This window comes from Gambusia affinis, linkage group LG17 (assembly GCF_019740435.1).
Source record: "Gambusia affinis linkage group LG17, SWU_Gaff_1.0, whole genome shotgun sequence".
In the NCBI taxonomy this organism is placed as follows: domain Eukaryota; kingdom Metazoa; phylum Chordata; class Actinopteri; order Cyprinodontiformes; family Poeciliidae; genus Gambusia; species Gambusia affinis.
The window spans coordinates 4,259,532-4,320,479 of record NC_057884.1 but is presented as its reverse complement, the minus strand read 5'-3'; the positions used below and the strand labels follow the sequence as shown (position 1 = coordinate 4,320,479).

General features: G+C 40.5%; 3 protein-coding genes across 7 annotated transcripts; 1 reads left to right on the top strand and 2 right to left on the bottom strand.

Moving 5' to 3' along the window:
• Window positions 1-4,984: 4,984 nt before the first annotated feature.
• On the top strand, window positions 4,985-26,764 carry LOC122846944 (ceramide transfer protein-like). 2 transcript variants are annotated; one of them, XM_044144215.1, is made up of 18 exons: window positions 4,986-5,646; window positions 8,609-8,743; window positions 15,668-15,784; window positions 15,901-15,966; window positions 18,562-18,669; window positions 19,213-19,348; window positions 20,233-20,316; window positions 21,047-21,204; window positions 21,309-21,401; window positions 21,483-21,569; window positions 21,664-21,756; window positions 22,699-22,794; window positions 22,913-23,045; window positions 23,547-23,617; window positions 23,696-23,824; window positions 23,910-24,039; window positions 25,062-25,198; window positions 25,293-26,764. In XM_044144215.1, the coding sequence occupies exons 1-17, from the start codon at window positions 5,536-5,538 to the stop codon at window positions 25,187-25,189; spliced, it is 1,875 nt and encodes a 624-aa protein (XP_044000150.1). In that variant the 5' UTR covers window positions 4,986-5,535; the 3' UTR covers window positions 25,190-25,198; window positions 25,293-26,764. The 2 variants fall into 2 exon arrangements, with proteins under 2 accessions (XP_044000151.1, XP_044000150.1); XM_044144216.1 differs by lacking the exon at window positions 15,901-15,966 and having other exon boundaries at window positions 4,985-5,646.
• Window positions 26,765-27,191: 427 nt separating this feature from the next.
• LOC122846943 (3-hydroxy-3-methylglutaryl-coenzyme A reductase-like) lies at window positions 27,192-37,645 on the bottom strand. Of its 4 annotated transcripts, none has more exons than XM_044144212.1 (20): window positions 37,521-37,645; window positions 36,999-37,218; window positions 36,237-36,348; window positions 35,966-36,053; window positions 35,056-35,140; window positions 34,872-34,977; window positions 34,673-34,779; window positions 33,685-33,804; window positions 33,411-33,544; window positions 32,830-33,104; window positions 31,658-31,788; window positions 31,373-31,567; window positions 30,662-30,820; window positions 30,425-30,582; window positions 30,222-30,327; window positions 29,579-29,749; window positions 29,351-29,491; window positions 29,073-29,231; window positions 28,064-28,212; window positions 27,192-27,969 (listed from the first exon to the last, which is right to left on the bottom strand). In XM_044144212.1, the coding sequence occupies exons 2-20, from the start codon at window positions 37,158-37,160 to the stop codon at window positions 27,906-27,908; spliced, it is 2,622 nt and encodes an 873-aa protein (XP_044000147.1). In that variant the 5' UTR covers window positions 37,161-37,218; window positions 37,521-37,645; the 3' UTR covers window positions 27,192-27,905. The 4 variants fall into 4 exon arrangements, with proteins under 4 accessions (XP_044000147.1, XP_044000149.1, XP_044000146.1 ...); XM_044144214.1 differs by having other exon boundaries at window positions 36,999-37,196; window positions 37,521-37,633; XM_044144211.1 differs by having other exon boundaries at window positions 37,448-37,629.
• Window positions 37,646-41,772: 4,127 nt separating this feature from the next.
• On the bottom strand, window positions 41,773-51,433 carry LOC122847282 (beta-1,3-galactosyl-O-glycosyl-glycoprotein beta-1,6-N-acetylglucosaminyltransferase 4-like). The gene is made up of 2 exons (XM_044144872.1): window positions 49,499-51,433; window positions 41,773-43,659 (listed from the first exon to the last, which is right to left on the bottom strand). Exon 2 carries the CDS (start codon window positions 43,656-43,658, stop codon window positions 42,360-42,362), a length of 1,299 nt encoding a protein of 432 aa, XP_044000807.1. The 5' UTR covers window position 43,659; window positions 49,499-51,433; the 3' UTR covers window positions 41,773-42,359.
• Between the last annotated feature and the right edge of the window lie 9,515 nt (window positions 51,434-60,948).

Genomic DNA, 60,948 nt, shown 5'->3' with positions numbered 1-60,948 from the left:
ATTATTTTCATTTTGGACTTTAAAATACCGACATCTCTTCATAACTTTAGATTTCAATCTGACTATGGTATGTAATACTTTTATTATTAAATGATTGATGTTTTGATATGTTATTATATGTGTATCCTTTAATTAATTAATTTATTTTTTACCAAATACTCTTTTACGCATACGTCTTTTGTCTACAAACTCTGTGAAATGCAGATTTGTTGGTTTTACATCTCATAATTTGGACAAAAAAATATCACATAGCATTTATTTGGATCACAGACACGTCATATTGATACTGGTAGGATTTTTGTTGTTGTTGTTGTTGTTGGCAGATAAAATTTGAAGATGTTTTATTTTACTTGTTTCTTTTGGTTTTCCTTCTGCTTGGTAGAGCAGTCAAAGACACAGACGTTCAACTCTTAGAGAAACACAGAATGTCTTCGTTACAAAACGGCTAATAATTAGCATAATGACTGCATGATGATGATGATGATTTGAATCTGGGCACTGTTTGTTGATATTACTGTTTTTCATTAAATAAAACATGCTGTCAGATTAAAAAAATAAATAAAATCGGCTGCATGATTTATATCCCACAGGATGACAGGAACATGCTAGATAATTAAATCCCACCAGCTATGAATTCATGACGGTAAACTGTAAATGGACTATCTGATGATGATAGTCTTTTTTTTTTTTGTTTATGAAAGACACAAAATATGTCACATTTTACGTAGGAAATGTTTTGAAATGATTTGTCTTGGTCTCAGTTTTTTTACATTTCAAAAACCTGACAATTTAACAGGGGTGTGAATGCTTTCAAGTTGCAGAAGCAACAGCGAGTAACTCAACGTTGCTCAGACCGTCGGAGCAAAACGTGCCAAGAGTACCACAACTTCCACAGTTTATCCACAACTTCCACAGTTTATCCACAACTTCCACAGTTTATCCACAACTTCCCGTCTTTGTTTACGAATGAAGCTTTGGATCTTCCTTCAATGGCTCTCAATAACTTTGGCTAAAGAATAAAAAGAGCCGGTTAAATCTTTTAAACATAGATGCAATTAATAATGGTAAAAAAAAAAAGTTCAGGTTCTTGTCAATTTTAATTTATTTTCCTGAAATATTTGCTTTGAATAATAAGAATGACACTAAAAATAACAGTGATATGATTTTCAATTTGTTTTATCTTGTCATTAAGTTGGAATCTGTGGGCTTTTTAAAATTATTTTGCATCATTTTCCATCTCAGAAAAAAAAAAAAATATATCATTCACTTTCTGCTAAACTATTTTTACCTTCATTTTAGAAACCACAATTTCTAACAACAGAAATTATGGTTCTTTAAAAACAAAACAGAAGTCTAGTTTCTAGTGAAAATATCTCAGTAAACTTCCAATCAGACAAAACTGACTTAAAAGTAACTTTCCAGCGAGATGAAAGCGCTTGTTCACCATCAATAATTCCTTAATATTGATGAAAAATTACTTATGAGTTAGTTTTCTCTTTATTTCAACTGGACTAAGATATTTGCACCAGGAACTGGACAGAAAATTACTTGGTAAGGTTTTGTGTGTTTTTTTGGAGTTTTTTTGGGGGGGGGGGGGGGGGGGGTTTGCGTTTATCCTCTGACTCGCCAAAACGAAACGAGTTTAGGGAGCAGAAAATATTTCTTTGTGTGCAATAACCCAAATCCACCAGCAGTGGGAGTAAAAACCTCCTTCCAGCTCTGTTTAGCCGGGATTCCTTATGTAAGACACCTAAATGGATACTGGCTTCTCTGAAAATCATTTCTGAGCAGTCACTTTACACAGCTGGCTCAAAGTAAACTAGCTTTTTCTGTGGCAAAAAAACCCGAAAGTGTCTAGTTATACCTAGATTGATATGAGGAAAGATAATCGATCCGTTTGCTTCCTTCCTTCCTTTTTGGCCACTCGGAGCTGCTGACCCAAGGGGAACACGGGGCTGGAAAGAGGATGTGATTTAATCAGTTTACAGCTCGATCAGCCCAGCCTGAGTCATGGTCCTTGACTCTCCCGCTCTTCTAAATGAATCACAGACTCACTGAGTCAGGAACCATTTGTATGTCATTACATCAACTGCCTAAATCCTCTCCAGTCAAACAGCAAGCCCTGTTTTTTTTTTTTTGTTGTTTTTTTATCCTCCACCCGAAGCCAAAAAACAGAGTCAGGGCACGTTGCCGGGGCGACCGGCAGGATTCACAGGCTGGCAATGTGAAGCAAAAAGGTTTGGCTGTGGGAAAACCAGATCTGATTTTTTTTATTTTTTTTTAACCTGTGATAGCTATTTGGAGGATAGAGAGTTGTAACATGCCAGGCCATCTGGTTCTCTGATTGTGTAGAACAAACAGAGCGCTCTAATCTCCTTCTGATTCCTGTTAGTTTGTTCAAGTTCAAATGACTGAATCTGAAAGGCTGACAACAAGCACTTCAAAGCTGAAGTGGATCCTGCGATGGGATGTTAGGGCCACTGCGCAAAGAAAAAGAAAGAGGAAGAGTAAATTCCTGCCAGAAAACTCTGAAATATTATAGAGTAAATAAGAACATTTTAAAAGTCAAAAATTTGCCTGAAAAAAAAAAAAAAATCTCTGAAATTTTGGGATTGATCACAGAAATGTTTCTGATAAAAAGGAAATTTGTGAAAGAAAAGAAAAATCAGAAATTTTAATATTAATCTCAAAAAATGTTTTGACTTTTCAAACTTCAAACATGTCCAAAAGTTGAAACTGCTCAACATTTTAAATTTAAAAATTTCAATATTTTTTTTTTCCCCAGAAGATTTCTGAGATTGATTTGAAATTTTCTGAGCTCTTTCCAGTATTTACTTTCAACTTTTCAAACTCAGAAATGTCCTCTTTTGTTTCCTAGAAAATGTCTGAGATTTACCTCACAATTTCATAGTTCTTTGTTTTTTTTGTTTTTGTTTTTGTTTTGTTTTTAGCAGAAATTGCTCCTTTTTTCTTTTCTATTGACAACAGCTCTAATACGCCGTCGTAGAATCCAGCAGAGTGATTTAAGACTCACAACACTGATGTGGGTGAAACCTCTCAGCTTTCTCCCACTCTAACTTCCTTTCATTGCCAGTGCAGGGAGTCGACTTGTGCTGCTAAGTGAAATCTTATGGCTTCCTTGGAAACAGGCAGACCCACAAACCTCATGATCCGCCTGAACACTCACTCTTTTCTCTCCTTTAATTTGTTGAAATTCACCAAACACAATGTGTGTGTGTGTATGCGCATGCATGCGTGCGTGTGTGTGTGTGTGCGTGTACGGGTGTGCGTGTGCTAGCCTGAGAAGCATGAGTTGGTCTACGTGCTGCAGAGTAAATCGCCTCAGGCTTATGACAGGACCAGCAGTTAGACAAGAAAGAAATGAACATTTATTGTTGATGAACGTTTTACATCACTGACTTACAGGGTTAAATATGGTTTACACACTCAGTGTGTATTTCAGTCCTCAATAAGCTGCTTTGCTTCTTTGTGTGGATATTGCCAGAAATATTTAAAGAAAATACATAAGAGTTTTCTCCATCAAATGGTCCATTACAAATCCTAAATGGGATCAATATGTATTTGCTGGCACCACCCACTAGCTGTGAAGTCCAATGAATTGTGAATATCAATTTAAGTGTCCAGAAGATATGTTTAAACGATTAGTATTTGTTAATTTAACTATCTTGTTTAACTTTTTACAGTTAGTTTTTTTTTTATTCATTTTTTTGTTCTGTAGCTTAGAAAAACAACGTGTCAAGTTTGGTTTCCTTGCAGTGATAGGACAGATCTAGAAAAAATGCAATATCATCCCTGTTGCACTGTTAATTTTATGTGATTAATGGCGCAATAGATTGAACAGGCAATGACCGACATAAAAAAAACAACAACAACATGGTAGAGAAAACGAAAATGAAATTTGGAAGGATCAACTGGATAAATAATGTTGAAAAACATCACGGTCTTTCCACCATCACAGTTTTGTTAGTTAAGAATCGAGTTCAATTTTAAGGTTGGTTTGCTCAAACTGATCTTAGCTCTGACCAGAAATTTTCTATGGGACTAAAAACTATATATATATATATATTTCCTAATAATCTCTAAATCATCACCAAGTACAAGTTCTTTCATTTCTTTCATTCATGTGATATCCGTGCCAAGTTTTCTCATTGGTCTTGTGGAATGTTGAACCAACTTGCATAAAGTCCAGTCATGTGTTTTCATGAACCAGAGTTCAGCAGTGCTTAACTCAGAAAAGTCATGACAGTTGAAGTTCCTGCTTATGTGCCACAAGGTTCAGTCCATGTCATCAGAGCACAGACTGTTTTTTCCCCCCTCCTCTTAACCAATTTTAAAATTAAATAAATTATGTTAATGGCTGCCTTTTAATTCTGAAATAAGTCAAACGAGTGTCTTCCTAGTATCTCGTAAATTTTTAAAAACTCTAAAACTGAGAACAGATTTAAAATAGCATGTTCTGACCAGTGTGTCAGATAGAGCAATGTTCTTTAAATAATAAGGATACTGTTCTCAGTAAAACAATTGAAAAGAGTGTTGAGCTCAATGCAAAGCTTTTATATGTTTTATTTCTGAGACTTTGGTCTTGAATTTCTCTCCTTCAATTTTATTACCCGCCACTTTGTGTATGTCAATCAAATAAAATCCTCATGAAATACATAAAGGTTAGCTCTTGTAATGTGATAAAAAGTGGAAAAGTTCAAAGGGGAATACATACTTTAGCAACGCCTTGTATCTGGAGCTTTTTGTTCCACGCGAGGCTCTAAAACGTGGGACATGACGCATTTCTCTCAAAATTTTCTGTCTTTCATGTTTTGTAATCATTGCCAGTCGTCCTCTGAGTCCCTTCTAGTAACTCTTGGTGTATTCTCGTGCATCTCCGACTTATTTTGAGAACCATAAACAAGGGGGAGGAGCTTGCTTCCAATTCAGGAGTGGATTTGGTGACGTCACTCGTGGGCCAGCGCCCCTGCGTAACACACAAGTTGGAACACGCGCTCCTTCAAGCCGTCAAGGGGGAAGCTCCGACTGCTGTGACGGAGGGGGAATAGAGCTGTCAATGGTTTTTGGAGCATAAACAAAACAAAGCCGGGGACACTGCACTCCTCTGAGAGGCCGCGACGTATCGTTCGTGACCAGCGAAGCGTGCCCTCGACGTGTTTTAATTTAATTTAATTCATTTCTGCCACTCTGCGCCGAAGAGGAGAGTCTGTTTAGCGGAGTTGACAGCTATCGTTTCTTGGGCTCGGCTAATGGTTTCATTACCTGCGCTGTTTTGACCACTAAATGGCTGGAAACCTCTGAAGCTAGCAGACGCTGCCCGCTGGGAGCTACTCTTTTTTCTATCCCGGCTATTTTTTTTATTTATTTTATCGTATTTTCTGCTTAACTCGCCGAGCGCGCGGAGCTATTAATCAGTCGATAGCTGCCCAGCATGGATTCTTGAACTGTTGCTTCCTCTGAGTTTCATATGCCTCGTTGCTTTTGTTTCTATTTGTAATCGAGTATTCTGAAATAATGTCAGACAACCAAAGTTGGAACTCCTCCGGCTCGGAGGAGGATATAGAGCCCAGAGAGGACTACGGGCACCCTGTTGGCGTCGTCGAGTTCAGCGGAGTACTCAGTAAGGTAAGTCGCGTTTTCCTTACAAACCGTACATTACCCAGTCCATTCAGTTTCATTACCAACTGGGAGTACCATTACTGCCAAAGTCCAGGAAGGCGCGTGCTCACATCAGTGGGGAAATTAAGTAATCTAGAACAGCGATGACAAATCATAGCCCGCCTGTTTCTGGGCAGGGTTAACTCGGAGTTGCAGCAACAACAGTGGGACTGGTAATCCCCCTCTGATCCCAAAGCAGAGCCCTTACATGAGCTGTACATATCTTGCTGCTACGCCTCTTAGCTTCCTAGTGAGAAGGGAGGGATTCAGCGCAGATCTTATTTTCAGAGTTTTCCGAGATCAAATTTCCCGAGAAAGATCACTATTGTAGGAGCGTATTGCATGTGGGACATGCAAAAACCACAGAGTAAGATGGGAAGAATGATAATTGCATCGATGTGGACGGCTGAATGATGGATTTAAAAAATGAACAGATGAATAAAATGGATAGATGAAGAATTATCAAAATGATTGATAATGCATTGATTGGATAATGGGTGAAATGTTGAATGTGTAATAAACGTATGGATGGATGGTGGGCTAATAAACTGAGGGAGGAACCAGGATGAGCATTTTTCCTGTATTTTGATTTGTAGATGTTTTGATAAATTTCGATCAGTGAGGTTAAATAAAAATGTTATTGGAAATGGTTGGTTTTTTTTTTGCTATTTTCTCCACTATTTTCACCAATAAAAAACAGTAAATTCAAAAATATAATTAAACACAGATACTTTCTGCAGCTTAGTGATTTAAATCACACTTCTATAAGTAAGAGGAGTCCCAGAGAAGCACTTTTTATAAATGAACATTTTGGAAGAATAGCATTGGGAGGCCTGTAGTCAAATATCTGTCCAACATGAAAACACAAAACAAAACTGCAGTCCCAGGGATGGCACAGTGTTTTCATGTGACGTTTGCCTATAAACACTTGTATTCATATTTTGTAGTACGTACAATTGTAGAAGCTAAAGTAGGCACAGAAAAATATAGGTAAGCCAAACCTATGGCTGAATTATTTTATATTTGCTTATCATGTGGTTGTTGTGCTGCGTAAGGGCTTACTAGAAATCCATTTCACAACCCTGCTTCATGTCTGCTCTAGGTTATGACTGCTACTCAATTATTTTAGTAAACGATTATTCTAATTAGATTAATTGATTAATCAGATAAAGCAATTGTCATATTCTTCAGATTTTTCATTTAATCCCTTAAGCCTTTTCTATACACTGTTAGAAATGCATTGAAAGATGCAAATAAATCAATTTCCTTTTTTTAACATGAAGATGAACATTTCAATGTCTGAAACATAATAACATAGTAGTGCTTTGAAACAGGTGGAGCTTTTTATTAGATTTTTTGGAAGAAAAAATTTCCCCCAAAAAAATTTTCCTGGATGATAAATTGTCCCTGAAGTTATTGTGATAAACGATAACATTGTTGTTCTGAAACCATTTTCCAGTAATGTTATGATAATAGCATAATAATGCAAAATCACATTCTCAAAGATAAAAAAAAAAAAAAATTTTAGTGAACCTCTAACTCTGGAACTGGAAAACATTTTAAATATCCAAAATAAACAAAACAGAAACAACAAATCAAGTAAATTATGAAGCAAAACTGTCCTTCAAAAACATAAAAAATGGCTGGCTGAGCAAAAGGCCCCAGACTGAAGACTTTTGTCAGATAGTTTTTGTAGAAAAAAAAAAAATAGAGAAAAACAATTTATCATGCAAATGGAGATTGAGTTTGTTTTAATTCATCATCCGATTAATTGTAGTACTGCGACAGGCGTATAGCGAGCAGCAGTAAGGGATTGGCTATGTAGGTGAGTGTGTCACCTTTGTCAGAGCCTAACAAGTTGTTGGCCTCTGTTCTGCTTTTTTTTCTGTCAAACATTTGAAGCTCACTGTTATGTTTGTTTGTTTTTTTTTATTTATTCCCATGTGCCTCTGCTCTGTTGTCTTAAGCTCAGTCTTGCCCAGGCTGACCACAGTTTTGACGCGATAAGCTGCCAGGAAACTAATGGGGTATCAGTCTCGCCATGCACTGATTATCTCAAACAGATTGCAGGCTGACCTGCTAACCAAGCATATTGTAAGATTAGGCAAAGCCACATGTAGTGGAGCTCACCTGTTTGATCAGTCTGAGCCCCACGCACATCATAACTACAGTAAGGATTAATGATTAATCAACGCCACAGGGCTCAGAGGTAGAGTAGACATGCCTTATGTTAAATCTAAAGCAGTTGTTCCCTGCATATATTCACCTTTTTTCTCTGCCCATCATCTAAATCCTACCATAGAGTCACAAAGATCTCAAAAGTTGTAATGAAAAAAATGCTTAAGCCAAATCCAACTTGTTGATAAAGTATATTTAAAAAACAGAAGTTTGACCAATTTGCCCAAAAACAGGACAAATAGTGGAATAAGAGTCGAGGCATAAAAGATTAAAAACGCTCCCATTTCAAAACACACACATCAGATAAAGGCATAAAGAACTTATCAACTCAAAATGAGAAAAAAAGAAGTTTTTAAAAGAGATTTGAAAACAGGAAGTGAAGATGCCTGTCTTAGATTCAAAGGAAATGAATGACTCCAGGTGATGTTCCTGGGAAATCCAACCAACTGTTTATCTGTCACAAAATTCAAAAGAAGTACACTGACGTTTACGGTGGTAATGCAAGAAAGGAAAACACGACCAAAAAAAACAGGTGTGACTGCTGTTGCAATGTGCTGAATATAGCATTTTCATGCACAAGCAAACATAGATATGAGACATTTTAAAGTATCATTATGTCTTTTGAGGCCAGGCTCAGTGAACTAAAGTGTTTCAGTTTAATTGTTTGCTCACTTGGTTCTCAAATTTTAAATATAGTTGCTGTTTATCTATAATTTTGTGTCTTTTTTTTTTTTTTCCTCTTTCTTTTCAGTGGACAAACTACATCCATGGCTGGCAGGATCGCTGGGTTGTGCTGAAAAACAACACGCTGAGCTACTACAAGTCGCAGGATGAGACCGAGTACGGCTGCCGGGGTTCCCTCTGCCTGAGCAAAGCTGTGATTACTGTGAGTACTGAGTACCGTGTCTTATTTCTTACAGCAAGAAATGAAATCAAGCAAATGTAGTCCAATTTTTATTATTTTTCTGTAGGAAAGGGGTGTTATTGATTGTAGCTTCAAAATTTTAAAAATGATTTTGAATGTTTGTTGCATTGAAAGAGAGGAATCTAGTTTTCAAATTCCTTTGGCCTTGATTTAACAAATTGAGCAGGGTTTGGGTCACTTTTTATTAAAACGCCTGTCATTTTTCACCAAGTCATAAATTACCAGAGTCATAACATCATGACTTTATTCTGGTAACATCATGACTTTATTCTGGTAACATTATGACTTTATTCTCGTAATTTTATTTTTCCTTTATATGGCCATGATACATGATAATAAAATGAAGGCAGACTTTTCTTCCTTCATGATGACTCTGTCTCACTCTCGCACTATAAACTCCTGAATCTCAAACAGGAAGCTTCTCAAACTGCAGGTGGCCTCCAACCGTGTTTAACATCCACTAAGAAGCCTCAATTATGTCCTCAGTTCTGCATGATGACAGGCAACACGTCACGCGTGTTCTGAGCAACAGCGTGGCATGTGGCAATGCTTGTTTGGAAACCGCCACCACATTCAGTGTGCTGTAATACGGCACAGGATAAAGCTGGAAAATGTAGCAGCAGACTGCTAGCATGACGTAGAAATCGAGGTTAAGCCCCTCAAGCTTATCCCATCATTCTGTACTACATTTCCAAGCATCTAAAGATTCACCAAAAACTAGTCGAATAGTGTGGTGGGCCTTTCTGTGTCATTTTAGTCTCCAAATGGTGACGAAGGGAAATTAATGAATGACTGTTTCCAGGCACTGAAAAGCAGGCTTGGATATTGGCTGTATTTGTTCAGCTTTATCTTTTCCCCAGCATGTGTAAATATTAACCACCAGGTGTTGCTCTGACCCCTCGCTCCACTTTACACCCGTCGGCAGGAGATAAACTGAAATGTTACGCCTGGTAATGGCAGCTTTTTTGATAGATGCATATTTTGTTTAGTTGTAGACTAGAAATGGTCGAGTAAACCTTTTAAAAAAACTTTTTCAGTTCTGAATCTGTTTTGTGTCGAAGAAATAGATTTTTAAATGAGGTTAATAAGTTTCCAAACAAGATGGGGTTCACTTGTGAGTTGTGTAGGCTGGAAGTTGGTCAGTGGTTTTAAGTTTTAACATTTATTCATTTGCCTTACAGTGCATATTAAATATACTGGATTTAGAAAAAGGCTAATTTCCATCAACAAAAAAAAACACAAAATACAAACATTTGTACAATTTCATACATAAAAACTGAGAAAGACAGGCAAAACTAATAAAAACTATATATATAGCAAGCACACCTGTTTTAAGAAGTTTGTATCAAAATACAAATGTTTTTTTAATGTATTTTTTAAGCTTTATATCATGTAATGTTATTCCCTCTTCAAAAACTAACCTAGAGTCTTTCCTTGATTCTTTCAGGTGTGTTTTAGAAATCCTTTAATCTCCCATGACAACCATTCAACTGTGCAAAACTCTTGGGGGGGGGACAAGCTCCACCTTTGAGGTCGAAGCTCCTCCCCTAATCAGCTCCTTCAGACTAGCCAGCAGCAATTAGCAAACATGCTGAGCTTATTATAGGAGCTTCTTCTCAGTGCAGGGCTGGTAAAAATGTAGTTAAAGGAATAATAGAGGAGCCATGTTGTTATGACTTCCTGAAGGTGAAGTTTCATACAGAGCAGGAGTTTTTAAACACACAGGCCCACTTTCAAGGTGCAAAATTATGAAGTCATATTTGATATATTTATATAGCATTTTATAACAACTGAGGGTAACGTAGTTACCTTATTATCCTGTAAAATTGCACTATGTGCCTGGAAAATACATAATACTGTTCCTCTGACTGTTTATAAAACTATGGCTGTCATAAAAATCACTGAGATGGGCATGCTGTGGTGGCGTAGGGGATAGCGCGACCCAAGTTTGGAGGCCTTGAGTCCTTGACGCGGCCGTCGCAGGTTTGATTCCCGGACCTGACTGACATTTGCCGCATGTCTTCCCCCCTCTCCTTCCCCCTTTCCTGTCAGCCTACTGACATATAAGGGACACTAGAGCCCACAAAAAGACCCCCTGGAGGGGAAAAAATATATATATATTATTTGAAAAAAAAAAAATTGCTGAGATTATAGTTTGAAGACTTTTTGCAGGCGTTTCAGTTGTTTGTTTGTTTGTTTGTTTTGGTGGTTTATGTGATTGTGAATGTTTCTGTTGATGCCAAGAAAAGAAAAAGTTTGCCACCGCTCCTACAAACCCTGACAACCGCCGCTGCCATTTTTAGCTCCACGGTCAGCTAACGGGAGCACTCTGGCCTACTTGTAATTTCTCCCCTCAGTGGAATTGGTGAGTAACACAGACTGGCTCCATCTGTGGCTGATTCGACCTGGATTGTTTGGACGTTTCTGAAACAGACTCGCAGAATGTGAAAAAAAATCTGCCTTTCTCTGTAGACCAGAAAACAAGAGGTGAAGTAGAAGTCAGATCTACTCGGTGCAAGGCTTTGAGGAAATATGCAACGTGTCTTCTGCCAGGAAATGTGATTGTTCCTCATAGCACTTCCCCTCACAGCAGGGCTTATGAGGAGGGTCAAGATAAACAATCCTCAGTGTGTATGTGTGGAGATTGTTCTGTCGTCTTTCTCTTTGACCTCTTGGTGACTCATTGCTCCCTCCTGTAGAGCTGTAATGATCTCATTTTAGTGTTCTGCATTCTGCAAAAAGATATTCCTCGTGCTCTGTCATAAGGAGAAGCCTGAATCATTTGGATAGCATGCAGGAGTATTCATATCACTTTCACTTTTTCACATCTTTTCATGTTACAGCCGCACATTTTGATGCTTCTTATTGGTGATTTTGTGTGGTAAACTAACAGAAAGTTGCTAACATATGAAGGGGAAGAAAAATTATGCATAGTAACTTTTTTTTTAAGTTAAAAAAGGAGTTGTGGATTAAAGGAGGATTATGAGAAAGCAAATAATACCACACATCACCAGGAACCCACAATCCTCACTGTGACCCATAGTGAGGGCAGTGTATTAGGGCCATTGTAGATAATGAATATATAGGAGTAAATTTGTGCCAAAAAAATCAACAACAACAAAAAAAAAAATGTCAGTTTGAAAAGTCAAAAATGCCAGAATTTTCAAGATCAGTCTCAGAGAAGTCTGTGGAGGTTTGAGTTTCATAAGTTAATAGAAAAACTTGGAAAACTTCCAAGTTTCTCTCTAGAAAACATCTGAAATTGGTCTCAAACTTTGAGGTTTTTGGCAGAAATTTACTCTTCTTTTCTATTACTATTTTTTTTTTTATCTACAAGGTCTTAATATTACATTACAGCCCACAGCCAGAGCATTCAGTGAGGTGGTTTAGATATGCACGTGTTTATAATGCCCCAGTCAAAGTCCAGAATTAAAATTAATTGAGAATCTGTAGCAAGAATCAAACATTGCTGTTGACAGATGCTCTCAATCTAACATGACTGAGGTGCTGATGGAAAACACACCCAGGAGGATTTGTATCAAATCCAAGGGATCCAGAGAGTTTGGATACAAAATAACAGCAGTTTTTAGATTTTTCTTAAACTTATTTGTATTGGTCTGTCACATCAAAATCCAACAAAATACACTAAAGTTTGTGGTTTTATATGGAGAAAATGTTTAGGAGGTTTGAATAAATCTTCAAGAAAACAATTATAAAGTTTAGATCATTTATTAAACTCGGTGTGTCTGTGTTCCTTAAGCATTTCAGCCACTCTGGTTTCTGTCATTTGGCTTGTTTGTGACTGCAGACACGTACGCTGCTTTAAGACGCCGTCTTGTCCTCTGCCTTTGATGGGAGAGGACAGGAGGGGATTCTTTTGAAGCCGAGTAGGAAGTTTATGTCTGAAGAGAACAGAGAATGGGTCAAGATGTCCTACCTTTATTATTTCATTTTTTGAATCATGCTACCTCCTGCGCTAAATACCCGAGCACCACCAAGACTAAAGGTTTCGTTAAAAACCTTCCATCTAATGTTCAAACCTGACTTCCTCCTGTACATGTGGAGAAAGTTAGAGTCTAGCATTAAATTATTTTAATACTAATTACATGCAAGCTAAAGGGGGATGTTTAATGGGAAGACGAGTGAGGTTTCCTTCTCATTTGATGTGTCTGCCGGTAAACAAGAGTTTTAAATCTCTTAAATCTTCCCTCATTGTCACAATGTCCTCTTTCCTCATTCGGTTTTTAGGGGGTAATGCTTAATGGCATTGCAAAGTGAGTCAGACGGGCATTATTGCGGATCGCTTCCTGCTTCGCGTGTGTTCCTCATTTCATTTGTTTCCTTTTTACTCAGGAGCATGTCTCAATTCAGCCACTGACGCATGTCTGAAATGTGTATTTCTACATTAAACCAAATTAATCAGATTGTTTCCTTGTGCCTTCAAGGCCAAGCTTTCTTTTGGGTAACACCTTACACTTTAACCTTTACACTTGTACAACAGCTATATACACATTAATAAAAGCGTTTTTTGGGATATCTTGCAGCCTTTTATAGTAGATTTTGTTTTTATTTTCCTTTATTTTGTTAGTGTTAGATTTTGCTTGCTGTGCGTTTACAGTACCTTGCAAAAGTATGTGTACCCCTTTCAATTTTTTCCTTTTGATTGGGATCTTATGTAAAAGGTAGCGTAGAAATACCAGGTGAAAAAAAGACTAAAATTAACATTGGCCTCAAATGCTTTTACTAGAGGTGGGACTTGATCAAAATTTTAATCGGGTTAATTGCAGGGTCTGTAATTGATTAATTGTAATTAAATTCATTTTAATCAAAATCCATATATTGACAAAATAAGAAACCTATTTAATTCAAAAACTATTTTTTGCTGTTGAATTATTATTATTGCTAATTTAGGCTTGAATAGCTTCGCTAATAAGCTAACGTCTTTTAGCTCTGCTTAAACACAATAATAGTTTTTCTCCTCCATAAAATATCAATAAAATCCATGACAGTGTGGTGTTGCAATGCGGCTGTATGTGAAAAAGGCTCTTTTTGTCCACCAGCTACGCTTTACAGTCCATGATGTTATCACCGTGCCGTCCACAGATGATCAATCAGCACAAATGTTGTCACCGTTACTTAGCGACCAAATGTCCCACCAACCAGCTAGTACTATTATTTTTAACATGTCAGCACAAAAGGAGATTTGTGCTGCGATTGTGGATCTGTCACCTCTGCTTCCTTCCTCGATTGTTCTTCCTCTTCCTGCATTTCTGCAAGGATGCTAGCTACACAACAACCATCCAGCTCTTGGTAAAGATTAAATGGACTTTCTTGTCTCACACAGGATATCTGAAATGGCATCTAGGATCATTTTAATGTTGTCAATATTCTGTTGATTTGCTAAGATGTAAAGGAAAATGAATCCAAAACAATTCAAAAGCACCTTTCTGATCGCAAAGGGACATTAATTAAATTAAATAGCAGTATTTTAGTCTCTGTCCCTGTTTTACAGTAGTTTTGCTTTTTATTCCCTCTTTGCTAACAGTTGCTAATAATGTGTGTGTATGTGTGTGTTCAGTTTTCATTTCCTCTCTCTGTGTCCATGACTGTGCTTAAACACGCCAGGGTCTGGACCGTAAATCATTCTGTTCTGTTGCTGCAGTTTAACCTTGGTGCTAACGGTAGAGCTGTCCTTTCAAACATCCCAGTTTATTTTCTGAATGCTAAATGGGTAACTGCTCTCCCTCCCTCTCCTCTATCTCTGAGTTCACACACACACACACACACACACACACACAAGGCACACAGTACAGATTTACTTTGGTGCTCAGAAACGCGCTCTTTGCTGCAAAATAGCTGCTTCTGTCAGTGGAATGCTGTAAGGATCAAAGATGAGCTTTACAAGATACATTTCAAGTTCCAGTAATGGAGTGTTTTTTTTGTTTTTTGTTTTTTCTTGTGCTTCCAGTTAAAGACAGATTAAGAAACCGATTCTTCATTGATGCATTACATATACATCACAATTAACAAAAAGTCTCTGTTTGGCAGGAGAAATGTTAAGGAGCAGCAAAATGCACGTATGAAGTACATTTATTACCGTAAAAAAAAAAATACAGATAAATGAGGAAAATAAAAAATTCTTCGTGTATGAATACTTCTCCAAAACACTGTATATCTGAACAACATTTATGTAACCTTTCAAATAAATCAACCATGTTAATTAATTAATACGAAATCAACAATAGTTATGTACACAGTGACATGTAGAAAATGCTGAGTAGTTGAGTTCAGATTAGCTCAAACATTGCAGAAATCTAAGAATTTAATGTTTCCAATAAATGTCTTTAAATTCAAAATCAATCATAAATAACAATATAAATAACATTAGTAGCCTGTACTTGCTTAACAGGATATATTGGCATGGATGTAATCATTTAGCCAACATTGTGCATCGATTGTACAACAGCAGCAGGTCTCCGTTGCTGCTTCATAACACAGGTGTAAAACCAGCGGCAGCGTCTTAACGCTCATGTTGCGTTTAAAGGCGGCTCGTAGAAAACCTCCTACGACACAATGACAATGGATTAAACAGTTGTAACGGCTAAAAAAAAGTGCTGGTGTCTGAGGGCAGAGGTACAGGACATGTGGGAGCCCTTAACGTTTGAAATCGAGATAAAAATAATAAAAAGTTGGCCATTCTGAGGTTTAAATAAAATGCTTCCACTCCAGGATGGGCAATACCCCCCAAACTGCACCCACTCCACCGGTTCTGGTTCTGGATTACAGTCGTATAAATCGTTTAGACATGCATCTAATTAACAAAACGAGGCTCAGTAACTAACCTATTTATTGTTTTGTGTGTGTGTGTTTTTTTTTTCTTTTTAGCCACACGAGTTTGACGAGTGCCGGCTGGACATCAGCGTGAACGACAGCGTGTGGTACCTGCGAGCGCAAGACCCAGAGCGCCGAAACAAGTGGATCGAGTTCATCGAGCTACACAGGGTAAGCTCCTTCACACACACAGCCGACCTCAACAAAAAACCAGAGCCAAGTCGGTACCATATCATACATTGGTTGGATTTGTGAATGTGTGTGTTCATCGTGTGTGTTTCTGTTAGAGTATCAGAGAAGGGAGGAGGCAGAAGGGAGGAATCCAGGGAACAATAATCATCCCTTCACCACTGGTGCGTTTGAGGAGATCTGGAGGAGTTCTGTCACTATGCGTCTTTAGCTCTGTTCACTGTTGATAACAAGCATGTGTGATTGATCAAATATTAATAACAAACCAACTGCATAAGCATGTATTAATAATTGAGCACTTGAATCCCAGTTTTTTTGAGGTGGCAAGGACTGAAAAAAGTCCAGCTGAGCAGCATGAGTTATGATTATTTCGTTATTGTTCTGCAGATTCATTGTTGGTGTTAAACGCGAACAACCTGGTGAGGAAGGGAGTGTGAAATGTGCCGTCTTCATTTTTATTTAGGGTAGCTGACAAAAGGAGCAGCTTCTAGTTCCTGTTGTTGACGAGCAACAAGAGAAACCCGATGACCCGACCCTTTCAGAAACACGGAAATATCAAATTTTGACACTTGGTCTAAAGTTCCTTACAGAACAAAAGCTCCCTTTCAGATTTTTCTTTCTGAAAAAAAGTTGTTTGTTTGTTCAAAAGAGTCTGTGCGCATATAAACACATACCAGTGTTGGCATACAGGCTAGTTTTCAACTGTGGTCCCTCAGGGTGCAATCAACATAAATACAAAATATTACTGTGCAATACAGACAAGTTAACAAGGTTCTTCCACCAAAAACAGAATAATAATAAACAATTATTTTTTTTTTTTATCAATAAAAACATACCAGGTTACAAATGTCAAAAAAGAATACAAATCCATATAGCACAAATGTTCCACATGCAGTGCAAACAGTACATTATAAGAGTCGCATACAAAAATTCCTAAAGGGACAGTATAACTTTTTTTGAGCTTTCCATTATTTTAGAATCTTATTCCCTCATCACCAACAACCTGGAGTGTTGCCTTACATTTTTCTTGCATTTCTAAGAAATCCTTTAATCTCCTGTGGCAACCATTCAGCTGTGGAAACACCTGGGTGGCCCTTTGACAACGAAGCTCCTCCTCAGAGCTGCAGTTTCCAATCTTCTGAGCTTCCGACTCACAGAGTATCTCTCGCCCACAACTCCACCGCTCAGTTCCTTCAGACTAGCGAGCAGCAATTAGCAGAATTGCACATTTGTTGAGCTTATCATAGGAGCTACTTCTCAGTGCAGCGCTGATAAAAACGTAGTTAAAGTGTTGATAGTGGAGCCATATTGTGATGACTTCCTGAAGGCAGAGTTTCAGAAAGAGCAGGAGTTTTTAAAGAGACGGAGGCCCGATTTCAAGGTGTCAGATTACAAAGTAAACTTTCTTTTTTATGAACTAAAAACAACATAATTATGCTATGAAATGGCAGTATGTGCCTGGAAAATTCATAATACTGCCCTTTAAAAAAACCCAACTCCATTATAATGTGTAGCTTTGCTGTGACAAAATATGAAAAAAATGTCAGGGTTGTGAATACTTTCAATAAACCCTTTACAGCATTTCCAACCCAGAAAGTTTGACCACTAGTCAAACTAAAATCCTACCACAGACCTGATCTGTCTGACAGAAAGTGAAGGTCCACATCACGACAACATGCTGCCCACATACGGCGCCCGGCTCGGGGAAACCCCTTTCTGCACCCCCTCCCCCCACTTATCCTAGCAACATTACTCTGCACAGTCATTCCTCCCCTCATGACTCACCGCTGAAAACCTTTTAGAGGCCCTGCACTTTCCTTCCCAGCCACCATTACTCAGAGCAGCCAGGGTCGCCTGGGAGACCCAAAACATTAACGTGACACAACACACGCCAGAATGACCTGCAACCTTTAAACAGGAAATAACACTCGCTTCCCAGAGACCGAAAAAAAATAATAATAATGCAAAAACATGAATCTCTCTGTATTTCCTGGTTTGTGAGAAACTACAATTACTTCTTATGCCTCAAACAGGGACATTTATCGTTATGGAAAGTGTGGTCACTATTGCTCATAATTTGCTTTGGTGCATCTTAGTATGTTATTACAGAGTTGGAGCTCTACTACAGCTGACCCAGCATGTGATAAATGCTCCTTTTAATCATGCATCATTCTTTGCTTTCTATGTTTTTTCCTGTTTGAATAGATCAGGGGTTCTCTATGCAGACACTAAATCAGCCTCTAGGGCAGCAGTATGCTGGATAAAGGGCAAGCACCACCCTCTGACATCCATGTGAACACAGGCGGAGCTACTTTTGGTCATTGACCGATAGTTACCTCCAACTCCTCTAAATCCCCAGTCATGTGCGTTTGCATACCCTGCCCCCTAGTGGCAGAAACTGGACTAATCTGTGTTTCTATGTGTAGCTTTCTGCTTGTTCTGTCAGAGGGCTGTTGATGTTAAAGCCAGGCTGTTATATAACAGGAAAGGTGTTTCTGCTGTGATCACTGATTCTGCTGATATTGCCTCATACTGTCAGATGTTCATGAAGAAGCATCCAAATGTAGTCAGCATTTTTTATTTATTAATTTTTTTGGTATAGCAACTTAAACTGGTATTTAATACTGGAACTGGTAAATTATGCTAGAGCGCTAGTAGAAATAATAAAATATTTTAAACAAAAGAAAGTTAGCAATGCAGTAACACAACTTAAATCTGATACCTGAATAATCGATATTTTTATTCCATATGTTTCGCAGGCAGATTCTGGGTATGGCTCAGAGTCCAGTTTGCGAAGACACGGCTCCATGCTGTCGCTCACGTCAGCCACTAGTGGCTATTCTGCCACCTCCACGTCCTCCTTCAAGGTGACAGGTTTTTAAATTGGTATTTACTCTTCTGAAGGGAAAAGTCGGATGTTTTTTCCAGTACGTGCGCTCTTCTGTACACCTACTCAAAGTTGGCTATTTTTAGTATCCATGAGATCTTTCAAAAAAGGAAAAGAAAAGAAAGTCAGAGAGAAGAGATGTAAGAAGCTATTTATTGGTAAGCTGTATTGTCTAAGATATATTTTCTGTTCGTTCGGGTGACAAAAGAACAGAGTAATGCAAAGTTGATCACATCTAAACATCTAAACTTTAACATCTAAATTCAGTAAAATATATGGCAAGTCTATAATTATTTTAAATATTAAACCCTATTTTTACAATGATATTTCATCGCCTCTACACTTATCCAGAGCAGAAGAAGGTAGGAAAAACAAGTGCTATCATAGTTCTTCAGAATTTGGAAATGGCGCAAAAAAAGAAAAGAAGAAAAATCATGATTGGTGCATTCCCCGAATCATCCAGATTTCAAAGGCTCTATATTGGTCATAACTTTTCTTACATTTCTGGATTATTTTTCCGCAGAAGGGTCACAGTCTACGAGAGAAGCTGGCCGAGATGGAGACATTCAGAGACATCTTGTGCAGGCAGGTGGACACGCTGCAGAAGTACTTTGATAGCTGTTCCGACGTGTCCAAGGACGAGCTGCAGAGAGACAAACGTAAGAACCGCTAAGAAGCAAAGTATTGTGATTACTTAAACTTAAATAAACAAATTGTATCTAAGACAAAACTCTTGGCATTGATGATACATTTTTAGACAAACTGATGGACTTTATAAGAGAGAGTTTTACTTTCAACCCCAAAAGAATCAACAAAGTTAGAGCTTTTGAACTTTAAGTGCGACAATAATAAAAAAGCAATAATAAACAGTTTACACAATAATATATGTACGTGTTAGTCTTTAGGTGGTCACCCACTGTTTCTGTGTCAATGTGTGTGGAAAGTAGATTGGTACAAGTTGCTTCAAACTAACTTAAGGTCTAGAGTTCCTGTCACTTTACAGTGAAATGTTGTAAAAAATCAGCCCCTCCAGGAAGAAAGATGCCTCAAAATCAATAATTTTAGGCCGCAACAATCAAAGAGAATCATTGCAACATTTTGGGGGGACTGAAATATTGTGGAGGAACAAATATGCAATAAATCTTGGAAGGAATGTGTTTTGCGACCCAGACAGCAGTGATTCGATCAGCCCCCTCACTGTTTCTCCATCTTGGCCAGCTTAGCATTCGTTGATGGCAGTCTTCACTTGAACGACCACGATGAATGAGACCCGGCTTTTGTTCTCCCTCCCTGTCTTCCTCTCCGACTCTCTCTCCATTCTGAGGATGAAACCAGCCCATTGTCATGTTGTCCAGGGCAGCAGAGGGCTGTCAGCCCCGTTGATCTGCCGTGCTGTGCAGTCGGTTATGATTCGGGGCCCTAGGCGTGACCCTGTCCAGGAACCCTGACCTTAAGGGACACTCTGACAAGAAAAGACTTTGTGTGGCAAATTACCTATTTGTGGTTTGTGCCGTCCAGCCTGAATCCTTCTTTGTCGTTTCAGTCGTGGAGGACGATGAAGACGACTTCCCAAACACCCGCACAGACGGAGAGTTTCTGCACAACAACAACGGTAGCAAAGAAAAACGTGAGTATTTCACAGTTGTTTTTAAAAAGTCCTTCAGTGACTATTTTATCTTTTTCTTTTGAACACAGTATAAAAAATTACAGTAAAAGGCTATAAAATTATTGTAACTTTAATAGGGCTCCAACTCGCAATTATTTTAGTTATCGATTAATCGATTATTTTGACAATTAATCAGAAAAAAATGGCACATTCTGCAGATTTTTCACTTGAACCATTTTTATTCTATATTAGAAATGCATTAAAGTATGCTAATAAATAATCAAATTTGTTTTTTACATAAGAAAATAAACAATGTATTGCCTAAAGTGTAACAACATAGCATTCCTTCAGTGAGCACACGATCACTCGTAGCAACGGATGCATAAACAAAATACTTATAACATTAACATGTGAAAAGCACAGCCCTTTCTGCTTAACAACAATAGTCTTTGGCTGATCTATTGATTATTTATTGGATGAATCGATTAAAAAATTTATAGCAAAACAGATTTTCTTTTACAAAATTAAAGTGAACTTCTACCATCTTCCAAAAAGAAAAAAGAATTGTAACCATTATTGCATTTGGCAGTAATGTATGAATGTATGTTGGAGGCGGTGCGCCACAAATAATCTTCCTGCCTGAAATGTGTACTAGGAATAAAACACCCCACACAACAGAAAACTTTACATCCTATGAACTAAGTCATTGTCTTTCACAGCATTTGCTTTTATTTCTCTGCTCTTTGCTCAGTGTTTCAGTCCTTGAATCCAAAGGGAATCAATGGAATAGACTTCAAGGGCGAGGCCATCACATTCAAGGCCACCACGGCTGGAATCTTAGCCACTCTGTCCCACTGCATCGACCTGATGGCAAAGAGAGAGGACAGCTGGCAGAAGAGACTGGACAAGGTCTGTAACATCTGGGCTGCTGTGAAGTCTAACAGGTCACATTTGATTTGTTTGCTTTTCCAATCTCTTTTGCCGCTACTGTAATGCAACGTCTGTTTTTGTAGGAAATGGAAAAGAGAAGAAGAATAGAGGAAAGCTATAAATCAGCCCTTAATGAGCTGAAGAAGAAGTCTCACTTTGGAGGTCCAGATTATGAGGTAATAATTGCAGTATTTCTCCATTGTGCAATAGAAATAACTGACTATGTATGAGTTAATACTTAGTTGTCTCCTTAATAGGAAGGACCAAACAGTTTAATCAATGAGGATGAATTTTTTGATGCGGTGGAAGCTGCTCTTGACAGACAGGATAAAATTGAAGAACAGGTAAAACATAAACCATCAGAAAAAAACAATTTGTCACTTTTTTCTTGTTTTTGTCATGGTTACAACTAAAGTTCTAATGTTTGTTTGGGTGTAGTCTCAGGCAGAGAAGACGAGGATAGAGCGATCCAGCCCACCTCCCCCTGAAGACATCTACTCCACCTCTGGATCGCACCGGTTCTCCAATAAGGTTGGAGTACTGTTCTCCTTACAAGATACTTTAATCATGTTCCACACCTCCCCTCCGTTCCTCCTCCTCTAATCCCGTTTCAGACATTTCGTCCATCTTTACTGTTGCATCACCAGCTGCGTTTCCATTACGAATGGGCACAAAACTTTGTCGATAATGCGGCAACATCAAAAACTCTCAATTTCACAATTGCCGTGTTTCCGTGACATAAGAAACGTAATTAGAATCACATGTGAACAATTCTGTTCACGCCATAAATTGTTAAAAAGCGTGCCGCACCATCATCCTCCTACCACTACCTGTCTTCTTCTTTGATTTTGTTTTTTATCCGGTTGTTGATCGCGTGACTCATGATGAGGAAAAAATCGTTTCCATTGAAGTTTTGCAAAATTTTGATACGGCCGAAAAGCCATCTCCTCCTAACACGAAAACCTTTTCATCAAAAGATGTGAGGTTTTGGGACGCGCAGGAGGTTATCATGCCCCACGTTTGGAGGCCCTAGTCCTCGACACGGACGTCACGGGTTCGACTCCCGGTCCCGAAATGATCTTGTTTATTTATTTTCAGATTTATTTTCTCAACTCCAATTTGCGCAATTAAATGTCAATAGAGTCGTAGTGGAACCACTGAGCGAGTCTTGCAGTCGTTTTCCTGTTTCCCCTGTCAAAACCGGACACCACGTTTTCATGAGGCAAGGTCTTTAAATAGTCCGCTTTTGTCTGATGCTCCTAAATAACGGCAAGTCAAGACAACTGAGAATCTGAGATGAGACGTAATGTTGCTTTCCATCCACAAAGGTGATGGTTTTAATGTTTCAATGAGTATCAGATGTTGTTTCTATTGTTTATCACTTGGTGACGCCACCCTTCAGAATCCTCCTCCTCCTCTTCCTCTAGTTGCATGTAAACTATTCATTCCCTCTTCCTGTCGCTTGTGTTGTAGGTGGAGGAGATGGTGCAGAATCACATGACCTACTCGCTGCAAGATGTCGGTGGAGACGCCAACTGGCAACTGGTCGTAGAAGAGGGAGAGATGAAGGTAAGGCCAAATTCACAGGAACTGTGACGGTATTCCAAAAACCATTAAAAAAATGAGAGGCTCATTTTAAGTTTGGTATAAGGAATAAAAAGGGTTTCCCGACATGTTTGCAACGCAGGTTTACAGGAGAGAAGTGGAGGAGAACGGGATTGTGTTGGATCCTTTGAAGGCCACCCACTCTGTGAAGGGAGTCACAGGTCATGAAGTCTGCCACTACTTTTGGGACACGATGTACCGCAATGACTGGGAAAGTAAGTCTGAAAGGTCCAGTCCTATAAAAAACCTGTTTACCCTCCTCGCCTGTGGTGGCGCTGCTCCAAGAACAAAGGAAACGCCATAAAATCCTCTGAAGAATCCTCTGTCAGCAAATTCCTTTTTCACAAAAAGCAAACAAAAATGGAGTGGCGTTAAGTTCTACTGGTTGTATGATTACTCTTTCATCTTTGGCAAAAGACAGTGAGCCTTTTCTCCTGCTACTGCTAGACGTTTGTGTTTGTTTTGGTTGTATTTTACCCAGAATGCCCTGCCCACTCTGAGTAGGGCTGACTGGAGCTTTTGGAGCCGTCTCCGGTCAGTTTTGCGTTCACATATGCATTTGAATTAGATGAGAGTTCACTTCAACCGAGTTGAGACCCAGGGTTTTTTGGGCGGACCAGAGTTCGCGCATTCACAACTCACCTGACTGTCGGGTGAGAAAACGCCCAAAATGAAGCCCTTGTCCAGACAAAAACATTATTTTCTTCTTTCTGCAGCTACTATTGAAAACTTCAATGTGGTGGAGAGGCTTTCAGACAACGCAGCAATAATCTACCAAACACACAAGGTAAGAGAGCCAGAAGCTGGGATGCAACTAAACATCCTGGTGTTGTAGATCTGAAGCCTGAGCTAACCTGTGTTCCAGCGGGTGTGGCCTGCGTCCCAGAGGGACGTGCTGTACCTTTCTGCCATGAGGAAGATTTTGACCAACAACGAGAACGACCCCGACACCTGGCTGGTGTGCAACTTCTCTGTGGATCACGACGAGGCTCAGGTCAGAACCCAAATCCGCTCCAAGTGCCACAGGCCACAACAACTGAGTTCTTCCTGTAAGCTTCTGGTTTTCTTCCCTCGCTCAGCCGAGCAGCAGATGTGTGCGTGCCAAAATCAACATCGCTATGATCTGTCAGACCCTGGTCAGTCCACCAGAGGGAGACAAAGAGATCGGCAGGGACAACATCCTGTGTAAAATCACCTATGTTGCCAATGGTAATACTACTGCACATTCATTGATATGGAAGACAATCAGTGCCACAATGCAGTGAATGAAAATAATCATAAAAAACTGTAACTGATCACTCTAATGTGCCCACTAAAATTCAATGTGAGAACATGATATGTTACATTAAATATATAACCTAAATGGAAAAAAAAAAAACTATACTATGTCATAGACGCAGAATATATTCAGTCAACTCAACTCAACTAACGTTGCTCAGATATAGATAACTGGTTTTATTGGGTAGCCAATCAGCTGCTAGCCTGTTAGTGATGCACAGTAAGAGCTTAAATAATTTCACAGTAGATGACAAATAAATATGTACTAAAAAAATGTGGTAATAAATACAGTTTATTCCTTTTTTTTTTTTTGTTTTATAATTTTGCATTTAGATTTTAGTTTGTTAGGTCAAATTCTTTGATGTCATTCTTTCCAATATTTACATTTTCAGCTTTAATTTAGAACACAGTATTAGTTGGCCATGTTTATGTGTACTAGCTGTAAACATAAACTTCCAGTCTGCTAATTTTATTTAAAAAAAAATAAAAGTTTATATTTTGGAAAATAAAAGGTAAAATTTTTCAAACTAATCACTCAATTGTATATTTTCCAGAAATAGTTTTTTTTTTTTTTTTTTTTTTTTGTCTATTCACAGTTCTGTCTGTATCCAGTTACAGCAGCGACTCCAACCAAATAATACATTTATATTTGACACTACAGGGCAACCAGACCCTCCCTGCTGTTTACCTAGGCAGCTAAATGAAAACTTAATTGCTTCCAGACAAATCTTGGAGAAATTAGTCCAGTTATGCTATCTATTGTAATTGGTAATGATAAACGCAAACTGTCCATTAAACAAAAGTGTTATTTGGAGAAAAATCTGTGAATGCAGCAAATTTAAGCACAACGTCTTGATGGGAATTTTTAAAAAATTTGACATCATTTTGACTTGTTTGATATTATTCTATAAATAATTAAAATGTTTCCATGGGGTGTGTGTGCATGTGTGCAGTGAATCCGGGGGGCTGGGCTCCGGCCTCCGTACTCAGGGCCGTAGCTAAGAGGGAGTACCCCAAGTTCCTCAAGCGCTTCACTTCCTACGTGCAAGAAAAAACCAGCGGCAAGCCCATCTTATTCTGAGACATGCAGGTAAAATGAGTTTTCTTCTGTCTGAGATGGTTTTCTTTAACATTTAAATATATATTGTAGAATGATGCCATCACCGTTCTCCATCTTTTTTTAGGATCGACTAATGAGGTCAGATCTGCGCCAGGAAGACTGGAGGGACAAACGGCATCCCTCCAAGAAAAAAGACCGTCTTTCTTTCTTTCTTTTTTTTTTTTTCTTGTCCTGGTTTGTAGCTAAAACGTAGAGCTGGTGCATGATAGACAGAGCAGCAAAATACCCAGCTAGATCATAAGGCTCAAGAGAAGAACACCAATAATCTGTAAAAAATAAATTTAAATTAAAAGAAAATGAATGTTTATAAGTTGACTGGACAAGACATGATTATTATTATTTAATAATGACACTGAGAAGACTCTCCACCCATCAGAGGGAAGGGAATACTTTCTGCATCTGCTTCTCCTGATGTGTCTTAATGTTTGGAAGCTCTGGAAAGACGTTTATAAAACAACCAAAACAAAGAAAATCGTAGTTTTTAGACTGAAACAAGTGACTATTTTTGTGTGGATAATGTCATATTTTGAGCCGATTGTTATATATATATATATATATATATATTTTTTTTTTCCCCTCCACATGTCGTAATCTGTAATCTCCAGAGGGCTTCCCGTTAGCGTGCGAGCCCGATGACAGAAGCTGTTCGTTCCTCTAATGAAACCACCCGACATGCCGGTGTTTGAAGGAGGAGCGAGAGATTATCCCAACGCCGCTACGTTTAGCAAGTGTGAATAACGCAGTTCCATTCTTCGCGACCGCGCTTTGTTACTTAAATAGTTGTCATGGTTTCCGCCGACGGTTTGCAAAGCTTTGACGCGAGCCCAGATGCCTTAGTGTCGCAGGAAGACGTAGAAGGTTGCTGATAGAGGAAGCGCCTCTTGGGTGCGTTCGTTTTAGTCGACTGAAATCTGGTCGTGTTTTTGACTGAACAAATGGACCCGGTGAGGGTTAGTCGTGTTGTCCACAGATTAATGCATATTCCAAACTCTAGGATTAAAGTGTCACAATCAGTGTCAGTATTTCTGGGATTTGTTACATGAACGTCTGCACTAAAAAAATTATATGGACTGCAGCTTTTTCTTCTTGATCATGTGGAGGAATGTTACTCTCTGTAATGTCGAGGCAAATTTCAATTTTACTGATTTTTTTTTTTTATACTTTCTTTTGTTTCTCTGTCCTGCATTACCTTGTAGTGATGGGGAAACAAATATGGCTTGTCCCTTCTGCTACTTTTGTCTACGTTTTCTTTCCCGGTTATTCCTAAGCTTGTGAATTCAGACGTTCTGTCTGAAAGACGCGATAGAGGAATTTGCTCGCCCCGTTGCTCATTGAAAAAATGCCAGGGTTAGACTGTTTAAATTTGAAAGCAGACATTTTCCTGTATGTTTAGTTTTCTGTGTTTTGGTCAGACTGAATGTACTTGGACGTTTTGTAAAGTTGTTCATACTAACGCTTTGGGATCGGCCTGTAAATGTACTGTGACGTCTCTTCTGCCCTGTTTTGAAAGTGAAATAAATCAGTTTATCCTCCGTTTCTTTTACTTTACTTTTTTTTCAAGCTCGGGTCCATTTATCTACAGTTTAAGCACATTGATCTCTTTTGTACAAATTCTGTTTCTACATTGTAAATTTTATAGATGTAGTGATGGAAAACAAATATGGAGAAGTTACTGGGGGTTTCCCTAAAACAGAGACTCCTAAAGTGAAATCAAGGTTTATGGAGTGAACTGATTAAAACCAGATTATTCATCATATTCCACTAAATTGTTTTCTTAAAACCTCTTGCCAAATACTCAGTACCAGGGTGATGTTTGTGATGATGTCAAAGACGTTTCAGGAACATCATAGATCTGTTTGACTACATCAAATTACTTGGAAAAAATATTTTAAATGATCTTGAAATGAAGTGAAACGTATGGAAAATAAAAAGTCACTTGTTTTATAAAGATGAGTCCACCAAGTAGAAAGGTAGTGTTTTATTTATTTCTTTAAATATGATTACAAGTGTAAGAAATTTCTTTGAATTGGATATCCTATGTAAAGCTCCACTTGTAACACATAAGGCCACTTCTGAGGATGGCAATACAAGAATCTGTCTGATCTGTACCGCTGAGACGTCGCAGCCGTTCTTTAACATTCACCACCTGCAGGAACCCAATACTTTCACATGAAAATGTTCTAAATAAATAAAATATTGCTTTACGTCTTTTGTCTCCCAGCGGTAACGACTAGATAGCGGATCCGAGCGGGAGACAAGAAGACCAGCAGTCATGGCCGCTCCGTAGTATACACAGTATACAGCAGCACGCTTTTAGTCGGGGAGGATGGCACGAGGCGGAGCTTAACACTGGCAGGAAGAAACACACATTCAGGGTTTGAAACGCGAGCAGAAATGGCCTCACACACGTCCGCGGCGGCGTCTCCAGCAAGCTTTTGGCAAGTGCAAAGCCAGGTTTGAACCTGTTCAACAACCATGCAGGTTTTCTCACATCTCTGATTCAGTGAGCTGATCGTCCAGGATGGAAAAATAAAAAATTAAAAACAAGTCAGACGCAAATAAATACCGGTAAGATCTCAACTGGGAAACAAAAAACACAAAAACAAAAGAAAAACAGATTTGCAGTCAAGAGAGCAACCAAACACAGGCTGTGTTTATAGCAGTTTTGGACCAAGAGTCAAAGCTTGGTGACGTTTGTCTCGGCCGTTGGGAAAGCCATCTCTGGCAGGTTGGTTTTAGATCTGGGAGGGGAGAGAGAGACACGCAGTCAGACATGGCCGAAAAAGGTGGTGGAGGCAGCGTTGGGAACAAAAACTTAAAAAAAAAAAACCCTACCTGTTGTGAGTCATGTGACTTTTGACGAGGTGTCCTGCTGCCAGAGCGGCCATCAGAGACAGCTCCCCCGCCAGGACGGTGGCGCACACTACACGGGCCAGCTGGCGGGCGTTCTCTCCCGGCTGGTTGGGGCCGGCGACACCAAGCATCTGCAGAGGAAGAACGAATGAAACGCCTCAAAACAATTTCCTGCACTGCAGGCGCACCGAGTAGCAACTGATGAGGATTTTAGTTATGGAGTCATCTGACAATCAGATAAAAGAAACTGGCACATTCTGCAGACTTTGTATTAAATCCCTTTTTGATACATTGGAAATACATTCAAAGATACAAATGAAACAGTTTTTTAAATGAGAAAAACATTTTACTGCCTTAAATGCAATGATGGCATCCCTTTGGTGAAAACTTGATCGTTTGTAACAAATGATGGATCTGCAGCTCAAAAATACCTCCGACATGAACATGTGAAAAGCTCAGCCAGTAATGCTCAACATTGATACAGCGTACCACTGATCTATTGATCTATTTATTGTTTTGATTCCCCAATGTATAACTGGATAGCAATAGCACTTTTTTTTTTTTTTTACAGAATTTGAACTGAGTGAAATTAAAGCTTGAAGAGTTCAGAACATATTTACAGACAAAGGTTTATTTTTATCATAAAGGCCAAATATATACATATTTATATATACAGTTTGGGCTTATTTACTCTTGTGAATATGTTATTTTTTCAGCAAATGAGCTTTTTTTTCCCTGAGCCTTTGCTCCAGTTAACAATTACTCAATTAGACGATTAATTCAATTAATCGTTTCAGTCCACGCACCAACCTTGTGGAAAAATATTTCAAGCGTTTTCTACCAAGCGACCCTTTATGAAGTGAGGAAAAGATTTAACAGTTGCAGTTTGACAGCTTATGGAATAGACTGTGAAACACTAAAGAGATGAGAGCATATTCACGCAGATGAACTGGTTGGTTTTCAAACGGAGGACTGCTGGCCGGGCTGGTACCTGCAGACAGGCCTGCTGTGGCGGCAGGTTGGTGCCTCCTCCCACCGTGCCCAGCTCCACGGACGGCATGGTGCAGCTGATGTACAGGTCGTCTCCGTCTGGGCCGGCGGCCTCCATCTGAGTGATGCAGTTGGAGCTCCCCACAGTCTGAGCCGGGTCCTGCACCATAGCAACAGCACCAGTGAGGAACTGCGATGACACCTGGCCACGCCAAGTCCATCCATTAACCACTAAACTGGCGGCAGCTCCAAGTCTGAGCGCGCTCAGTGCTGCTCTACCTGTCCGCAGGCGATGAAGATGGCGGTGACGATGTTGGCGGCGTGCGCGTTGAAGCCCCCTATGCTGCCGGCCATGGCCGAGCCCACCAGGTTCTTACTGATGTTCAGATCCACCAGAGCGGCCGTGCTGCTCTTCAGAACCTGCAGCAGAACATTTGCACAACGCTCTGAACTCGGCTAGGGTTGACGGAAGCCCCAGCTGACATCGTTTCCTGTTGGGTCCTTTACCTCCCTCACCACCTTGGCAGGGATGGTGGCTTCACACACAGCGGACTTCCCCCGACCCAGGATCCAGTTGATGGCAGCAGACTTCTTGTCAGTGCAGTAGTTACCACTGAGAGACAGAACCTCCATGTCTGGAAAGTGCTGCTTGAGCTGACTCAGAGCCTGCTCCGTCCCCTGAAGGGTACACACACACACACACACACGCACACACACCTTTATCTATGGTGTTGGACACATTGGGAATTTTTTTGAGATATGAAGGGGAAAAAACCAATTGATTTCAGTCCAAAACAAGCATTGTTTTGAGTCAGTGTAGCACAAAATAAAGAGAGAGCTTGGTGGAAAATCTCAGCTCTGATTTTAAATCACACATTTTTTTTCTCAATTTCTTTTCTGAAAAATAAAAAATAATAGTTACAAATGAGAGTACTTCTTACTTCAATCAACCCTTCTGTGAGTTGCATGGCGGAGTATCAGGGTGAGGCTATGAGAAATTTAGTCGTAATACCATAAAAAATAAAACTTTCCAAAAATTAAACAATAATGAAACCAAACATTTGATCAATCTGTCAACTCTACATACAATACTTTAAGGTTTTTGAAAGGTGTTGAAAATGTTCCATGTTGCTTGGATGTCTGGTTGTACCTTAGAGAGCATGTTCATCCCCATGGCGTCGCCCGTCTGCGACTGGAAGCGAATGTAAAGGTTTCTTCCTGCCACACAGGCCAGCAGCTTCTCCAGACGGGCAAACCTGCAAACACAAACATCTACTTTTGATCTTTCTGCCTCTCAGGTGAAACAAAACAAAACAAACACAAAAAAAAAACACCTCCGCGGTTGTTTCCCACCTGCTGGTCTCGTCGAAGGCTTCCTTGACCAAGCCGAACCCGTCCGAGGTCTCCAGCCACATCTTGACCTCTGCGGCCCGGCACGCCGAGGGCAGCCTCACCACAGGACCCCTGGTCATGCTGTCGGCCAGGATCCTGCTGCTGCAGCCCCCGCTCAGCTGGACGGGGGAAGAAGAACGCCAACGGTTAGCAACGGAGCGCGCCGGACCTGACTGACGCAGGAGCCGGCGTACTTACAGAAACGGCCCTGCATCCTCTATTGGTGCTGGCCACGAGGCAGCCCTCCGTGGTCGCCATGGGGACGTGAAACTGCTGGCCGTCCAACAGCAGCGGGCCGGCCACGCCCACTGGCACCGGCATGTAGCCGATGACGTTCTCACAGCAAGCGCCCATCACCTGAAGTGACACAAAATGAAACACGCAGCAGCGGATGAGGATGCTGGAACTGTTTCTATGGCAAAATAAAAACAGGACAACTTAAAGGGGAAGTGTTATGTAAAATCAACTTTGTGAGTTTTAAATCATGTTATAATATTATTCCCTCATCAAAGACGTTCCTGGACTGTTGCTTTGATTCGTTCATGCATGTTTGAGAAATCCTTTAATTTCCATGGCAACCATTCGGTTGTGCAAAACACCTGGGTGGACCTAGCCCCGCCTCCAAGGATGAAGCTCCTCAGCTCCTTCAGACTAGCCAGAAGCAATTAGCAAACTACAAAGTCAAATTTCTTATAAGTGATATTTGATATATTCAGCATTTTTATAACAACTGAAGATAACAGTTACAAGACTGTAATATAAAATGGCACTATGTGGGTGTATATATATATATATATATATATATATATATATATATATATATATATATATATATATATATATATATATATATGTATATATATTAATAATAATACTGTCCCTTTAAAGTACGAGGGAACCTGTAAATACCTTTGAATAGTCGTAGCCTTTGTACGGCAGACCAGACAAAGCTGAGCTGACAGGAAGTTTAAGCGCCAGCATCTCTCTCCTGATGGCCACGCCCCTTTCTGGCGTCTCCAGCAGCGCTTCCAGTTTGTAGTTCAGGATCTTCCTAGCCGTCACCAGGTTGATCACTTCTGAATCCGTCAGCATTTTTGGACCCCTCTAGAAATTTTTATTTTTTAAAAAAGCATCAGAAACTATTTCCACGTCATCGAAAACTACCGGAGCTGTCCGTGTGGTCTGGTGAGTCACCTGAGGGTCAGAGAGGACGGCCATGCTTTCCTCCAGAGAGCGAGGTTCTGCTCCACAGCCTGCAGCAGCTCTGCATGTCTCCAGGGGAGGTGAAGCACAGCCGCCGGCCTCCACTGAAACACTTCGTCTCCCTTCAATAACAGAGAGCAACACGTCATGTTAGGGTTCTTTTACTGTGCTGGTCTGTGGCTCTCTGGACCTTCCACAACGGATCTTAATAAAAAAAAATGAAAAAGGAGCAGCTATCGTTTCTAAATCTAGAAATATTAAACTTTTTAAACAGTTTTTCACTTTAGTCCTACAATAGTTGAAGTGAATTGCAAAGTGTGACGATAAAAGGTGCAAGTAACACGTTTTTAAATACGTTTTTCTTCTCATTAGGTCGGTAATCTCTGTGCTTTTTTTATTGGTTACATCATTTTCTGTCTTATTTTTAAAATGTAAAAATAATTTACATTACCATGGTGACATTTGCGGCTCAAAATGAGTTTTCTTTGGCCGGCCAGAGAGTAAAAAGTGTCTCTGTAGGTTGGAAAATGTTGCAGATTTAATCAATTCAACTAGTTTATCTATCAAATGGGATCAAATGTGGTAAAAATAAAAAATAAAAATCACATAATTTGTAAGTTTGTGTTACCTAGAAAGAGGAAATGTTTTACATGTCTACTGATTAGAAAGAAATGTGTCATACAGAAGGGTAGAAACAAGCTAAACCTGAAATGGATTCAGAATTTGTTTTATTTTAAAACAGACAGAAAGAAGATCCGTCTAATCAAGGTCACAGAGTGTTTAATCTGGGAGAAACCTCCCAAAACGAACAGATAAATCTTGGATATTTTCAAAAGAGATGAAGCCCCAGATTATCGGCAGAAGTATTCAGCCATTTTGTTTAGCCTGGATTACTAGCATGTTGAATCACAGCAGAAACCGCAGCTGATGTCACTTGTTGTCACAGCAGAGAAGAAACAAGACACCAGCCTTGAAGCAGACGTTTGTGGTCTGGGAAACTTATTGTGATAAATGTGTTTTACATTAGAGCTAATATAGTTCTATTTCCAAGTTGGTGTTATTTTTGGATGTTCCGTCACAGTGAATTTAACAGGAACTACACAGGGTGTGATTGGAAGGCAGTACACCAAACCAGCAAACTGAGACATCACTGTCTCACCCACCTTTACAGGCAATATCAGCCTCAGGCAACGGTTTAACGTCTGAGACCGCCGAGGAAGCAACCCCGGTTGCTGAGACGCCAGCTGAGCTTTTCCTGGCAGCCGATTGGTCCCTCCTGCAGCAGCCGTCGGCTGTCCGGGGCTTCTGAATCAGAGAGGCGCCGCTAATGGGACTCCTGAGAGACAGGGAGGACTCGGTGTCCGCTTGCTCGAAGAAGACGTACTTGATGGCGAGGAGCAGCGCCAAGCCGAGAGTTATCACGTGTTCCAGCTCCATGCTGGTGGGACGAGACGGACAGCAGCAAACATGAGCGGAAGCAGGACAAACAAGATGCACAGAAATGACACTTCATCTGTAAAACTCGAGCACTTTCAAACTGTTCCTGCACCAAACTGGAGATAAAAACAATGCAAACGACCGTTTCAATTCACTGTTATGGCATCATTTATTAATGTTCACTTTCTTTGAGATGACATTCTGCATCCTGCAGCAAGGACAAGGTAAACTAAAATGTAGGAAAATGCTGTGTTTTTAAAATGTCTCTTACAAGTATGAAATGATCCAACGCTCGTTTTGTGTTTACCTGGTGAGTTTCAGGGGCCACACGGTCCCAGCTGATTCCAGTCTCTCGGCTACGGGTCCCTCTGCTGTGCGATTGCGACCCGAATGCTCCGCTGTCAACCGAGTGTGGGCGTGGACCAAGGCCAAACCGAGAGACTGAAAGACGAGAAAGTGAAAACGGACTAAACGCTGGCTTCATCGTTCCAACTTTACATGAGGAAAGTAAAACTAAACCATCTTTAGGCAGCAGAAAAAAAAACTCTGGAAAGGTTTTTTTGTTGTTTTTTTGTTCTCACCATGATGATTTTAACTCTTTGGGTCACAGGGTTGGGCTTGTTATCTTCTTCCTCAGCCAGAACGTTGGCCAAGTGGCTCATCTGCCAGATGGGACGGCCTTCCCGACTTTCCCTGGACAGCTTTAAAGCAGAAGAATCCACGGTTGAACATGTAACTCACTGATATGAATCACTGGACTGGACGTCACGTGACCTGTCATGCGTTACGCATCGCGTCTGGGAATAACGGCAGCTGGTAAAAATGACACAGAATCTGAAAAATGGATGCAAAGTTTTGCTATTAGCTGTGCTATCTGCGTGTTGTTTGGTGTCGATTCGTAATCGATTGGTAATCTCTGCTGTCAGCTAGCAGAGCCTGTTGTCGGTCAGTTGCCATGGCGACTAAACGTGGTTTTGAGTTGGGGGGTTTTTTAGCAGCCGCTGTGATTCCTAAAAGTTTAATAAACGACAAAAACTGGACTAATTCACCTTGATGTTTGCAGTAAGTGGAGATGTTCATAACTATCAAATAGGATGAAAATGTTTCATAAAGCACAGGAGTCGTAGTTTGTTCAATTTCAGTGAACTATGGATCTTACAGCAACAATTATGTAAAATTAAGCTATTGTTCAATATATATATATATATATAAAAAAGAAAAATTAACCTCGAAATGACAGAAACCAAACTATTTATGGATTTATTTCTAGGCAGTATAAATATTTTACATATTAAAATATTTTCACAGCCTTTATTTAACCCCCATTTTCTAGAAATTGGGTAAAAAATAAGGGCGCTATGACCATTTATGTGTTATGATTCCTGCTCATCGGAACAGTTTAGTTTTGTTCCTATGGCTTAATGCATAGTGATGACGCCTGCAGGAGTACGTGACTAGCCATAGCGGCTAATTGGCGCCGTCCAATCCAGCAATATACATCAATGATAGCAACTATTCTCTTCATTGGACTGAGCTTGCTTCAGCAGGATGTTTTGGGTTCTCCCTTACCTCGAGGACCAGAGAGACGCACGCTGGGAAGAACGTCATGAAAACAAAGTAATTGGCCAGAACAGACATGCAGCCAAAACAACACATGATCTCCAACTGAGGAACGCCTGGAGAGCAAAACAGGTCCTGATTAAAATCTCTGTCTGACACCAGCAAATGTTTCGGGGAGTTAAAACCAAACGGAGGCCACGTTTCTCACCTGACATGGTGCCGACCCCTATAACCAGACACTCGACGAGCGCGTCGAGGGTGAACGTGGGGCCGAGGATAGCCATGCCCTTGGATATGTTCTCCCTCACCTCCTCCTACACAGAGTCACGACCAGATTGTTACGGCCGGTTCGGGGTGCAAGTTCAGACGCGTCGGCGGGCGAGAAACACTACCTGGGAGTTGGAGCTGAGGGCAAATTTAGCCAAAGTGCAGGCTTTGGACAGGTCAATGAGCAGGAGAAAGAACGGCAGAGCTTCACTGCAGAAAAACAGGACAGGGTGGGATTTCTACAACAATAATCATAATAATAATAAAAACCACTGAGCAGAAGCCTTTTGTATTAATGTGTTAAAGAGTTGGAAGCCACGATCACTAGAGAAACACCAGAGGTCAGAACGGGAGCAAGTGTGACAGATCCTTAAGGCCATACTAAGAAAAACTTTAAAATAAAGAGATAAAATACAAGAATAAAGTCACTATGACACGAGAAGGAAATCTAAACACCACGACTTTATTCTTGTTATTATTAAGACTTTATTTTAGTCATTTTCTTTTCTTAAATTATAAATAACACTCCGTCTCTGATTAGAACTGAATTACACACCTTATCGTTTTTCAATCAGAAACACAAGGCAAACTTTCTCCAAAATACTAGTTACTATCATAAACAACTTTGCTAAACCCTGGAGGTCAGGGGTCATCTAGTACATATTGGCTCTATTGTAGAGACAGTCAAAAACTACAGATAAACGTCATCAGAACAGAACAACAGAAGATTGTGTTAAAGTAACTCCATGAGTTAGAATGACACAGGCGGAGGTGAAAATCTTCAGGAAAACTTTCAATTTGATTCGCTTTGCTCTCCATCTAATATGACTAAACTTGAGCAACTTTGCAAAGAAGGACGTTTAAAAGCAAAGTGTCATTTCCCTTCCACTCGGCAATAATCTGCTGCTTTGTGTACATCTGGTAGACAAAATACAGATAAATTGAACCCAAGTTTGTGAGTCCGTCATGACTAAAGCGAGGCAATTATCAGGCGTATGAACACTTTTCTAAAGCAGAAGCTAAGATAACACTTACTTAAGACCGGTTAGTTCTTTCCCGAAGAAGTGGATGACCACTGTACTGAAAACAAAGCTGGAAAACACTGTAAACAATCCAGCAATACCTGCAGAAACAAACAAAGATAAATGTGTTTAGATATTTTTGGATGACGGTACAGCTGTTTAAATATGCCAAAGACAAAAATAAAAATCTACAAAAAGAACAAATCAGAATGAAGGTGACGGAGATACTCCAACATGGAGCGGTGTGATTCCAGAACATGGTCACGGTCTGTCGTCATACTGACCCAGAATATATTTGGATCCCAGCTGCAGGAGGTTCTTAAACTGGAAGTAGATATAAATAATAGCCATGCAGCGAGTAATGGTCAAAACGATTATATCACTACTGGGGGCCTCCTGGAAGAAAACAGGACATATAACCTCTTGTTAGCGTGAAGGAAATCAACTTCCTCCCTTTCCAAATGCTACGTTCACAGCCGTTGTTCTGTCAGATAGCCATACATGTCAGAATAGCATACATATGGTAAGAGCGCATGCGCACGCATGCGCATTCTGCAGGAGGTCCGCCATATTGAGAGGAGTCGTCAGCTTGTCATACGCGAGAAGAGACACAATAAAAAGTAACTAAATAAATTAAATTTAATGCTGCTGCAGCCCCAGTAAACTACAAAACACGTCCTAAAACACGCCCTGTTTAAATTCACGTCCCCCACTTCCTTAATATTTTTGGGTTGGATAACATGTCTGCTAACTTGGATAGCATGTCGTGTATGAAAACGCAATTTTTACCAACACTGAAACTGGGGCAAAACCAGTGTTTCACTTTTGAAAAAAATCCTTATCTACGTCATGATTCTATGTTGCTGATTAAATAAAATCATATGGTAATGACAACGTATACATGTCTGAGCTAAGCGTATGACTATCTGACAACGTATGCTGAAACGTATGCAAACGTATGCTGATCTGACAGATATAGCCATCAGTTTGTCATACGCGTATGACGATCTGACAATGTATGGCTATCTGACAGAACACCGTCTCACCTCTTTAACCTTGGGACAGTTGTTCCAGCTGCACATCTGACTGCTGGCCGGTGAGCTGTTCATGTTCATGAGGCAGACGGTGACGGCGAGGGTCCCCACTATCACCTCCCAGGGGTGGGAGGCCACCAGCAGGCCGTGGAGGCGGAAAAGACGGCCCAGCATCGTGGATGTCGAGATGCCTGCCTACTGGAGCTTCATCTGTAAGGCGACAATATCACACCTGAAACCAAAAGACGGAGGTGCATTGGAAGGTTTTAAAACACACAAAAATGGCCGACTGGCGCAGCTGAAGAACTTTTCTTTTCACTGTACACACGCGTCTTTATTTAGTCAAAAAAAAGGGCAAACTGTATCTATTTTCTCTAAATCTGAGAGATACTGGCAGTGCCTATTGTTAGCCTTAGCAACATTAGCTGTCACACCCGAACTTATCTGACATAACCTCTTACCAGAGGAAGTTTATCCTACAGCCTCAAACGTTCATAAAGCTTCCTGTTCGGTGCCATTAGAGCTCCTACGCACCTCAAATGGTGAGTTTTGCCGTGGTCAGAGGGTCTCTTTCATAGTTGTGACAGCTCTGCTGCTAGACTGATGTAACTAAAATCAACATGGCGACGCGGAACTCCTGACCTCATTCTGTCGTCACCGCGGAGACGTGACGGGGCGGCGCCAAAGGACAGGAAGTATGTCAACAATTTTCCTAACGTATTGATTTATTTGTTTATTTTCACCTTTAAAATAGTTTTTTGTTGCAAATTGTTTTATCGAGAAAAAAATAAATAAAAAATATCAAAAGTATAGTTTTTTTTTCTTTGTATTTTGTATTATTTTTACGCAAATGTCTATCCTCGCGCCACTCCGACTTAGTAACACTGCCTTGTTCTGTATAAAGAACAAACAAAGTGCAAGTTGATATTTTATTTCTGTTTTAACGCAAATTAATAGATTGAAATTAAAGCATTTTGTTGGCCAAAAACAAATAAAGTACACATTGAATTTGGTTTGTTTCTCTTTCATGCGTGATATAATAAAAACAAAACTTCCTGGTGAGAAAAACGAAAAATTGCCAAAGTTCTTATATTCCTTCACTCGCATCAAATTTTTTGGATTGTTTTACAGTACGACTGTAGGAGGCGCTGTTTATTTCTGCCTCGAAGGTGTTGTGCCACATACATTTTTCACAAAAAAAGTGAGTGGGAGAGTTTGATTAAGGGTTGTTGAAAAAAGAAGAATGTAAAAAAAAGTATGAAAATTAAAAATATGCACGTGCCCCTAATATAAAAAAAACCACAATAATATCACAACAAAAAAGAAAAAAACCAAAAACTTTCAAATTCAATATTTTGCTTTTTGAAACAAAAATAACCTTCCTTTTTTTATCATTTTGATGTTTGTTTCTTGTTTGTCATTACTGGTTTCTGATATGAAAAGTCAATTACCAAAACATGCATTGATCATATATTGGTTTGAGATTGTGATTTATAAATTTGGCTGAATTTGGACACATACTCCCCATTAAGCCTTTACTTGAAGAAGGAAGAACATTACCCATAATTTCTGAAAAAAAATTTTCACGTGCTATAGGCTACATATTGATCTTTGACAATACTTAAATTAAACTGATTAAATTATGGAAATAAAAGGGCCCACTGGTACATAATTTTGTTCTTATATCTACAATAATTCCATGTATCCTGGAAGACAAATAAGTCAATTTCTGTAGATTTAATTCACTCTCAGCTGATTATGGGGGAAAAATTGCAAGAAGTACGAATTTTATTTCAGTTTTGTATGTCCAGAACAGGGGCTGCACAGTGGTGCAGTTGGTAGAGCTGTTGCCTTGCAGCAAGAAGGTCCTGGGTTTGATTCCCGGGGTCTTTCTGCATGGAGTTTGCATGTTCTCCCTGTGCATTGTGGGTTCTCTCCAGGTTCTCCGGCTTCCTCCCACAGTCCAAACACATGACTGTCAGGTTAATTGGGCTCTCTAAATTCTCCCTAGGTGTGTGTGTGTGTGTGAATGGTTGTGTGTCCTGTTTGTCTCTGTGTTGCCCTGCGACAGACTGGCGACCTGTCCAGGGTGAACCCGCCTCTCGCCCGGGACGTAGCTGGAGAGGAACCAGCAACCCTCCTGACCCCATTAGGGACAAGGGTGAACAGAAAATGGATGGATGGATGGAAGGATGTCCAGAACATTTGTACAAACATTAATATTTGTCAGCAGTTCTCATAACTTTGGTTTTGAAAAATTGCATTTACAGTATGTTGGCCACTAGGGGGTTCAAGGTCCCTCTGCAGCCACATTCACAAGTTCTGTGCAATGATAGTTTTATATATATATATATATATATATATATATATATATATATATATATATATATATATATATATATATATATAGTTTTGTTTTTTCCCTCAATATATTGACCGGGTGAAGACCATTATTTGACCACAGCCTTCCAGATTCCAATGTTTTATGTTTGCTTTCAGATTTTTTACTAAACCCTTCAGTAAAACTTTGTGTCCAGAAGTATTACTATCTGCCAACAGTCCCTTGTGCTACAAATCCTTCCAAAACACCACTGTGAAAGAAAAATAACTCTTTTTGTTAGTTCTTTAGAATGAAAACCAATCTCATACTTTTACTTGGCATTGAATATGAAGTACAATAAGTACTAGGCTGGCTGTAAATAAGATGCTAAAATTAAAGTGACACACCTTCGATGTTTTGATCTAAACATTTGCTTTACTGATTATCTGTTGAGGGTCGAAACCATCTCACCACCAAAGCATACCAAATTCTGCAGCACAGCTACATGGTAAGGTTATCAAAGTCAAGCTAGCATAACTGACCTAATCTCCTGTCAGTATTTTTCCTTAACACTTTTTACAGATACACTTGGCCTTGGATGTCATCTAGTTGCTGTGGCGTTGACAATTACGAGCAAAACACTACATCCCTTGTCTTTTATTCATCACTTATAAGACTTGGCACGTTATGTTGACAACGTGGTTTCAGTTTGGGTTTTTTTTTGTCCTCCAGCAGGAAACTGGAGGACAGGATGACCTAAGTTAGTCCAACTCCCCAGAGGATCCACCACTCTGCGTTTCTGAGGTCTGAGACCCGGGTCCAGGTATCATCTTTACACCTGTCTGCCTCCGTCATGTCTCTGCCCCTAGGAACTGCAAAACAGGACATTACCTGTCCGGATCACTAAAAGAAATTTTCACCAAACAGAAATTCAGAATAGAGTGGTCTCAATTCAAACCTCAGACTGAACTATCTGCCTCCAGCTCACTCAAACTGGCCCTTTTTAAATACCAGATCTCCCTGTGCTGAAGCTCTATCAATCACTGACTTCATCATAATACTGATGTGTTTCTGACAGAAACATGGTTGAATGATGATAATAATGAATCACCTGATTCAACTAGCCCTCACGCTGCTCTCCTCAGTAGGGCTGCAGGATTACTGGAAAAATACTGACAGTGATTTTTTATTTTTTACCAATCCTGCGATATGTGTATGAAAAACTGTATGAATTTTCAACAGATTTCTTGAAGAGGACATATTGTCCTCCATCTTGTTAACCTGCTGCTTTCCCAGAATGCAACCAGAACGTTTATTATATGTATTTGAGAGTCATTCTTATTGCTGTTGGAGATATTAGTAGTTTATACTGCAATGAAAACATCAGCTGTCATATTCGAACATTTTCTTCTTTCTTCTCATTCTCATCTTCCCCTCCCTCACTCTGTGACCTTTGACCTATTTGGCAATTTTATCTATGTCCGACAGCAGCTGGAATAGATTAACTAACAACTATTTCCCTTCTGATAATACTTTGCAATGACACACTGATATTGGGATGAAATGCAATGCCGCTCCTGAGTCGCTGCTTTTCCAACATTTTTGAGCCAACTGGACATTTCGTTTCGCATCACCGGACACAGGGAGGATGTGAAGAGTGAAACCTTTACGGCCTTTCAGGATGCTGTTCCCGCAGCCACATAAAAAAATGTGGCCAGCACTTCCCATAAAAAGAAACAAAAAGTTTTGATCAGACCACAAAGAGGGTGCCTGGAATCCAACCAAACAGCAGTGAACAGGCGCAATTTATGTATTAATATTCAAGCGTTTTTACACTTTAAACGGCAACATTTTACCGTGATCATCTGGCTTCAACTGTGGAAAAAGAAAATCCACTCCATTGTGCAGCCTGTTATTACTTTTAAATGGTTTACAGAGTCCTGTTTGCTGATCTAATAAAGTAACTTTATATAACCAGCTCATCAGAAGTTAAGTTACCGCCCCGCTTTTGCCCACAGCTCTCTTAGCGTGACTCGCTGCAATCTGGAAAGACTTAGAAGTCCAGTGAATGGCTCCTGCTGTAGGTGTGAACGATTGAGAGGGATGTCGTCAGAAACGATGAAGCACCTTAAAGAGCGAGAGTGAAGAAACTGCATGGAAAGGCTGGATGGTTTCGCCCAATTTGCACATATGCTTTTGTATCAATCGACACCTTTTACCCCCCAAACCCTTAAAGTTTCCTCCTTGGCAAGTAGAAGGCACTATAAGCAATAAAGTTAAAAAAATATATATTATTTTTCATACAGGACTTTATTTGTGTTTGAGTGTGTATAAGACTATTGCTTTAAACTGTATTGATAGTCCTGCTATTCAGTAATACCTACAAGGATGTACAGGATGTTCAGAATTTCTTTATATCTTCATGTTGGTTAATCGGATTAGAATAATCCAAATAGTAACACCTCAGAACTTTGATGATTTATTCAACATTGTGCAATCCAAGTCTTCAATAATAATTTAATCGCGTTTAAATGTTTTCAAAGCATTGGAAATCATTGAAAACAGATGTTCCATCGATGCTCAAAGTCTTTTATAAAGCATTTTCAAACGATACAAAGAGTTAAAAAGTCCAGAATCACCGTGACGTAGTAAGTAGCTGGTCCCTGAACTTGATTGTAGACAAAGCTTTTCTCTCCTACATTAAACAACATATGCCTGAGGTTCCTAGATTTCTGACAGAAAGAAATCTATCATGGATGGATGGAGTGTTTCTAAACAACAGAAACAGGTATTGATGCAGTAAAGTACAGAAGGTAGACAAAAATAACACAATCCTGTAGTGGGCATATTTATGTCTTAGTTTCTGATCAACATTAACCCTCCTAAATGGGTGTCCTGTCAGATCGTCAGTTCCCGAAACCACACAAATAAAAAAACTTCATAAAAGTGCACGTTACCCCACCGGACTGGGTAAAAACCTTGCATGGTCCAACGGATTCTGTCTCTCATGATTGCAGGGCAGTTAAAAGAAAAGTCAATAGCCAGCATTTTAGCTAACCTTTTGGGCAAGTCAAAGTTCTCCCTTTTTGAAACCCCTTCTGCTTCTCCTCCAGTTTCTCCTCAAGGCACTGAAGGAGAACGGGATCCACTTTGGGATCGAACTTGTTGGCAAACCAGTGACCGTAGTTGAGCAGCCAACGCAGTTCGGCGGCACCAAAAATGCAAACGCTGCGCACGTGCTGCCCCGAGCAAGGAGGGTAAAGATTGTCCTCCAGGTAATGCCACTTCACAAGCCTGGTCTTGCTCATCAGGTCTGTGATGTCGGCCTGGGACCTGGGCACCTCCCCGGGAATGCCCGGCAGTCGCACAAGCGTGGCCCAGAAGTGTTCGTCCGGAGAGTAGGTGTCCTCTGACCAGGCCAGGAAGTCCCTCACTACAGGGGATGAGTTTATGAACTGGACAAACTTCCACGACAGCACAAAGTAGGCATTGCCGATGAACATCTCTATGTTGTGCGGCGGCAGAGTCTTTGCCTGCTGTGTTTTTATCGGAAGTTTCTTATACTCAAAATTGGCGTCCTGCAGCTCGTAGTGGTACAGAAACCGCTGCTTCTTTGACTCACTAGGTCGACTCGTCTCCAACATGCTGGAGCCATTCAACCGCCTCAACTCTGACACCAGCTCAATGTTGGACTTCAGCGGGAAGTCCTGGCCGCAAAGGTTGATGACGTACTTCCACTTGACCTCCGATGTCAGAAGGTCCGAAAGGCAGTTGAGGTCGGCCTTCAGGCGGCTGATGCTCGCGTAGAAAACGGACTCGAGTTTGCTGGAGATGAAGACGTTAGGCAGGCAGCGGGCCAAACCCTCCATGGCGGCGACAAACTGAGCCGATGACTTCTGATCGTAGTGTATGCAGTAGATGTTGTTGGGAGAGTACACCGCCCTGAGGAGTCTCTCCACCATCCACGCATTTTTATGTACAACCAAAGAGTACGCAATGGGAAAATCCTTCTCTTCCTCAGAAACACACAAATCGTCATAACCCCTGATCTTCGTGAAGACAGGGCAATTTCCTGTAAAGTTGATCAGTCTTTCGTCTTTATCTTCCACCACAGTTTTCCTTCTGATGATGAGGGATTTACCCACTTCTACTGGGTCCATGTCATAAATAGCTTTGCAGTTGATTTTGTGCTTGACAAATGGCTGACTGGATGGAGCTGGTGGAGGATCCAGAAACTGAATGAGGTAGATGTACTTGACACTGACCAGCAGCAGGAAAATTAAAGTCAGCACGGAGACGAGGGGGGGGAAGAACTTCTTCCTGAGCTTCAGCATGAACCGCTTTGCATTCATCCTGAGGGGAAACGAAACAAAACAAAAGAAACACACTTGAGGAACAGAAACCGAAATTTTGAGTCGTACTTTTAATATAAAACAGAACAAACATCTGAAGCAAACCATTGCTGCAGGATTTGTTTTCTTTTCTGGTTCTAATGTGACCTGAATATTTGCAACATGAGTCAGTAAAGTTTTAAATGGAGCCACGTTTCACCCACTGCACCAGCCTTTCTTTTAGTCAAACTCTGTTTGCGTTTGGTATCAGAGGGGTGAATGGATTCGGTTTCAATAACACAACGTTTCTTCACCTTTTTCAATGCCCTGCCGTAAACATCCTTCAATCAATGACTAATGCTGGCAAGTCACCACCAGGCTGGAGAGACATCAGCCTCTCTTTGGCTGAAATATGGAACGTGTTAACTACGTAAGACGTCCAGATGGGCAACTCAAGGCTGCAATGCCCAATTTTCCGATAGGTTCAGGGTAGATTATGGCTGGATGGTCTCCTCAATTTTAAATTATTACTTTATTTTTTTTTTTAAAGATAAAATTCATATTATAATTTGGGGTGTAACGACATCTCATGCCATTTCCCAGATCGTGCGGTGGTTTCCAAACTTCATAGTTTTCAGCAGTGAAAAAACAATACCAGAGATCAGGAGTGTTGGCAAAAAATCATGTCAACGTGATTCACGCCAAGTAAAATTTGTCCTGTAAAGGTCAGTCCGGATTCTGTCAGTATGTGATTTTTAGTTTAGCTTAGCTTAAACCAGAAGACGACTGTTTCAAGTGTGACACTTTGCGTCTGTGTTTCAGTCTTACTTGAAGGCAGAAAGGAAGTCATTCTTTGTGCTGACAAATTAGGCGAACAAAGACATCCTTTGTTAGTAACACTTGTCTACAAAAACTTGTAAAGATGTTCGGCAGCACTGTGAGTAATTAAGTCGTAAAATGAAACAATGAAACAGTGACTGACGAGACATGAAAGCTGACCGTCAGCGACGCTGAAGCTAGCATACGCTGTAGAGCTTCCCTGAGTTGTAGTTTCCAATCAGCTCATTTTTACTGTATTGGCAAATGTTTAAGCTAATTTAACCTAAACCTGATACGTCTACACTCGGAGGGAATTTAAAACACGGGTTGAGATTTCTGAATCACAGTAATTTCCTTGGTGAAAATGCAAAAAGTTAGTTATTATTTTTTTTAGCATTAAGACCAACTTAAACACTAGAGAAGCTTAAATAAATCACTGGCTCCTCAAAGTTAAACTGAATTTTCCAGTCATTACAGACTCACTTTATCTCATGTGCTTGTGTTGTCACACCCTTATTGGAAAGTCAATTAAGCTAAGCTAAAATGACACCAAAAAAAGTACTTTTTCAGAGGATAAATACCTTTATGATAACCCTTTTAGTTTACATTATAGCCCCAATCCAATAACTCTCATTCTCTTTCAAGTCTGAATTGATTTTTTTTTTTTAAACACACCCTACAGATTATTTTAACAATGAACTCTTTTCTCTAGAGCCTTTGTTTTTAAAATAACAAAACACAAAGCAAATGATTTGGCTGCTTCTTTTAGCAACCCGGTCCCGATTGGTCCAAAAAGGCTTTTTCAATTCACCTCAACAATCTCAGAGAAACCTTAAGCTGAAATTACATGAAGGTGTCATAACGTATGTCACTTTCTGTAATGGAAAAATAAACAATGAACTCATAATCCAAGCAATGCAGGAACCAATGGGAAGCCAGGAACAAGAGTAGGAGCAACGGAAGGAGCCAATGAAAAACAGTGAGACGAGGGAGATTATGTAAACACAAGGAGTGACTAGGGAACCAGAGGAACAGATGACAGGTGGTTAACCACAGCTGGGGAACAGAGCTGGGGAACAGAGCTGGTAAAGGCAAAATGAGGTAATTATTAGCAGGCTAAGCTTTTAAGCTTCGTCTCAACTTGTGAGCCCACAGCTCTGCGTTGCTTATCCTACACACCAAATCATACTGTTGAGCTTTATTCTGGGCAGTGCGAGGCAACTTCCTTCTCTTCCAAGTCAAACCAGTTTCAGTATTTTGCCTCTTCTCGCCATCGTGGCCATGTGTAGTGAATAATTAATAATAATAATAATAATAATAATTAATAATTCTTTCTGGGTCTAAACAAAGGTCCACGCACGAGAAAGCTGGCTATTGTAACGTGCTCCTGACAGTTTTCGGTGTTTGCCGCGGAGGAATCCCTCCGTCCTCCATCTTTCTGGTTTCCGCGGGAGCTTTCCATTTCCCTTGTGGTTTGTCATAAAGAGAACAGACTTTATGAGCATCAGTGGAGATTGAATCTGAGATCATTAAGACAGAGCGGTGGAAGAAAGTCGCCCAGCAGGTACTTCTCAAAAGATTTACCAACATACCAGAGCTGATGGCAGAACAGATTCCCACACACACATTTCCTGGGAGACATTCCTACTGCTGTAAATCATTTGGAAAGCCAAACTAACTAAAACTGGACCATTGCCTGGACTCAGCGGGGCACAGCACTAGCACATACAAAAACACAAAGGGGCTTGGCAGCTGTGCTCAGGTAGTGCATCTTCAATGAGATGTGACTCAAGATGCACCGAAATGCGAAATAAGACCTTCCGACCCAACAGATTTGACACATCCACTCCTCTGCACACTTCCGTCCAATCAACGGACAAAATACGGCGTCTGAGAGGCAAACGGATGGCTGAGGTTCAGGAGGTCAGGAGATAAGGTGTTGTGGTTTTAATGTAAGAGACATGCTGAGATACGAACTTTAACTTGAATTAAAGCAATTCTAAATAACAATCATCTGAACTTAATGTCAGGATTTGATTGGTAGACAATATAGCCAATCAGAAGCGAGTGTTGCTAAGTGTGGTTGAAAGTTTCTGCTGAGTTTTGTAAGTTTAGTTTGTGGTGGATACGTGTTTCAGCATGCATCGTGAATAAGTGAGTATTGGTTAAACAGTAATAAAACAGTGAAACACATATGTACTAAAGTTTAATCAAACACTCAAGAGTTTTATATGCTAATTGCTAATATTTTAATGGTTGTTAAGCTAATTTCCATTTCTACAAGCTATTCTAGTTTCTGTCATTATCGCTTTGTTTAGCGATTCCAGAGTCACAGTAGCCTGGTACAAAACCAACCCTTTGTTCTGCGCTTCACTTCGTAAAGAAGGTCTGGACCTTCAGCTATTGAGAGACGGTTGCTTGCTGGATGCTTGGACTCTGCTGAAGTTGTAAACACATCTGATGTTACACAATGGCTAACTTTTGGCTGTCACATATGTAATACGCTAGCTAAATTAAGAAAGAAGCTATGCTGTGGAGCTCAGAGGAAATTGAGTGAAGGAACAGGAAGTAGAGCCTCAACATTTGTGCTAGAAATAAAGTATCTTAAACTTTCCTCTTACTTCGACTTTAATTGTTTGACATTTGGAAGTGTGTCCAACACAAACTTCCTCTGCTGCCATCACCAAGCTACAACTGTATACAGGCAGGCTAAATTTGTGAAAACAACCCGGAAAATCAACGGCATCATTCGCAACTACTCCTTCTGTTCACTGATTGGCCGGGATGAAATGCATCGGAATGGGACAAATCCCAGATGGCGTATTTAATAGTGGGACAATATATTTATATTTTTATATCTATTCAAGTTCTTCTGTAACGAACCATCCAGGAATCAACCAACTTTAATAAAGAAAACTGAATCCTCTCGACTGTGCATTCTTGCCGACGCCCCCTGGTGACCACAAATATTAAAGCTACGTAATTAGCTCCTTCCCAGAACAGCCCCCAAGGGCGGCACTACCAGTTATTAGGTTCAGGGGTAAATCGCTGGTTTTCCACCAAGGGCCAGCTGAGTTTTGGCTGCTTTCTTCTCTTCAAAAACAAACGTGTCATTTAAAAACTGCCTTCTTTTTATTCGCTCAAGTTGACGTTGACTGAGATTAAACTTTGCTTGACCGTTAGGAAAAATTTTAATGTGATAACACAGAAACAGAAGACATTTGTGAGAGGGAAAATACTTTTCACTACACTGTGTGTAGCACCCAGAGCACACAGTCCCAGGTACCCAGGTGCACCGACAACAGGCACCTGGGTGACAACAGGCACCTATTGTCACCCAGGTGCCTGTTGTCGGTGCACAGATCTACTGATATGAAAATCTCTAGATACCCGGAGATTAAGTGCTTTGCCCTTTGGGAAACTGGAATCGAACTTATGTTTCCACTGAGCTTCGGCCAATCTCTTACTTAGCAAAGCTAATAAAAGAAAATTGACTTTTTAAAAATAGGTCAGAAAGGCAATAAAATATTTTCCAATGGATTTACGACTCACATGAGAACATGGAAAACCTTTAAACATTTCAAACACCGTGTACAGTGCAGTTACGCAACTGAAGTGAAAAATACTGTAAAACCTGTTTAGGTCATGGATGATTAAAGATTTACAACAGGGTTAGGTTGTTGAAGAACAACTTCAAGCTCTGAACATCTCACAAAGCTCCGTTCAGTCTGTCAAAGAAGATTGAAGGAGTGTAGCACAACCGCAAACCTGCCCAGACATGACCGTGGGTTTAATATAAAGCAGCCAAACAAGCAGATAAAAAGAAGAAGAGACTGAAGAGGCCTGTGGTAACGCTAGCAGGGGTCTCAAACTCCTGTCCTGGAGAGACGCTGTCCTGCAACTTTTAGATGAGCCTCTGCTGCATCACCTGAATAGAATAATTAGGTCATTAAGACTCTGGAGAACTGATCTACACAAGGAGGAGGTAATTAAACCATTTCATTCCAGTGTTTTGTACCTGTGGCACATCTAAAAACTGCAGGACTGCGACTGGAGGACTGGAGTTTGAGACCCCTGATCTAGATGAAGACGTAAATCATCCAATACTCGTTTTTTGGCTTATATCAGATCAAGTTTTATACTGATATCAGATTAAGACAACTCCAAAAACAGCAGAAGGAAGAAAGTCTTATAGTTGAAACATGTCTTCAATAGTGACAAAGAAGCTGCTCAGAGCTGATGGAAAGATGTGTGGAACTGACAAAGGAGTTGAAACTGTGGTCTAAATTCATCTTCTAATGGTACAACATCCCTGAAATAAACCCAGAGCGACAGTGGACTGGCTGAGATCAAGTCATAGACCTTTGAAAGTCTGTGAGTTGAACTGAGAATCAGAGACGTTAAAGTTGCTGGTCGTATGCTCTGTCAGTCCGGTTTCAGGACCTGGAAGGGGCTGAATGCAAATGCAAGTCACCGTTTTCAGATTTTTATGTGCTGAATAAACATAGTCCTGAATCATCTTCAACTCACTTGACAAATGATTCTCTGGTTTGTTTGTTTTTTTGTTTGTTTGTTTGTTTTCCTGTCAAATGAAATCCCTGGAGAAGATGTTTCAGGTTTTGGTCGTGACGTGGGGGAAAAAGTACGATTGTGTGACTCCTGTTGCTCAGCTCATTGGTACATCAAACTGTTTGTTCTCGGGCCACAGACTCAACAGTTGGTTCAGTCTCTGGGGAAGTGTTTTAATATAGACCACACATCCCTGCTGGTGAATGAAGATTAACAATCATTTTCAGCTCTTTTGTGGAACACTAAAACTAGTATAGTGAGAAAATAAAAAGGTCAATTTGTTAAAAAAAAAAAACGGAACTGCCTCATAGTAATTATATATATATATATATATATATATATATATATATATATATATATATATATATATATATAGTTTTGTTAGACAAGAAAGAAACTCTTTTTTTGTTTTCATCTACCAAAACACATCTGAGATTTTCTCTTTTTTTTTTTGGGCAAAATAAAACACCCACCTTACTCCCGGGTACCAGGCGCCACGTGAACCGCCTCATCAAGTCATCCTGACCGTTTCGGCTCAGAGCTGAGTGAAGCAGCTGCAGTGATGTGAACACTGACACTTGGAGGATCGGATGTCATCACCCGAGCTCACCGACGTCGAGAAGAAAAACCAAATGTGGCCCCATCGTTCCTCCCTGCTCCCCTACACTTTCTTTACGCGCAGAAAACTTCGGACCGCAGCTGAAACGTCGCCTCGCCACATCATTGACGTTATCTTCAGAGACAAAAAGAGTTCAAACAGCCTCTTGGCCGGTGATGACTGCGTGTCCGCGATGACATGAGTGGATTACGGTAACCCGGAAAAAAGGGGAGGACCTACAACTGCACGTTGCGGAGAAGAAGATGTTGCGCCTCCGTTTGCGGACAGACGGGGGGGATCAGATGCGCCCAGGCGTGAATTAAAGCGCCGATCAACGAGTGGATTAGTTAGAAAGAAGTTCCTGAAGGCATCCTGAAGTGGCTGAGGGAGAGACGAGTTGGTGTGACGCGCAAAGGAACACCCCCTCACACCCTCTAAAAAAAAAAAAAAAAAAAAGTTTTAAGGGAAGGAAAATGGGTTGACGTTTGGGTAAACCATAAAAGGAACCAAGAGGAACAGAGCAAAAAAGGAAAACAGAAGAAACAATTCGAAAGATTTTATTGGTAAATGAGGGTAAAAGGAGATCATCTGAGAATGAAGGAGAGCGTCTGCTCTCAATGCCCTCATTGTCTCCTGTCCTGACTGAGTCTTTGTGTGGTAGAGGTGGAGGTGGAGGTGGAGGGAAGAAGAAACTGGAAACTTAACTGCAGACCCACAGGCATTTTATTATTGGGAATATTGTCTTACACACAGAGAGCAGCAGCACCAATCACGCCAACTTTTTATGACCACACGTACATTTGCAACTCGGGCGATCGAAGAATGTGATATGGAAGTCGTTTATGATTCAGTGCTACATTGTGTGACACTAAACAGCGGAGCCCTTGCTGGGAAAAGGAGGTAAAACTGGGGAGGAAATGAGAGGAGAACAAGAATAACCAGAGGTTTCTGTTCAGTACAGTTGCCAAACTTACAATGAGTCAGTATGTAAATTCATCTGGCTCTATTCCAACACTTGATGGTGTTCTATAAGAACATTCAAAAAATAAAACTATTGATAACCCTGTTCAGCAGGGTTATTGATATTGCTGAATTATTATTATTATTCAGTAATAATAATCAGGTTTTATCACACTTTAGGATCATATTCTTTCCTGACAGACGGTTTGCTTGCTGTTCGTGGGGTTTCTAAAAGTAGAAATCTTTTAGCTATCAGGCTAATTCAATCCCAGTTTTAGTACAGACACACTGTCTATTTTTAAGACCAGGGTTAAAACTTCAACTTCCCATTTTGATCATATTTATAGTCAGAGGCAGGCGATAACATAAAGAGAAGCGCCAAACCGAACATGCTGATTCATTCCATCTGGTAAATTTGAGATGAAGACTTTCTATGAATGCAGGAGGAAGAAGGAAGGAGACGAACCAGTCCCTCTGTCTTCAGTCGATGTTTTGTCAGTCTGTTTGAAATACATTGTTTCTTAAATGCAGAGGGTTGCATCCTAGACCCTGTTCTTCTGAAGCAAAGGTTTGCAGAGAGCAGCTTTATCCCATGTTTATTAAGATAGTGTCTGCCTCTTCCAAAGAGGTGGAAACGCTGCCAATAGATCCTGAGGTTATGGATGAAGGTCACTGAGCTGGTAGAGCAAGTTTTAATCAGCCGTTTGTTTACCATGCTTTTCGTCTCCCCGTCGAGGTGATGGAGTCGGACCACTGAGAACTAACTTCAGTTTTAATTTCATCGATACATGTCAAAACAGTGGTAAAGTCCTTCAGAATCTCTGATCTTTGTTCTGCCAGGTCGTTAGCACCAACATGCACAACTAAAGTCTCAATACTTGGCTGGTCAGCAGGTTGGAGAGAGTGTTTGGTGAGTTAGATCGGATACCGTGTCGTCCTCCTCGTTTTCCTGGCATCGCAAAAGTGACCGATTCCATTCACTGCCTCGTCTCCAACAATAAGCACATTTGGAACATCTTTCATTTTCCTGATGTTCACTTTTGGGGAGGTTCAGGGAGTGAGGGTAGGGGGTTGGATATGTTGGCCGTTGCTGAAGTTTGAAGGCGAGGTTTCCCTCTGAGGTTCCAGCTGAAGTGCAGCAAATCTGTTTTTCATTGGGATTCGCACGAACTCTGAATGTGTTGAGGTTGGTCGCTGTGTCGGTGGAGCCGCTTTGGCTCCAGCTGCTTGTTTATTTTTCTTTGGTGGAGCCGGTGTTGAAGTTGAGGGTGGATTTCGGCTCACAGCCGGCCACGCCGATTCGTCCAGGTGAGGGGTTCTCCCTGTTAGTCGTCTCGTCGGATCCGCAGTGCGAGACTTTTGCTTCGGCTTGACACCCAGAGCGTTCCAGGGTGGGCTGCTTGGTGCGGGGCGTACAACCCGCTGATGTCAAGAAGAGTTGTTTCATTTCCACAGGCAGCGTATTATCTCAAAGTTCACCTCCATCCTTTGAATTGTCATTTCTGCAGATTGAAGTCAGTGCATAATACTGAGCTGGTCGTTGTTTTGAGTCATTGGTAGAGTTGAACCTGGGTTGACCTCTGCATTCCTCTGCACAATATTAACCTTCATTTCTGCCGATTGGAGTCTTTGTATTATTCTGCTAATGTCCCCGGGGGTCGACCAGGCGTCTTGCCCTGGTTCAGCTTGGAAGTGGAAAATTATTTTTAAAAAATGCGACTTTAAAATGACTCACAAGAAAAGTTACCAGAGAAGATAAGAGTCTCATGAAAGTCCTGGTACTGCTTCAGCAAATCCACAGTTCAGGCACAACAAAAGTGCAATATCTGTTGGAAAAAATTAAAATTGAACCACTGAACACATCTAACCCAACACGAAAGAATGGCAGCAGTCATGGGGATACTTTTCTTTAGCAGAATAAGTCTTGTAAAAAATAAAAAATAAAAGCATTAGAGGCTGCAATAGACCTGAGACTGAGGCAACGAGCTTAAACTTACAGCCAGTGCTGTAATGGAATGGGTTCATGTTTTAGAGTGGCCCAGTCAAAGTCCAGACCTAAATTCCATTGAAAATTGGTGGCAAGACTTCAAATCGACCGTTTACAGATATTTTTGGGCAGCTTCACTGTGTTTGAGCTGGTTTGCATAGAAGAATAGGTACGAAAAATTTCAGTCAGATGGAAAAATCTAGTAAGTTGAAACGAAAGGCGGAGAGAAAAAAATGTTTATTTAGTTATTTACTGTTCGGCCCAAGATGCATACTTTTGGTGTGAGCTAACACACTTGTACTTTTGAACACTTGAGCATGATTTCTTTATTTATCTGTGTCTATGTGCTATAGTGACATTAGACCTAATGATCTTCTGAATATCAGCAGTTTGTACCTCATGTTGTGTTTGTATGTTTGCTTCCTATTTTAAGTTTGTTTTCTCACTTTCAGTCTCACTTGCTTCCTCTCACCCAACTGGTTTTTTGTTGTTGTTTTTTTCTGAACCACAAATCATTCACTTTCCATCACTGTGGAGGAACTTGTATTTATGACATGCTGGCTTTAACACACATCTATTTTTTTTTTCACTTATCAAAGGTCAGATCACGTTATAAACATTCTGGGCATCAAGAACAAATTGTGCATTTGTGTCAGGCTGCATGTGACAACAATCAGGCTCTGAATTAAGTTCAGTTCTGTCTGAAGTTTCGAGTGAAATCAAATATCTCCAAACAGTTTGTCTGTTTCAGTGATTCGGTTCTAAAAATGAAATTTATTCTTCTTTTCGTTCAGATTTATTACACATTTCAAGCCTTTAGTCGTTTCTATTTTGAGAATTACTGGAACATGTACAGAATTTAAGATTTCAGTCGGAGCTGAAAAAATAAAAATAAAACAAAATCCTGAAATCGATAAAATTTGCATCAAAGCATTTCAGATTTTTCAGTCTCTGTAGAAATATAACAAATGGACTGAACACAATGCAGTGTGTTGCCATGGTGCAATGACACTTGGCTGCACGTCGTGTTGTCTGAATGAAACATCTGCTTCCGTTTCATGTTTTTACGTGTTTCGCCACGGTTAAAGCCTTCTGCAGACAAAACGTCTCACTTTGACCAGAGGAGCCTCTGTTACTGTCTGGCAACTTGAGTTGGCAGCTGCACAAAAGCAATCGAGAAAAATCGCAAAATGTCCGATTTTCTGGTTGATTGTTTGCTGCATCCAACTTCTGTGCAGCACAAATCTGGAACAAACGTCCCGAAAACTACAAAACAGCCGAAACACTGAGCTCCTTCAAATCAAAGCTAAACCCCCACCGGCTTAGAGTTTCTTTTGAACCACAACAAACGAAACCTTGATCACAATATTTGACGTGTGGTGATGATTTTGACGAGAGAACCGGTCCCGGATGTAATGTCGTTTCTCAATCTTCGACTACCGGTAAATGTCGTTTTTATGACCCAAAGCACCTTGAACCGCCTTATCGCTGGCGGATGGATGGATGATTAATTGTCTCTTTTTCTGCTAAACTGAATCCTGGTTGTTCATTAGCCATCTTCTGAGTCACAGAAATGAGCAGAACTTTGCGAACCGAATCGCTGAATTGATTTTAACCCTGTGGTTCTGAAGGTATCTGGATGAGCCTCCTGAATAAACAGCGGACAGCGCGTCACTCTTCCTCTGAGCCAATTTGCAAAGAAGGCGCTTGCATGCAAACTCATGTTCAGTCAATTTGCACAGAGAGAGAGAGTGGAGAAAAAAAAAAAGAGAGAAAAAGTTCCCTCTAGATAAACATGGTGTAGATGTTTAAGTGCATCGTCGTGTTCTGAAGTTTGAACACAATGCTGAGGTTTTGGCTCGCTGTGGTGAGAGGGAGGTAACGAATAGAGCAAGGCATCCCAGCTATTTACAGACAAGAGAACGTCAGCACAACAGGAAGACATAAAAATAAAAATAACTCACAGAAAAATAAAGCAAGATAAATAAGAGACATTAAATGCAACAATAGTCTATTGCGATAAAATATAAAACATAATAGAAACATGTGATGTGTAAAAGTATTCATTCTCTTTGTACGTCTTTCTTTTTTTTTCTTTTTTTTTTTTTTTTAATCCCACTGCAATGCAAACTTTGGCTATTAATATTAACCTTTATTTCACCAGGAAAATCCCACTGAGATAAAAAAAAAAAAAAAAAAAAAAAAAGTTTAGTCAATTTGACTAAGACAGGCAGAGTTTACAGAAATGTCATGGCAAAAACGGGAAAAGTTAACACCGTCAAAAATAAATTGGCTGAAAGATTCCTCAAAAACATTTACAGACTCCAGATCAGTCAGAACTGCCTTAAACACGTTTAGTGACAACAGCACCTTCAGGTTTGTGTGTTTCTGCAAGATGGCAGCAGAAAACTGAAAAGATTTCTTCCCAAGATCAGTTCGGACCTCAGAGTCCGAAAGTTAAAAAAACTCACAATAAAGAGAGCATCCTCCGTTCGACTTTCTTATTTTATAGGCTGACTAATATGGAGGAAGACGTCTCTGTTTGATCATAAAAATAAAGATATGCCAACGACAGAGTCGACGCGCGGTCAAGGCCGTCCGTCCGTGTATCATTTGCAACGATTTGCGAAACCTTTTAAACACGTTATAAATCTTAAAGTCAACAAAGACGTTTAAGAGAAGCATGCCTGTATAAACCGTCACCATAGTTCAGAACAGACATAAAAGTATCTTCAACAAGTCGATTCGAGCCTCAGGATCTGATTCTGAAATAAAAAAACTCCAGTTTTAATCCCGGCTTCTTCACCAGCTGGATGTGCGACAGACGGATGGATTTCACTGCAGCTTCCACCTCTGACAGGTGTCACCGTGCACTTCAGCAAACCACTAAAACCCACGTCACTTATGAGTGTGTGTGAGAGTGTGTGAGAGTGTGTGAGTGCTCAGTCCGACTACAAAGAGTCTGCATAGTATAAATGGGAGTCCATTTACCCAACTAATCCATGGATCTCTGCCGCTCCTCGATCTTTAACTACTGATTAAGCAGAACTCAGAGAGACGTTCTAATGTTGGGATGTCGTTTCCGATTCCAAGTCTCTTCTGTAACATTCTCCCCGAGTTCTGCTGTGCTCGGTCTTTGCGCTGGTCTCATGTTCTCCAACAAACCTGTGAAGTCTTCACAGAGCAACTGGACGAGAGATTAAGGCCGTTGAATGCTGAAATCTGTGCGGTTCTGTACACTATTTTTCATCTATTCCCATTGTACTAATCCGTGCCATACCTACAGCTGGGCTCCTTCAGCTGTACGCCTACAGGACGATGGTACGGCACGGTTAGGTGAAAAAGTCACTTGATTGTACTATGAAGTAGCACCATGTGGGTGAAAACCAGATAATACTGTCCCTTCAAACTAAAATGAGGAGGTTTATTGCCAAAACAGCAGAAAACAGTCAAAAGAGGCCTTTTAACATCCTGTTGGTAAAGTGGAAATTAACATGTAGCTGGTGTAAGTCTGCCGTCAACACCGTCCACCTTCAGTTTTCTCCGTACAAAAGAAGTTAACTTAGCAAACACTGAGCACTGCACACAAGCAGCCCAGAAGGCTCACCGTGTTTGGGTGAATAATTTATCACCTTGGAGTTTCTGGTGGAGTAAAATGACCTGGAGTGAGAATGCTAAACCTACCGGCAGTGTGGTCAGGTATCGGTTTTCCTCAGACACACATGTTTATCTGCCCTTCAATCAACGGCTGATGAGGCTTCTTGACTGTTTAATCACCGAAGAGACGACAACACCTGGACTCCCAGAGCATCTGGACAGTGCAGTCGGCAACGCATGACTGATCTTTTTAGTTCCAGCTCAGCGTCACAACCCCTGTGCAGTACGAACACGTATGACCCTGAGAACCCGGACCAGTTTAACCCTCCTGTCCTAAAATAACATTTAGTGGATCCTTGGGGAGTTTTAACACAGTGGCGGGTAATTTTGACCCGAGGACAACAGGACGGTTTACTTCCTTCCCAGTAAAACGGATTATGACGTTATCTTGAAGCTGGCAGTAATGTGAGTGAAGGAGAAAAGAAACAACCACACACATCAAAGAGGCGGTGAGAGTTGTACTTTAGCGGAAATGAAACTGAACCAGAGAAAAGGGGACTTTCCAGAGGATGACAGGAACTTCTAGGCTTCTTGCAGAAATGAAAATCCACAGAAGCCTTTTTATATCTCATCTTATCTTCTGTCTGTCTTTGGTCGGCAGGTAAAACTTTATCTACACGACGCCTACAAATGTAAATGATAAACAGACGTGGTGCTGAAAGGTGAACCGAAGATGGAACAGAACCATGTAGGGCAGCGACTCTCAACTCCGCCGCCTTGCAGGTTTTAGATGTTCAGTGCCAGAACACCTGATTCAGGCGATTCCTCTGCAGGCCTCCGTGTGCTGCAGAACACACCCGTATTCAGGTCAGTATTCTGAAACAGTCGAATCACCTGCGTAAAGGAGTTTTACAACTGAATATCATCTGCACAGCAGTGGCACTTTGAGCACGTAAAACAGAAATAACAGCGGCTCCATAACACAACCCTGAGGTACGCCATAATGAGGACAAACTACTTCAAAGGCCTCCTCTTCCCTTTATTGCCCTTACCAGTCATTATTTAGGAAAAAAACAAACAAATGAAGACATGAGTGAAGTTTTTTATGAATCTGAACAAATATTCCATGTGACAAAAACGAATTCTTGAATCGCGTTTCAATGAAAAACGTTGCTTGGGAAACAATGTTGCGAGAGGAAAAGACCTTTTATGCTAGAGCTGTGCAATGTTTGGATGAGTCGGTGACTTTTGTTTCATCACTACGTCCACAAATGACACGTTTTGCGCTCGCTTTCTCTTTTTGCCGTTGTCGTTATTTTTGTCGTTTTACTGTGGGATCGCTGCAGAAAACGCCGTCAACATGAACACAAGACAAACAAACTTTGGCTACACAAGCAAACTTTCAGGAGAAAATAACCCATCCTGTCATCTACAGAGCAAAGTAAGAGTTAGCAACGGGAGCAGTTGACATGAAGCTGCTTTAGCAATAAAAAACCCCCAAAAGTTTAAAAAGTGGTGCTGTTGTTCTGCCCTCGCTGACGGTCGTGTTGTCCAGTAAACTCTTCTACGATTGCTTTATCAAGCATTGCAATAAGAAACAACACTGGAACATTTTGATTTCAAATCTAACAGAAGTTGATTTTAATCCAGTTTGAGAATGCTGTACACATTGAAAGAGAAAAAAATGAAGATAAACCGACACTAAATCACAAAATACAAGCACTCAGGAATAAGATCCTGCAGTAGTTCTCTTTGCTAATGTCCTGGCAGAGAGTCACTCTGCTGCTGTGTGTGCAGTAGGGCTGGGTTGCCAAATGTCCTATAAAAGCAGAATGATCTTGTACATGGCATTTTCTTGACCAAACTTATCTTTTTTTTGTCATCTCTGCCTTCCAAATTAAATTTTAGATGTGCAGACTTCAATGTTCACGGCACAAACAGGTGAACCTGCGACGTAATATTGGTTACTATCTAAACAGGAATGAGTTTGCTTTGTGCTCCTTTCACAGTGACTGCAAATATTTAGTTTCGAATGTACACTGGCTTTAGTCACAATAGCAGCTGAGAAGGAGGCCTTTCATTAGGAATGCCATGTTTCAAAACCTTCAAAGCACAAAAAGGAGGGAAGGGGAAAAAAAACAAGAGTTTCCAGAGGGGAGGAGACGACGGGACCGCCTTTGCTCCACAATCATGAGAGATTGTTAGCTCATAACTCACAGCCTGACCCTGAGTGCATGACAGGAGGAGAGCAAAGGTTTGAAGAAAGGAGGGAAGAAGTAAGAACATTTCAGGACTGAGTGATGTGCAAAGTAGTTCTGGTGAAAGACGTGTGAAAATCCAGCTCATCATTTGTTGAAGCATCACACTTTCCGCAGCCCTCTCCGCCAATAATCCAACATGCTGTAACATATCTCAGTGATCTCTTCCCTATAGCTCTCACCAGAGTTTTTCTTCAAGACAACCAAAGTTTATAAAAGATTAGGTCTTTTATTTCCGTTGCGTGAGCGTACAATGTAGAAACATCGCTAAAGTATTCACTAGAGTTCAAGCACTATTCCTAAGAACAAGGACTCAAAGACTCCTGGGTCAGTACGGTCCATCGGAAAGTTGCGTCGTGACAGAAAGCTCTGGTCGTTGCGGGAGGGAAGATGGTGGCTGATGATGTTTGTTTTCTTTTGGGTGTTGTTGATGACCGGCGTCAGAAGGCGCCTCGTAAATTCTGCGGAGAGACTTCGGGCTGGTATCCAGCTCATGTCAGGCCTCGTCACACTGACAGGAGAGCAGCTCACACGTGAGAGCGTTTCTTCTTTTTCAGTAATGGGAATCGAGAACAACTCGCTTGGCATGTGGTTCACCAGCAAAACCGTCTGTTAACCACACACTCGTCTCCTCTACTCCTCCCTGTTTATCTGCATCAAAAACACAAAGATTACTCTCTGCTGTCATTCATGCCTAAAAGGGTTTCATAAAATGCACATAACAGGTTCTGCTGGTGCTTTCGATAACTTGGTTCTCGTCACACGTCAGGTCTTGCCCTGTTGGAACACGTCCATATTTCACATTCCATCATTTATCTTACGATCACAGCTTCCTGTTGGAGGAAACGCCTGGATTTCTCTCTCTGGATCAGAGGACGTCTCTGCCTCAGAAGTGGTGGCGTTGACATTATTTCTAATGCATTGTTTCCCAAAGGCATTGTGTCTTGCTTCGCCACTGAAATGAAAAAGCCGATATGTGAAATGAAAGTCAAGTGACGTTTATTTCAAAGTGCTTCGCAAGATCAAAGCACGACAGCAACCGACCATGAAACAAGCAGCCGACGATTTCAAAGAATAATCATCATCAATTATGCTCCAAATGCATTCCTTAATGGGCTGCACAGTGGCGCAGTTGGTAGAGCTGTTGCCTTGCAGCAAGAAGGTCCTGGGTTCGATTCCCGGCCGGGGATCTTTCTGCATGGAGTTTGCATGTTCTCCCTGTGCATGGTGGGTTCTCTCCGGGTTCTCCGGCTTCCTCCCACAGTCCAAAAACATGACTGTCAGGTTAATTGGTTTCTCTAAATTCTCCCTAGGTGTGAGTGTGTGTGTGCATGGTGGTTTGTCTTGTAAGTCTTTGTGTTGCCCTGCGACAGACTGACGACCTGTCCAGGGTGAACCCGCCTCTCACCCGGGACGCAGCTGGAGAGGAACCAGCAACCCTCCCGACCCCATTTAGGGAAGAAGGGTGTAAAGAAAATGGATGGATGAATGGATGCGTTCCTTAATCCAATGCAACTCTAAAAAAATTTTTACGGGGTTTAACTTTGATTTGAAGGAGCTCAGTGTTTCGGCTGTTTTGCAGTTTTCAGGACGTTTGTTCCAGATTTGTGCTGCACAGAAGTTGGATGCAGCAAACAATCAACCAAATCAACCAGTCTGTCGCAGGACAATTAATCAATCAAGTTTATTTGCATGATATATTTCAGCGATAAGGCGGTTCAAGGTGCTTTGGGTCATAAAAACGACATTTACCGGTAGTCAAAGATTGAGAAACGACATTACATCCGGGACCGGTTCCCTCGTCAAAATCATCACCACACGTCAAATATTGTGATCAAGGTTTCGTTTGTTATGGTTCAAAAGAAACTCTAAGCCGGTGGGGGTTTAGCTTTGATTGGAAGGAGCTCAGTGTTTCGGCTGTTTTGTAGTTTTCGGGACGTTTGTTCCAGATTTGTGCTGCACAGAAGTTGGATGCAGCAAACAATCAACCAGAAAATCTGACATTTTGCGATTTTTCTCGATTGCTTTTGTGCAGCTGCCAACTCAAGTTGCCAGACAGTAACAGAGGCTCCTCTGGTCAAAGTGAGACGTTTTGTCTGCAGAAGGCTTTAACCGTGGCGAAACACGTAAAAACATGAAACGGAAGCAGATGTTTCATTCAGACAACACGACGTGCAGCCAAGTGTCATTGCACCATGGCAACACACTGCATTGTGTTCAGTCCATTTGTTATATTTCTACAGAGACTGAAAAACTGAGTCCAGAATCAGAAATGCTTTGATGCAAATTTTATCGATTTCAGGATTTTCTTTTAATTTTATTTTTTCAGCTCTGACTGAAATCTTAAATTCTGTACATGTTCCAGTAATTATCTAAATAGAAACGAGTAAAGGCTTGAAATGTGTAATAAATCTGAACGAAAAGAAGAATAAATTTCATTTTTAGAACCGAATCACTGAAACAGACGAAGTGTTTGAAGTTTCGAGTGAAATCAAATCCAGACAGAACTGAACTTAATTCAGA

Bases quoted from the DNA above. Each gene is read 5' to 3' on its own strand.
- LOC122846944 (XM_044144215.1), top strand. From the start codon at position 5,536: ATGTCAGACAACCAAAGTTGGAACTCCTCCGGCTCGGAGGAGGATATA. The intron at 21,757-22,698 runs GTTGGAGTACTG...CTTGTGTTGTAG, and splicing joins CGCACCGGTTCTCCAATAAG to GTGGAGGAGATGGTGCAGAA. The intron at 22,795-22,912 runs GTAAGGCCAAAT...TTTGCAACGCAG, and splicing joins TAGAAGAGGGAGAGATGAAG to GTTTACAGGAGAGAAGTGGA.
- LOC122846943 (XM_044144212.1), bottom strand. From the start codon at position 37,160: ATGCTGGGCCGTCTTTTCCGCCTCCACGGCCTGCTGGTGGCCTCCCAC. The intron at 36,349-36,998 runs GTGAGACGGTGT...GTTTTCTTCCAG, and splicing joins ACTGTCCCAAGGTTAAAGAG to GAGGCCCCCAGTAGTGATAT. The intron at 30,821-31,372 runs GTATTTACAGGT...GTGTCACTTCAG, and splicing joins AAGGCTACGACTATTCAAAG to GTGATGGGCGCTTGCTGTGA.
- LOC122847282 (XM_044144872.1), bottom strand. From the start codon at position 43,658: ATGAATGCAAAGCGGTTCATGCTGAAGCTCAGGAAGAAGTTCTTCCCC.